The sequence below is a fragment of the Dipodomys spectabilis genome, unplaced genomic scaffold (genome assembly GCF_019054845.1).
Source record: "Dipodomys spectabilis isolate Male_0828 unplaced genomic scaffold, ASM1905484v1 ptg000030l, whole genome shotgun sequence".
Taxonomy (NCBI): Eukaryota; Metazoa; Chordata; class Mammalia; order Rodentia; family Heteromyidae; genus Dipodomys; species Dipodomys spectabilis.
This window is the reverse complement of record NW_024870707.1, coordinates 8,589,904-8,650,851: the sequence shown is the minus strand read 5'-3', so window position 1 is coordinate 8,650,851 and position 60,948 is coordinate 8,589,904. Positions and strand designations below refer to the sequence as shown.

The window sequence follows — 60,948 nt, the reverse complement described above, 5'->3', positions numbered from 1 at the left end:
AAGAAAGAGAGAAAAAGGGAAGCAGGGAACTCACATCTATAATCCTAGCTACTCAAGAGGCTGAGATCTGGGGATCACAGTTCAAAACTAGCCCAGGAAGGAAAGTTTAGGAGACCTTTATCATATCCAATTAACCAGCAACAAGGCTGGAAGTGGAACTGTGGCTCAAGTAGTAGAGTGTGTTTGCCTTGAGCAAAAAAAGAGCTCAGGGACAGTGCCTGAGTTTAAGCCCCAGGACTGGCACACAAAAGAGAGATAGACAGACAGACAGACAGACAGACAGACAGACAAGACAGACAGACAGACAGAGACAATGAGAACAAAAATTAAAATCATTTTCCACTTTTGGGTGAGATAGGAAGCTTCCACTGCTGTTGGTGTCTTTACTCATGTCCAAGGAAATGCAGGCATGAGAGGCAGGTCCACAGGTAACCCCAGCAAAGCCACAAAGGATCCCCCAAGGAGACCGAGATGTCTGATCCCAGAATGTAGGCTCAGGATGGAAGCCACACAGGCAGAGGCTCTTCTCATCCAGACATGTCATTCCCCACCCTCATATTACTTAGGGAAGAGCTCTCTTTTACCATCTTCTAAAGTTTTTTAATTGAAGTAAAATTCATACAACATAAAATTAACCACGTTAAAATGTGCAATGACGGTGTCTTTAATCTCACTAAAAGTGAACGTTTTTGAAATATACTACCTATACACACATTCTGGATTATGTTCAAAAACCTAAATGTAGACAGATGTGTGGGCACATGCCTGCAATTCCCAGGACTGGGGAGACTGAGATAGTAGGATTAAAGCCTAAGACAATCCTGGGCTCAAAAACCCTGTCTCGGGGCTGGGAAGGTGCCTCAGTGGTAGAGTGCTTGCCTTGAATGCATGAGGCCCTGGGTTCGATTCCTCAGCACCACATAAGCAGGAAAAAAAAGCCGGAAGTGGCGCTGTGGCTCAAGTGGTAGAGCACTAGCCTTGAGCTGAAGAGCTGAGGGACAGCGCCCAGGCCCAGAGTTCAGGCCCACGACTGGATCCAAAAAACAAAAAAAAAAAAAAAAACCCTGCCTCAAAAAGCCAAAGTCAGGTGCTGGTGGCTCATACCTGTAATCCTGGCTATTCAGAAGGCTGAGATTGAGGATTGTGGTTCGAAGCCAGCAGGACAGAAAAGTCCTTGTGAGACTCTTCTCTCTAATTAACTACCAGAAAATCAGAAGTGGATCTGGGGCTCAAAGTGGTAGCTCACTAACCTTGAGAAAAAGAGCTCAAGGACAGTGCCCAGGCCCTTAGTTCACATGACTAACAAAAAATAAATAAAAAGATAAAATTAACACTGTGAGAAATGATCTTAGAAGCATAAAAGGTTCAGTTTCCACATTGCAAACCACAATGGAATGCCGAGGTAACAGAATAAGTGAAATGGAAAACAGAGAATCAGGGAGGATAAAACAGAGGAGCTAAAACAAAGTCAAAGGTATGGAAGAAACACTCAGAACCTACGAAAGGGAAATCCAAGAATTGGCAGATTCAGCCAAGAGATCAAATTTATGCATAGTTGGGATTGATGAGGGGAAGAATTCAATACTAAAGGCACTGAAAAACCTATTCAGTAAAATAACAGAGAACTTCCCCAATCTTTTTTTTGTTTTTGGTCGGTCATGTGCCTAAACTCTCAGCTCCTCAGCTCAAGGCTAGCACTCTACCACTTGAGCCACAGCACCACTTCCGGGTTTTTCTGCTTGTGTAGCACGGAGGAATCCAACCCAGAGCCTCATGCATGCAAGGCAAGCACTCTACCACTAAGCCATCCTCCCAGCCTCATTTCCCCAATCTTAAGAGAGAAAATCCCACCCACCTGACAGAAGCATACAGAACCCCCAGTAGACAGTATCCAAGAAGAAACACGTTTAGACACATCATAGTAAAAATATTAGATTTGAAAATCAAGGAATTGATTTTAAATGCTGCAAAATCAAAGAAGGAGCTATATCACAATGGAAAGAAAATCAGAACCACTGCAGATCTCACCACACAAACTCTCAATCAAGGAGAGCCTGGAATGGTATAATCCAACCACTGAAAATCAACAATTGCCAACCCAAACTGGTGTACCAACTGAAGCTATCATTTCCATTTGATGTTGAAACTAAAACTTTCCATAACAAACAAAAATTAAAAGAATTCATGAACGTTAAACCAGCATTACAAAAAAATACTAAAGGGAAGTATACAATCTGAAGAAAACAATCAAAATCAAGGAAAAAGATGAGACAAAAATAGGAATCTAATTTAGTAGGAAGAGGAAAGAAGGAAAATACAGGAAATCAAGAAAATGGCAGGAAACATGACACACTCTATAATAACTCTAAATACTACAGACTCAATTCCCCAATCAAAAGAAAAAGAACAGCAGATTGCATAAAAACAAAATCTGCCAGGTGGCTCATACCTGTAATCCTAGCTACTCAGGAGGCTGAGATCTGAGGATCAAGATTCAGAGCCAGCCCAGGCAGGAAAGTCCATGAGACTCTTATCTCCAATTAACCACCAGAAAATTGGAAGTGGCACTGTGGCTCAAAGTGGTAGAGCACTAGCCTTGAGCTGAAGAGCTCAGGGACAGCACCCAGGACCAGAGTTCAAGTCCTACAACTCACCAAAAAAAAAAATCTCATTTGCAGGGAAATGGACGGAACTAGAACAAATCGGCAAGCCAAGCTCAGAGAGACAAACAGCACGTTTTCCCTAATATGCTAAAGTTAAATCTAACATGCACTGAGATATGACAAATTACACAGAATTCTAGATACAAGGAGACCAAAAGAGGAAAGTCTTTGGAGAGAATCACAAAGGTACAATACCCAAGCACCTCTTTATATATGTATAATATACATACTGAAACAAACTACAAAGATATGGAAACAAAGGGCTTTTTTTAATTTATTTGTTTCTGTTTCTGATAATTCTGTATTCTTTACCTTATATGTGCTATATTCACACGCATACCTGTGGGAAGTGGGGGGGGGGTCACAGAATCTGAGGGAAAAGGGTGAAAAAGTGCAGCAGTAGAGTGCACTGGAAATTGATGAAAGTAAACAATGCAACTAGTGGGTAGAGATGGGGTGGGAGGAAAATGAGAATGAGGGAACAGATGACACTTTATGAAAACAAACGTACTGACTACCTGACCCGTGTAAATATAACCCCTTTGTATATCACCTCTAAATTTAAATTTTAAAAACACGTTGAATTAGAATGGATCATTGGGGAAAAAAATGGAGGGGAACATTTTTATAAATTTCTGTAGCCAAGGGGCTGGGAAGTTGGCTCAGTGGTAGAGCGCTTGCCTTGCATGCATGAGGCCCTGGGTTCGATTCCTCAGCACCACATAAGCAAAAAGGAAAAAAGTCAGAAGTGATGCTGTGGCTCAAGTGGTAGAGCACTCGCCTTGAGCTGAAGAGCTGAGGGACAGAGCCCAGGCCCAGAGTTCAGGCCCACGACCGGATCAAAAAAAAAAAAAAAATTCTGTAGCCAAATGGAAATAAAATTACAACAGATACTAAGAGGACAGTTTTTAGGACCAGGAAAAAAAAATGTCAGCAGCCGACCCTGCATGGTGAAATTCCAAGCCCTGCTTGTTGTTACCGATTACGTGAAACTACCAAGGAAGAAGGGTGCTGAGCCTAATGGTCAGTGGATTGGGTCTGACTCATCTCAAAGACCCTTCCCCTAATGAAATGATCTGCCCATTTATCATTCCAATTAGTAAACCTCAGCTGACGGGAGGATTTGTAGCAGAAGCTATCAGTTCAGTTCCAAGGTCCATTTTTCCAGTTTTCATTCTGCCACCCAGAAGAAAAACAAAAGGAGGACATTTCACAGCGTAGGCCCTGTGCCTTCGCAGCACCGGTATTTTATGGACAAGGGGAGAGAAGCAGAAGCCACGTGCACAGCCTCCCTCCCCTGCCCCTTTTAGACCCAGTTGAGAAGGGGGTGTGTGTCAATTTATAACCATTATGTTAGAAAAACATGCCTATGATGCAGCTTGCTCTCCTGCCATCTCTAAGATGTGGCCACCTTCATCGTCGTCCATCTCTGGAAGAGACGCAAACCCTGGAATTCAGATTACAAACGCCAAGCTCTGCTGCCCTCTCTCGGGACGATCCGGTACTGCAGCCGCCGACAAGCTGCCCGGCGGCGGCCGTGGGAACCAGGTGTGCAAAGGGTGGGGGGAGAGGCCAGACCTTACCTACAGCGCCTAGAAAAGAACTCTCCATCTTTCCTCCACTTCCTTAATGAGAAGGACTGAAAGTCCCCTCTCCGAACTAAATTCACAATAACCATGTGTAAGGCCCAAACGACAAAGGTTTACTGAGAGACCGAGAGAAGAGACCGCGGGAGGCCAAGATGGGAGTCCGGAGCAAGAGGGACGAGGGCGCGAGGAGAGAGACTATATAGGGACAGGCGGGGAGGGGCGTGGCCTCCGCGGAAGCGGAAGTGACCTAAGAGGATGGGGAGGGAAATGACATCAGCGCCTAGGGGACCACCCACTGCCCCCCCCCGCGTGCCAGTTGCCTAGGCTACAGGTGCTGGGCGGGACTTCCGGGGGGGGGGGCGGGGAGGGGCGCCTAGGAGCCATTTCTCCCCGGGCAGACCTAGCACAAGGCTCCTTTTCTAAAGTTCTGTGTTATTTGTATCCAAAACATACAGGTTTACGGGTTGAGCACCCATAGGGTGCTAGGCAGGGTTCTGTCTCTACAGGCCCAGACATCACCCGGGCGCCCAGTGACCAAAACAAACATTTTCATGAAGAGTGGGAAGGGCAAGGTCAACGGAGAGAGAAACACAGAGAGGGCTGACAGATACACAGCAACCAGATTGCCTAGAGCCTTCAAGCTGGAGAACTTTGTTTGGGGGACTGGTTAGGTGGCTCAGTGGTAGAGCGCTTGCCTTGCATGCATGAGGCCCTGGGTTCGATTCCTCAGCACCACATAAACAGAAAAAGCTGGAAGTGGTTCTGTGGCTCAAGTCGTAGAGCGCTAGCCTTGAGCTAGCTGAAGAACTGAGGGACAGTGTCCAGGCCCAGAGTTAAGGCCCCACGACTGAAAAAAAAAAAAAAAATATATATATATATATATATATACTAATTGTATTTACAGAGTCTCAGCTCACACAGAGACACTTCACAATAATAATACATAGGCTCCAGGATGGCTAGGAAAGGGTTAAGGCAGGGACTACCGGGTTCAAAGAGACCTTGTCTAAGCGAAAGAGCAGAGAAGGGCATAAGCAGTCACTGCAGGTGGCCACATAAAGTCCTGGTAACAGAGCAGTTGAAGCCTGGTTGTGCCAAAATGCAGTCTGATTTCAGACAGAGTTCAGCCCAGGCACAGGCTAATTGGATCAGAACTGAGGCCACAGCCATTGGAGTGGGTTGTGTCTGCCCAGGGTCACAGTCGCCCATCTAAGGAAGGTCAGCTCAGAGGTCAGTGTGCCATCACACCCCAAGGTTCAAGTTTCTCTATTGAGTTTTTCTATCATCTGGAAGAGAGAGTTGTATCAATCCTAGGTCTGGTATTTTCTTTAAGGTCATGGGCCTGGTGTTCCTGTTATGGGTTTGATATACCTATGTGGTTTTCTTGGAGTTCGTTATTGTTATTATAAAAGTGATGTATGGGGGTTACAGTTATATGTCAGGTAAAGAGTACATTTCTTTTTGGACAGTGTCACCCCTTCCTTTGCTTTCTCCCAGCTTTTTCCTCCTGTTTCCACCCACAAGTTTTATAGAGTACCACTGGTTTTTTTTTAATTACACTATCAGCCTGTGGAGATGGAAGTTGTTTACTAGCATAAACAAGATGAAAAGCCTTCTATTTTGCCATTCATACTCAGAGTAGAATAGCTTAAGTAAAAACCCTACAGTGGGGCTGAAAAGGTGGCTTAGTGGTAAAATGCTTGTCTAGCACACATGAAGCCCTGGGTTTGATTTCTCAGTACCACAGAAACAGACAAAGCTAGTAGTGGTGCTGTGACTTAGCTGGTAGAGCGCTATCCTTGAGCAAAAGAAGCCCAGGGACAGTGCCCAGGCCCTGAGTTCAAGCCCCAGCACTGGCAAAAAAAAAAAAAAAAACTACAATGGAGTTGGAGCAAAGCCAGACACTGCTGATCTACACAGCTTCGAGTAACCCAGAGCAGGCCCTGTCAGTTCTCTTCCTTCAACCCCTGACTTCTGAGCAAAGGCCCAAGGCCTCTTCATGCAGGCAGAAGAATCCCACATCTTTGGTGGGGGGGGGGGGGCCGGGAGGGCTGGAGGAGGCCTGTTCTGGGGCTTGAACTCAGGACCTTGTTGCTGTCCCTGAGTTTTTGTGCTCAAAGCTAGTACTCTACCACTTTAGCTACAGCTCCACCTCTGGCTTTTTGGTGGTTTATTGGAAATAAGAGTCTCGCAGATTTTCCTGCACTGGGCTGACTTTGAACCTCAATCATCATCAGACCTCAGCTCCTTGAACAGCTGGGATTACAGTGAGAGCCACCGGCAGCCTACCCCACCTCTTTTTTTTCTTTCTTCCTTTTTCTTTTCTTTTTCTTTTTCTTCTTTTTTTTTCTTTTTGTGGGTTGTGGGGCTTGAACTCTGGGCCTGGGGGCTGTCCCTCAGCTCTTCAGCTCAAGGCTAGCGCTCTACCACTTGAGCCACAGCACCACTCCCAGCTTTTTCTGTTTATGTGGTGCTGAGGAATCGAACCCAGGGCCTCATGCATGCAAGGCAAGCACTCTACCACTGAGCCACCTTTCCAGCCCTCTTTTCTTTTTATGATGAGTTACAGAAGCTGACAGCACAGGCTCGGAGCAAGTAGCATCCAAATGTGATCGTTAATACTTATGTCTCTTTTCCATGAGACTAGATGGTATCCATCAGATTGCACCAGGCAGGCTTGATCTGGACCAGAGTGCTCCAATCGGTGTGTGAGCTTTGAGAGCTTTGCCAAGTGGGTTGGAAGAATGTTCTCTTTTTTTTTTTACACAAAGCCCTAAATATCTTTTGTCAATACAAAAGAGTTTGCATTTAATATAGAAACAGCATATTTTGTGAGGTCAGTGGAACTCTACGTTAGCCAGTTGTTTCTGGAAGGCATTACCTGCTGCTCTGAGTTCCTCCTGAATTGTTCCAGTAATAGTAATAGTAATCCATTAATAGTAATCATGTTATTGGGTCAACCTATAGGATTTGTTTGTGTGTGTGTGTGTGTGTGCGCGCGCGCGTGCGCGCGCGTGCACACGCGCACGGGCGCTAATCCTGGGGCTTGAATTCAGGGCCTGGGTGTTATCCTTGCTCTTTTGTGCTCAAGGCTGGCACTCTACCACTTGAGCCCCAGCTCCACTTACAGCTTCTTTGGTGGTCAATTGGAGGTCAGAATGTCAGACTTTCCTGCCTGGACTGGCTCTGAACCACAATCTTCAGATCTCAGCTTCCTAAGTAGCTGAGATTAGAGGCATGAGCCACTGGCGCCCAGCTGGGATTTCTTCACTCAAGCAAGTCCTTAGATAATTCTTGAGGATAGGAGGAGAATTGCATGTGATTCTTGATGCCTTTCCAGCCACTCTTAGTAGCTTTTGCATTGGGTTTGATGCCGGTTCGGGGTCACTTTCACACCTGCAAGTTGGTATGCTGTCCGTCTTACAATTTAAGTTACAAGTGAGTTGTTCTTGACTCTTCTGCCAGTCATCCTTGTGATCATGCTGGATGGACATGGACAATATTGTGGCTACATATGCTATTGATTGCTGGAAAGCATTCCAGTTTGTTATGGGGGAAAGAGAAACAGCCTCATGGAAAAAGATGACTTTATTGGGGAAGTGGAGAGCTGACTGGCCAGGGCCGCAGCACAGACTCAGGGGTTGAAACTGCCCCCCGCCCCCAGCAGCCCACAAGCTAGGGTTATTAAAGGCAAAATCCATGCAGTCAAGCCTGGCCACATGCAGGTGACCAATGGATTTGTAGTCATGTCAGGCCACATGCAGGTGGCCAGTGGAATTACAGTCTACCTTATAGTAGCTGTTTAAACTAACCTATCATTTTGATTTGAATTGGTGGCGTGAATTTGGCGGGCAAAAGGCCGGGTTTACATTTTGGCGGGCAAAGCATATTTCCTGACCCTGAGGTATCTGTGGGAAACTCGTATTGTAAATCTCAAAGGTGAGGGAGACATTAAAGATGGGCCAGTTTGGCTCCCCCTGGACAGGTTCTATTTGAAGTCATCTCTTAGACTTCTGCTTCCTGTACCCCTAAAAACTGCCACATTTGCTGATATATCTAGTAGTGAAAAAAAAGTTGCAGAGGTCTTTTTTTTTTCTTTTTCTAGTCATGGGCTTGAACTCTGGGCCCTGGCGCTGTCTCTGAGCTCTTCAGCTCACGGTGAGCACTCTACCACTTGAGCCACAGTACCACTTCCAGTTTTCTGATGGCTAATTGGAGATAAGAGTGTTAACGGACTTTCCTGCCCAGGCTGGCTTTGAACTGAGATCCTCAGATCTCAGCCTCCTGAGTAGCTAGGATGACAGGCTTGAGCCACCAGCACCCAGCGCAGAGGTCTTTATTTATTGGTGGTTGCTCAGATTAAATGACACAGAGATGAACTGTACTCTTTTGACATAGCACAAAGAGGCATTCATTTGCTGTGACAAAAATCATCCTTTCTTGCTGGGCACCAGTGACTTACACCCATAATCCCAGCTACTGGGGGGGGGGGGGGCCTAAGATTTGAGGATCATGGTTCAAAGTCAGCTGGGGCAGGAAAGTCCGGGAGACTCTTATCTCCAATTAACCACTCAAAACTCAGAAGTGGTGCTGTGGTTCAAAGTGGTAGAGCGCTAGCCTTGAATAAAAGAGCTCAGGGACAGAACACAGGCACACAGGCACACACACACACACACACACACACACACACACACAGGTCCTTTCTAAACTTTCTGGAGATTCTGGGTAGTGTTGGCTTCTAGATTAATCCACTTGGGAGGCACATCGGGAACTCGTCAGAATGGAGTTTGTAAAGTTTGGGTAACAGGAGTTCCTTTGTCCACAGAGATGCAGAGCTGCCCCGCTGGGCTGGTTTCAGACAGCACACGTCACTGGGGATGCAGGACCAATGCTGAAAGACTGGAATGACACTGTCGAGGCCTCGCAGACGGGGTCCTCATGTCCCACACTGTTAGAGTAGGGTGTGCTGGGTGCTGTACAGAGAAGTGTACATCATTCCATCACCATCTGCTGATAGTATCAGGTCAAAAGAATAGTTCACAAGGCTGTGGCTGTCTTATCAACTGTCAGTTTGGAAGCCAGATATCTATCACCATAGCTGATCTTTCTTTTTGTCTTTTTTGTCTATCATAGAGCTTGAACTCAGGGCCTGTGCATTGTCTCTGAGCTCTTTTAGTCAAGGCTAGCGTTCTACCACTTGACCCATAGCTCCACTTCTACCTGTTTAGTGGTTAATTGGAGATAAGAGTCTCATGTGCTTTTCTGTCTGGGCTGGCTTTAAAGCATAATCCTCAGATCTTAGCCTCCTAGGTGGCTAGGATTACAAGTGTGAACTGCCAGCACCTAGCTTTCTCCCTCCTTTTTTATTTTAATACTTGGCAACTGGGGATTTCCTGTGGGTATTTTGCCATTCTTGAGTGTTATGAATGGAAGTATGTGTGTGTGTGTGTGTGTGTGTGTGTGTGTGTATACTGGTGGTACTAGGACTTGAATTCAGGGTCTAGCCTCTGTCCCTTAGCTTTTTCACTCAAGGCTGGTATTCTACCACTTGAGCCACAGAGCTCCACTTCTAGTTTTTTGGTTGTTCAGTTGAGGTAAGAGTCTCATGGACTAACCTGACTTGGCTGGGTTCAAACTGTGATCATCAGATCTCAGTCTCTTGGTTAGTTAGGATTACAAGTGTGAGCATCCAGCTCTTTGCTTTTCTTCTCTCTGCTAACTTATATATTGCTTTTGCAAACCAGTTCCTCATGAGATGAGACAATGTGCCTTCTCAGCTCTCCAACGTTCAGCCCTTGGTCTGCATGGATCAGAGGTCCTTCACGATAATATACAGGTTACACCATACCCAGGAAAGAGTTAAAGCAGAAGCCATGGGGTTCAAAGAGGCCTTACCCTAGGGAAAGAGCAGAGAAGGGTACAGATACAGGTCGCGGCAGGTGGCCTCATAAGATACTGGTGCAGGACCCACAGGCAGTGTTAAAGGCAGAGCTCAAGGTACAGAGCGGGCAACCAGCTCTATACAGAGTTGAGTCCAGGCAACAAGACATTTTTCAGGTTTACCAGATCCAAACAGATGGCACTTACAGTGGGTCCCTGGAGCTGAAAAGAAGAACCCATTACATGCATGTCAGCAAAAAATAAACAGGATAGGGCTGGGAGATAGGTCGATGGCAAAGCGCTTGCCTAGCAAATGCAACGTCCTGGGTTCGATCCCCAGTACCAAAAAAGAAAAGATTAAAAAAAAAAAAAAAAAGAGGCTGGGAATGTGGCTTGGTGGTAGTGTGCTTGCCTAGCACGCATAAAGTCCTGGGTCCAATTCTTCAGTACCACATAAGTAGATAAAGCCAGAAGTGGTGCTGTGACTCAAGTGATAGAATGCTAGCCTTGAGTGAAAGAAGGTCAGGGACAGAGCCCAGGCCCTGAGTTCAAGCCCCAAGACTGGCAAAAAAAATTAAAGAAATAAACATGATAGAGCTAGTGTATATGGCCCAAGCCTGTACTCCTAGCTACTAAGGAAGCCAGCCTGGGCAGGAAAGTCCATGAACAGAGCTGTAGTCCAGAAGTAGAGCTGTAGTTCAAGTGGTAGAATGCTAGCCTTGAGTAAAAAAAAAATAAAAGCTCAGGGACAATGCCCAGGTCCTGAGTTCAAACCCTAGGATTGGCACTAAAAGGAGAAAAAATATATAGAAAAAAGGAAAAGAGCTGGAATGGGTGTTAACTTCCTCCATGGTTTCATTCAAAGGGCTACTACTTCCAGGGTCTTGAGGAAGCATTCCTGGCTGAGAAGCTGGGGAGCAGCTTGCTTTTGAGAAGTTTTCCTTGCCTGGCAGAGAAAGTCAGAGAAAGAACCAACCTGCAAGGGTTCTAAAGTTAAAGGTCTGCAAAGAATCACGGAAAGTCTCTTCCCCTTTGTTCACTGGGGGGGGAGCTGCCTCGGTGTTAGAGCTAAGCTTATTTTCCTTTGTTTGCATTTGGATTCACCTTTATACACCCAAAACACAGCCTGGTGAACCCTCCCCTTTCCTTTCATCTTCCCTCTGCTCTGACATGCCAAGGGGAGGAAACAGCTGGCCAAGGGGAGGAAACAGCTGGCCGCACAATGCATTCCCCCTGCTGAACCAAGCCCAGGCCAACTTGAATAGAAGCTTCATAGTAGAGGAGAGAGGAATGTTTTCATTTAGATTTAAGTGAGGGTTCTAAGCTTTTTTTTTTTTTTTTTTTTTTTTTTACTGGTCCTGGGGCTTGAACTCTGGGCCTCAGCTCTGTCCCTGAGCTTTTTGTGCTCAAGACTACAAGGCTAGCACTCTACCACTTGAGCCACAGCTCTACAGACTCACTGACTTTCCTGCCCAGGCTGGCTTTGAACCACAAGCCTTAATCTCAGCCTCCTGATCACCTAGGAGTCCAGTTGTAAGCCAATGGCACCCAGTACATCCAAATTTTTGAAGATATAGTAAAATTGAAAGAGCAGTATAATCAATACTTATTTAATTTGCCACTTAGATTCAAAGTTAGTAAACTGCATGTATTGTGTATCCATGGAGAATTGGCTGTATGGTCCACTTCAGATGCCAAAATCCATGGTTGCTCAAGCCACTTATATAAAATGTATGACTAGGGCTGGGAAGGTGGCTTAGTGGTAGAGTTCTTGCCTAGCATGCATGAAGCCCTGGGTTCCATTCCTCAGTGCCACATACATAGAAAAAGCCAGAAGTGGCATAGAGTTTTGCCTTGAGCACAGAGAGGCTCAAAGACAGTGCCCAGGCCCTGAGTTCAAGCCCCAGGACCAGCAAAAGAAGAAGAAGAAGAAGAAGAAGAAGAAGAAGAAGAAGAAGAAGAAGAAGAAGAAGAAGAAGAAGAAGAGGGGGAGGGGGAGGGGGAGGAGGAAGAGGAAGGAGGAGGAGGAGGAGGAGGAGGAGGAGGAGGAGGAAAGAAAGAAAGAAAGAAAGATCTGGGTGCCAGTGGCTCAGACCTGTAATCCTAGCTACTCAGGATGCTGAGATCTGAGGATCACAGTTCAAAGCCAGCCCAGGCAGGAAAGTCCATGAGACTCTTATCTCCAATAAACCACTAGAAAACCAGAAGTGGCACTGTGGCTCAAGGAGTAGAGCGTTCGCCTTGAGCTGAAGAGCACACGGACAGCGCCTAAACCCAGAGTTCAAGCCCCATGACCGACCAAAAAGAAAGAAAGAAAGAAAGAAAGAAAGAAAGAAAGAAAGGAAGGAAGGAAGGAAGGAAGGAAGGAAGGAAGGAAGGAAGGAAGGAAGGAAGGAAGGAAGGAAGGAAAGAAAATGGATGACTATTTATATTAAATCTATAGACAAGCTAGGTGAGGTGGCTCAAGACTATAATCCTAGATGGTTAGGAAGCAGGAATTGAGGTCCAAGGTCATCCCTTGTCAAAAAATAAAAGCAAATAAACACACACACACACACACACACACACACACACACACACACACACACCACAGAGCTAGGCATGATGGCACAAGGCTGTCATACTAGCACAGTACACAAGCACAAATAGGAAGATTAAAATCCAAGCCAGCTGGGCATAAAGTGAGACTCTATCTTGAAAATAAGCATACCAAAACACACTGTACTCATAACCTAGCTTATGGGCTTGAAATCTCTTCGCACAATTACAGAAGAAGGAGAAGGAGGAGGAGGAGGAGGAGGAGGAGGAGGAGGAGGAGGAGGAGGAGGAGGAGGAAGAAGAGGAGGAGGAGGAGGAGGAGGAGAAGGAGAAGAAGAAGAAGGAAGAAGAAGAAGAAGAAGAAGAAGAAGAAGAAGAAGAAGAGGAGGAGGAGGAGGAGGAGGAGGAGGAGGAGGAGGAGGAGGAGGAGGAGGAGGAGGAGGAGGAGGAGGAGGAGGAGGAGGAGGAGGAGGGGGGAGGAGGAGGGGGGAGGAAGAGGAGGAAGAAGTGGGGGGGGAGAAGACTCAACACTGAAAGGGGCTGGAGGCCTGGCTCCAGTGGTAGAGTCCCTGCCCAGCAAGCAGCCGGACCTGAGTTCAAATCCCAATAATGCCGAAACAAAAACAAACAAACCCCAAAAGCCTACATATCCCTTCCCAAATTCCTTAAGTCATCTTTAGACTATCTGTAATACCCAGACCTCAGTGGGTTTTACCCCATACTGTTTAGGGAATGGTGAAGTGAGCAAAAGAGACAGCTACAAAAGGGAGGCAGAGAATTCGAGGGCAGATGTTAACAGCAGCAGTTTTCTATGTTCCTGTTATAATTCTAAACTCACTGAACAATAACTCACTCCCTTCCTCCCCTCTCAACCCGGGAAAAGCTCTATTCTACTTTCTGCCTAGTTTAATTTCCCTTCTCTAGGCGGTTCCTGTGAGCAAGAAGTATACACCATTTCTGTGCCTGGCTCCTGCGTCTCACTTCGCACAACATTTTTCAAGACACATCTGTGTCATAGAATGTGCGGGCCTTCTTCTTTAAGGCTGAATCATGCTCCATTGTATGATTGTGCCATTTGTGTTTACCTGTTGATTGAAGGCTGGGATTCTTATAAAAATGTCCTGGTCAAGTCCTATGCCTGCCGGAGCTGCTCTAAAAACCTCCACCAGGGCCACCAGGGGGCGCACGGGGAACGCCAAGGTCCCTGCACAGAAGCTCGTGGGAGGCAGAGGAACAGGGAACCTTGCACGGACCAATGCACATGTAGGAGCATGCAAATGAGAACAAAGCTGATGGGAAGGGCTGGGAGTCGAGGAAGAAAGCCAGGAGCTCAGCACAGTGAGAGGGCACCTCTGAAAGCATGGCCCAGTCCCCCAAATAGAAAGACACCACAGGCCACCCAGCCTGTCCTCCAGCCCAGAAAACCAGGCACTGGGTGAAGTGGTAACTGGGAGATTGCTCCCTGTAAGGCTTGGACTCCATTCCTGCCTCTTTCCAGCATCAGTGTCTTGCATGTATCTCAGATAAGGAAACTGAGGCTTGGTTCTTAATAGATTGTCCTGAATAAGTACTGGAGGTATGAGCTGTTGGAGCCCCATTGGCCCACACCTGTCATCCTAGCTACTCAGGAGGCTGAGATCAGAGGTTCTCAGTTTAAAGCCAGTCCAGGAAAGAAAGTCTGTGAAACTCTTATCTCCAATTAACCACTAGAAAGCCAGAAGTGGAGCTGTGACTCAAGTGGTAGAGCACTCGCCTTGAGCACAAATGCTCAGGGACGGTGCCAAGGCCCTGAGTTCAACCACGTGGACCCCATAAACTTAACTGCTCCAGGTCCACTGGCCTGATTTCTTCTCCCATACCCATGACGTGTGTGTTTGGAGCCTGGGTCCCTGGTTCATCTGTGAGTCTTGAGTCTGACGAGACCTTGTGGCTTGCTCCGGAGCACAGCGCCTCTGTGCCGCCCAAGCTCATCCTCGCTGCTTTTGGAAGTCATCTCAGGCTGACCAAAATTTCCACCAGTGTAAATACTTCCACTTTTCTTCCATGCGTTGGTGCTAAGCCCATCACTCCCCCTTGTCTTTGGATCCGAGTCCAGGAGCTGACATTTATCCCTGTCAAATTCTTGTTCACTCAGCTGACAAACATTTGTTCGGTGCCCACGCTGTACTGTGCACTGGGGATACAGAATCGAAAGACAAGTCCCCTCTCCTTAAGAACCTCACACATGCTGGGCACCCGTGGCTCACGCCTGTAATCCTAGCTACTCAGGAGCCTGAGATCTGAGGATGGCAGTCCAAAGTCAGCCTGGGCAGGAAAGTCCATGACACTCTTATCTCCAATGAACCACCAGAAAACCGGAAGTGGCGCTGTGGCTCAAGTGATAGATTTCTCACTTTGAGCTGAAGAGCTGAGGGACAGCGCCCAGGCCCAGAGTTCAAGCCCCATGACTGACCCAAAAAAAGGAGCTCGCACAGACCAGTGCCAGTGACTCACACCTGAAATCTTCACTACACAGGAGGCTGAGCTCTGAGGACCACCATCAGAAGACAGTCCAGGCAGCAAAGTCCATGGAACTCTTATCTCCAAGTAATGACTGAGAAGTTGAAAGTGGAGCTGTGGCTCAAGTGGCTCAAGCCTTGAGCCCAAAAGCTAAAAGACAGTGCCCAGACCCTGAGTTCCACAAACTCCCACCAGCATCAGACACAGCAGTAGCCATCAGTGCAGAAGCATCTGCTATGTGCCAGCTGCACGGGCTGTCATTATGGCTGCAGTCCAAGTGACGCTGTCCCCATTTTGCAGTTGAGAACATCAAGATTCAAAGAGTTCTGTGGCTGTTGGGTTGGGAGGCATACATAGCTCAGTGGTAGAGCGTTTGCCTGCCATGTGTGGCCCTGGGTTCCATCCTTAGCACCACACACACAATAAAAGTGACATGTGAGAGGTGTTCCCTCCCCTGTCTGACATCACCCCCACCCCAACCCAGGAGGGAGATTGATTGGAGGCAGGACAGGGAGATGGAGCTGCCCACACTCTAACATCTTGCCCTATGTCTGTCTCTTCTCTCCTGCATCATCTTCTCCCAGAGGCTGGGTGCATCTTGGATCACTCAGCCCTACTGCCACGCGGAGAGAGACCAGAGCAGAGCAGGCCTATGCAAAGATTTCAGGCCAGAAACAAGCCCTCCCCCCACCCCCCCCAGCCACCCCCGCAAAAGGCTCCACACTCTCAACCAGGACCCAGAGGTGTAGAGACAGGATGTGGGTAGACAACCTCACGGCACCACCTGCATCTTCACAGCCCCATAGAGCTGGAACTGCCACTGAGCCTGTGCAGTTTGGGGGTTTTGTTTTGTTTTGTGTTGTTGGGTTTTTTTGGGAGGGGAGGGAGTTGGTTGTTTTGGGTGGGGGGTTGGTTTTTGTGGAGATTTTTGGTACTAGAGTTGAACTCAGGGCTGCATGCTTACTAGGCAGATGCTCTACCACTTCAGCCATGCCTCCAGCCCTTTTTACTTTAGCTATTTGGGGCATAGGGTCTCATGTTCATGCCCAGGCCAGCCTGGACTGTGATCTTCCTATTTATATTTTCCACATAGCTAGGCTAGCAGGCCCTCACCATCATGTTGACATTATGGTCTCCTAAGTTTTTGTCAGAGGTTAGAAGATTTTCCTGATTTCTGCCTCCTAAGTAGCTGGGCTTACAGGCATGAGCCACAACTCTCAGTTCACTGTGCCCATTTTGTAGGTGAGAAAAGTAAGATTCCAGGATTGATCACTCTTCTGCTGAGGCTGATTCCTAAAATCAGATTGGAGGCTTCTGTTACCCCCTAAAGGGTAACAGCAAGACTCTGCCATGGATAAACACACAGAGCAACAAAGACCTGTGGAACACTGTTTAGAAACCACCAGTTTATACCTATTATCCTAGCTACTCAGGAGGCTGAGATCTGAGGATCACAGTTCAAAGCCAGCCCAGGCAGAAAAATCCTCAAGACTCTTATCTCTAGTAAGCCACGAAAAAGCCAGAAGTGGAGGTATAGCTCACATAGTAGAGCACTAGCCTTAAGCAAAAAAAAAAAAGCTAAACAGGCTGGGAAGGTGGCTCAGTGGTAGAGTGCTTGCCTCACATGCATGAGGCCCTGGGTTCCATTCCTCAGCACCACATTAGCAGAAAGAGCCAAAAGTAGCGCTGTGGCTCAAGTGGTAGCGTGCTAGCCTTGAGCTGAAGAACTAAGGGACAGTGCCCAGGCCCAGAATTCAGGTCCCATGACCAACCAAAAAAAAAAAAGCTAAGCAAGAACCTAAAGCCCTGAGTTCAAGCCTCAACATTGGCACCTAAAATGAATTTATGTAAACTCCCCAGTATAGATTTTCATCCTAATAGCGCATCTGCTAAATGTGAAATCACCACATTCTGAACTATGACTTCAAATAGCAGCACATACACCAGAGCCAGGGTCCATCTTCACCCCATCCCACTGGGCCGGAAGAGGACAGGCAACAAACCAGCACATGATACATGATAACTGCTACCCCAAAATAAGGCATGGCTGGAGTTAGGATACTGCCTTCAATACTGTGGCCCAGAAAGGCTTCCCAGGGGAGGTGACACTTCAAGAGACAAAGAGGAGGCTTAGGGGGAAAAAATACAATCTAAAAGCCAGGCACTGGTGGCCCATACCTGTAATCCTAGCTACTCAGGAGGCTGAGATCTGAGGATCATGGTTTGAAGCCAGCCCAGGCAGAAAAGTCTATGAGACTCTTTATTTCCAGTTAACCACCAGAAAACAGGAAGTGGCTCTTAGGCTCAACAAGATCTAGTGCTAGCCTTGAGCAAAAGCTCAGGAACAACATCTAAGTCCTGTGTTCAAGCCCCATCTCACACACACACACACACACACACACACACACACACACACACACACACACACACACACAGAAGGAGGATGACTGCCATGAGGGGACAAATCCAGCTACTCCTATCATGTGGTATAACCGAGAGGAAACCACATAGCTTTGACAGACCTCAGAGGAAGAAAGTGAGTGGGACAATATCCCCAGGGTGCTTGCCACCTGGAACCCAGTCCACGGATTCCTGCCCTGCCATTCTCCTCTGTGGGTCTTTGAACCTCCAAAGCAATGCTGTATGCATCTTCTCCATCTCCCTCCCCATCTCCTTCTTTCAATGTCCCTTGGTGCACAAAGCCCAAACTAGAGAAGGCGCTAGATAAAATGTCTGCCCAATGAATAACTTCCTGATGTCCAGCAAGGGAGGGATAAAAGAGCAAATCCAAGATGGAGCTAGCTTCTTCTATAAGAACTCACTTCGCTTGGGGTTTGAGGCCCTCTGCATGGTGCAAGCAGAGAAGGCAGAGGGATTCCAGAAGGGGGAAAGGAGGGAGTCGCCTACACAATTGGAAAATTTTCACACAAACGTCCACATTTCAAGCTATTTTTAAAATATCTGAAGATCTAGCAACCCGGTGCCTGCAGATCTCCACGGCAACACCAGCTGGTGGCCGGCAGCCGCTGCCCCCTTCAGGCTGGACGTGCTCTCTGCAGACTCCTCACCACCCCCAAGACTAACCCTGGATCAAACAAGACATTTCCATGAGCAAAAAGCCATGGGAACCATGCTATTTGTCCCTTTAGTTTGCAGCTAAGCAGCATTGGCCTGGACTGAAGCCCTTAGTCTGGACACTTGTCCTTGGTGGGGAGGGGGAAGGCGGGTATGAATAAGGAAGATATGCAGATCCACATAAAATCTGTGCCCTGGACTGGACTTTTCTGAGAAGGAAAGGCTCCAAAACAACTACTCCATTTTGAGGAAAGACATGCAGTTTGCAAAGTCTACCAGCAGGGGGAGACTCTCCCCTCCATTCCTTAAGCGCCTCCCAGCTCTGGGCCATTCCTAAACTTTACCCAGATTGCTAGGATCCAATGACAGGAGTAGGTATAATCCTGTCCATCTAGATCCAGGGAGAGGCCTGCCTCCCTGTCCTTTGTCACTTGAGGTGATGCCGAGCCCCAGCCTACCTGATAATATGAAGGTCTCAGACAGGGCTGGCTGAGCCAGAGCCTGTGCCAGGTGCCCGGGAGCTCTCCAGAGTCCCATCCATCTCAGAGCCCTTCTTTAGCCTTATGGACAGGCACCCTTCCTGTCCTTCCTTCTCCCCGCAGCATTCTCTTCTTCCTCTTTGTCCAGAAAGACCCTAAAATTAAATACCATGTGCTTTATATACTCTCTACAAAAACCCCAGTGGTATTTTACAGGTAAGGAAATTTAGGCCTTCACAGGTTGGGTTTTGGTTTTTCATCTTCCTGAGACCACCAGATAAGCAGATAGTGGGACCTTCTGGAACCCCTACTCTCTTCTTTCCCCAATCTCCATCCCAGGAAGGAAGTTTTAAAATCAGCCCACAGATGGGAGGAGGACCAGGCCCTGGGTGAGGGGCATCCTGAAGCCATCTCACACAAGACAGCTATTCTACAAGAGTTATCAAGAACAGGGACTGGATCTGGGGGTCTCTAACAAGCAGGAGATGAAGTCTAGGGCTGAGAAGCCACTGTGAAGTTCCTTGAGAATTCACTAATTACCTTGCCATCCCCTTCAGGGGACATTATGAGTCGTAGGACAGGACCATGTGTGCTATTACAGCTCCTGATTTAAATTCTTGACAGGTGGATAGCAGGTGAGGGGCAGCTAGCAGCCAGCTGCTGGAAGTTTTGTAAGAAGCAAGAGACCCAGACTCTGCACAGACAGAGCTTGACACAGTCAGCTCCTGGGGCCCAGTGGACCAAAAACCTCCAGGGCTTTCTTGTTCCCATTCCTAGCAAAACAGAGAAGCCAAGAGGATCATCAGCCCCTCAGAGGCTGTTAGAGAGGTCCCAGCCCCTAAGACCAAAGCTGCCAGCCCAGGGTAGGAAGATAAATGTGTGTGTGTGTGTGTGTGTGTGTGCCAGTACTGAGGCTTGAACTCAAGGCCTGGGCACTGTCCTGAGTAGCTAGGATTACAGGTGTGAGCCACCATATTGGGCCTATTAGTCATTTTTTTTTGTCACTGTGACCAAATACCTGACTGAAACAACTTAAGGGGAGGAAAGGTTTATTTTAGTCCATCATGGGGGGTGGGGAGGCGCAATGAGCAGCTCACATGGTGGTGGTGGGCAGAATGCCTGTGAGGACTTTTCCCTTTTCTCATTTTATCCCCTTGCCGCTGGGATACATGGCCCCCACATCATAGCCTCTAGAAATACCACCATATCCACTTGTATACTTTACCAGTCTCCCCTCGAAATGAACCCGCATGACAGCTGCTGACCAAACTAATTTTATCTTCTATTTTATCTCCTATGCACTCTCATCTCTCCCCAATTCTGCTGACCTCATTCCACCCCAACCCTCAGAGCTCGGTGCCAACGCCACCTTCTCCACACAGCGCGCTCACCCTCTCCTCCACTCTGGTCATCTCCTGCAGCACTGAAATCAGCCTCCTTTGTGCTATAATTGTTTCTAAACTGCTGTCTGCTCTGACTAGCAGACTGGAGGGAAGTGGAAGTACCATAGCATGGGGCCTCAGATGTACAAGCTCATAATATATGCTAGGTGGATGGATAAGTAGATGAGTAGATGGGTGGGTGGGTGAAAGAATGAGTGAATGAGTGGGTAGATGGATGGATGAATGGATGGGATGGATGAATGGATAGATGGATGGATGGTGGGTTAGATGAATGAATGGGTGGATGGATGGATGGATGGGTTAGATGAATGAATGGGTGGATGGATGGATGGATGGATGGATGGGTGGGTAGATGAGTAGATGGATGGATGGTGGACAAATGAATGAATGAGTGGTAGGCACATAGAAAATTCAGTGAGGTTCCTTGGTATCCTACTACTCCTGAGAAGTGAAGTAAGATTCCCTTTCTCAGTCTTTCCCCATCTGGTGAAGCTGAGGTCCAACTTGCATTCCTACAGATAAGATGACCTTAGACTAGATGTTTTCAGGGAAAAATATGAGCTCCTACTAGGATCTAACAGAGCACTAGGGAAACTAACTGAACCTAGATCAGCTTGAAGGAGATTCTGAGTGAACAAAGATTGAAAAAAAGGAAAAAGGAAGGAGAAGGGGGAACAATTTCAATATCTTAAATTAATTTTTTTTAAAAAGCCAGGTTGGATGAAGTAAATTTAGGAGCACAGCAGGTAAGAAAAGATGGATCTCCTAACAGGAGAGGCGTTTGGTGTGGGTAGCTTGAGACAGAGGATGCCAACAAGAAGGGTAGCTGATGGGTAAGAGAGGAGGAGGGGGCTCTCTGGATGCCAAAGCAGCTCTTCAGTCCTCTACTTTATGTAGCGATCTTATGAACCCAATATATTGTTTGAATAAAAAGTTTTGAGGGGCAGGCACCAGAGGCTCACACCTGTAGTCCTAGCTACTTAGGCAGCTGAGATTTGAGGATCATGGTTCAAAGCCAGCTGGGGCAGGAAAGTCCATGAGACTCTTATCTCCAATGGACCACCAAAAAGCAAGAAGTGGAGCTGTGGCTCCAGTGGTAGAGTGCCCACCTTAACCAAAAAAGCTCAGGGACAGTGCCCAGACCTTGAGTTCAAGCCCCAGTACCAGCACACAGAAAGCGGAAGGTGGGGGAGGCACTTTGATGTCTTTTGGTGGTGGTTGTCGGAGGACTTGAACTCTGGACCTGGGCGCTGTCCTCAGCTCTTCAGCTCAAGGCTAGCACTCTATCACTTGAGACACAGCGCCACTTCCAGTTTTCTAGTGGTTAATTGGAATAAGAGTCTCATGGACTTTCCTGCCTAGGCTGGCTTTGAACCGCAATCTGCTGATCTCAGCTTCCTGAGTAGCTAGGATTATGGCCATGAGCCACCAGCACCTGGCTTTTCTTTTCTTTTTTTAAAAACATCACTTACCTAATGAGAAGCCAGAGACACAGAGAAAAGTAATTCCCCCTCTGTCTGGCCTAAGGTTAGACCAGTGCATCCCACAATCCTTAATATAACCTTAAATGTGGTTCAGGTACCAGGAGTCCAGCGCCATCCATTAGGAGCTAGAGGCCAGGCCGGGACACAGGGACTCCTCTCCGGCCCCTCGCTGGGCAGTTGGGGATGTGCAGGCTGTGGCTCCACCCCAGTGACCTCAGGGAAGTCACCAGGCTTCTTTAAACAATGCCAGGGGGGCCTCGATGACCCAAGCCAATTAAGAACCTGACATTTTCTAAGCCCAGTGAACAGCAGAACCGGAGAGGAGACCTACGTCCACAGCCCAACTGCTCCTGCAAGCCTCCCCGTCAAAAATACCTTCCTACCACAAGCCCACAGCTGCCTTGGGGGCATAATTTAATCTTCCTTTGATGACTGCGGGATGATCTTGCCCTGGCTCGGGCCACTTGGATGAAGAACGGCAATAACTGCTCAGCCCAGGTGGTAAGGAGAGAGGAGGGGTGAAACCCGAGTTAACCAGCTGACCCCACACGGGGGGGGGGGGGGGGGTAAAAGCACTGGCTGGCACCCCAGAGGGAGGAGCCATGGGAGGCTGGATGCCATTTTCATGGAGGAAGGACACCCAAAAGAGAATGGAAAAAAAGCTCACCCCAGCCAAAAAAAAGGGAGCCCTCAGTGGGTCCCTTCCTAGCATTGCTCCTGGCCCTCCCAAGAGCAGATGGGATTTGCGGGGGAGCAGTTTCCAGGGGGTTCTAAAAGTAGATATGGGTCATTAGACTTCATAGAAAACTTGGGCTCACCTTTCCTGCCATTTTCTGGCTTGGAGATGCCAGGCAAGTGACTTACCTCCTTGCTTTTCCCATTGGTAATGCAGAACAGTAACAGGGTGGCTATGAGGGCTAACTGCCCCCAAGGGGGCTGCTTGAAGATGGGGTTTGAGATGTAAGTCTCTACCAGAAAGGACTAGAAACTGAGGGACTCTCCTGGGCTGGATGTTTGGTTTGCTTCATTTGGTTTAGTTTGTCAACGCGTCCTACATTTTTTTTTTTTTTTGGGTCCGGTCGTGGGGCCTGAACTCTGGGCCTGGGCACTGTCCCTCAGCTCTTCAGTTCAAGGCTAGCGCTCTACCACTTGAGCCACAGCGCCACTTCTGGCTTTTTCTTTCTTGCTTATGTGGTGCTGAGGAATTGAACCCAGGGCCTCAGGCATGCAAGGCAAGCGCTCTACCACTGAGCCACCTTCCCAGCCCGCGTCCTACATTTTGTGCAAGAAAATAATACACTGTGTGCACACACGTGTGTGCAAGCTTGGACTTTAGCTTTCTGGTTCCAGGCTGGTGCTCTACTAGTTGGAGCACAGCTCCACTTCTGGCTTTTTGCTGGTTAATTGCAGAGAAGAGTCTCATGGACGTCCTTGCCCAGGCCGGCTTCAAGCCTCCTGATTTGATTTCAGCCTCCTGAGTAGCTAGAATTACACATGGGAGCCACCAGCACCTGGCTTCAAACACACAGTGTTGGGAAAATAGAGGGGAAAGGATGGAAACAGGCTGGACTGACTGGATCTTCCACAGGCAAGGACTGTTTATTGAGATAGAGCAGCGAGAGACACGGCCTTCCTGCAGGCTTGGAGACTGTGTGTACGGCTAGGACAGGAGCTGGGTTTTATGAGGTCTGAGCAAGGAGGCAGAGGTTAATGAAAAAGCCACTAGGTCAAGGGAGGTGGGGGGGGCGCTTTTCGGTTGGGTCATGATGGAATGTGTACAGCCAGGCTTAGGTAGATTACACTGCCGGCGTCAGGCCATCTGCACCTATGTTTGGTGGCTTGCCTGGTATCTGTATGCACCTGGGCAAACAGGGTGGGAGGCGACCCTTCCCACAGTATATTAGATCATTTAAATCATACTCAGGGGAAAGAAAAGGAAATGCAGTGGGTCCCCACGCACTGCAAGCAACTAGCAGAAGAAGAGCAAGGTCGTGGAGTATGGGATGGAAGGCTGGCCAACTGAGTTGGGGAAGACGCAGATCAGAGGCTCTGCCTGCTCCATGGGCCCCAGACATGGCGGTCCTGAGGCAGCAAGGTCACCTCCTGGAAAGCGATCCCCATATATCTAGCTGTGGGCAGGAGACGGTGATATAATGGAGAATTCCCAATGACTGGTCTCAGGACATGAGCTTTGAAGGCCACAGGACCCTCACGCCAGACAGACCCCTTCCCAGACTGTTCCCTGGGAGAGCCTCCCTGCTAAGCCGTCAATCCAGGCAGCAGCCCTGTAGGCTGAGCCATGCCATTCCCCCACCGGCCCAACCCCCGGCCCTGCCAGCCTTCGCTGAGGCAGCCCTTTCAGGCTGGGCTTGGTGGGTTCACAAAAATTCTCCCTGCCAGTGATATTAATCCTCTAAAGAAAGTCAAACATTAGCCCAGGAAACAGCTTATGCCTTATATAAGGCCCCCCTGGGGGAGGTACAAACACAGCTTGTTGGAGCTGAGCTATTGTCCAACAGCGGCCAGACCCCAAGAAGGAAAGAGCACGGACTCAGCTACCTCTGCGCCCAGCTCCGCCGGAGCCAGCCCGAGGCAGCAGGTAAGAATGGAAGGAGGGTCTCTCAGCCCAGAACCCAGGGCTCACTGCCCCCTCCCCCCACGCCAGGCCCCGCTTCCTCAGTGTGGCCCTTGGAGGCCCAGATGCCCTCCAGGACCTACCTGGGCTCTTTCGGATATTCTATCTACGGGGAACGAAGCCAGGAATGGAGGCTCTGGGCTGGGGGAGGCCCTTGCGTGTAGTTAGCCCTGGTGGGTCTGCCTGCGGCAACGGGGTTGTCCCCCACCCACTTCCGCTGCACATCCTGTAGAGCCAACATCTAAGACTTGGCCATTTACTCCCTGCTATGTGGCCTGCATTGTGTGGACTGCATTGTGTGGATGTGTGAATGCAGCATGTGTGACCAGCCTAGGGGAGCATGTGAGTGTGCACACACATACACACACACATGCACACCCATCCATGCATACACACACACAGGCACACGTACACAGATGCACACACACACACACACACAGCACATATGACTAGCCTAGGGAGCATGTGTGTGCATGCACGCACATACACATGTGCATGCACAGACACTCATGCAGCAAGTATGACTAGCTTGGGGAGGTGTGTGCATATACATAGACATACATATACACACGTGCATGTGTGCAACATGTGACTAGCCAACAGGAATGTGTTGTGCACGCATATGCATCCACACATGCACACATGCCATACACATACATGCAGCAGGTGTGACTAGCCTAAGGGAGGCGTGTGTGCTCAGGCACACACGTATACAGCACACACGCACACATACTCACACGCACATGTCTGCGCACATACATCCACATCCACATGTACATACACACATGTTGCTTGTGTGACTAGCTTGGAGGAGTGCATGTGCACAGGTACACACTCACAACTGGGGCTTTATGAACCAGGCTAAACGTCTACACAGCTGAGGGCACCTCACCCTACACCTGGACAGACATCCACAACCGATATCCCTACACAGCTCCACGCAGCTAGGTACGTCTATATCCTCCCTGTGCATGCACACATGAATCCGTGTGTCCTCACACCGGTGTGTGTGTGTGTGTGTGTGTGTGTGCGTGCACAGAGCTTGAACTCAAATGCTGAGGCTCTGTCCTTAAGCTTGTTTGCTCAAGACTGGCACTCTACCACTTGAACCACAACTCCACTTCTGGCTTTTTGGTGGTTCACTGGAGATAAGAATCTCCAGCCTTTGTCTGCCGGGGCTGGCTTTCAAATCGTGATCCTCACATCTCAGCTCTTGAATGGCTAGGATTACAGGTGTGAGCCACTTATGCCCAGCTTTGTCCTTGCATCTTTACCATGTATGTACACATAGTCCCACCCGTGTTTACACACATACCTGGACACATCCTCAAATGTGTGTTCCCATACTGCTCCATAGGTCTATGTGTCACACACACACACACACACACACTCACCCCCCTCTGCACCTCAGGCCTGGTCTACAGTTCTGGTTCATCTCCCCCAGCACCATGACCTTCTCAGAGATTCTGGATCGTGTGGGCAGCATGGGCCCTTTCCAGTACCTGCACGTGACCCTGCTCGCACTCCCAATCCTTGGCATGGCCAACCACAACCTGCTACAGATCTTCACGGCCACCACCCCTGCCCACCACTGCCGCCCATCCCCCAATGCCTCAGCCGAGCTCTGGGTGCTCCCCAGGGGCCTGAATGGAAAGCCTGAGAAATGCCTCCGTTTCATTCACCTGCCCAACACCAGCCTGCCCAATGAGACCCACGGAGCCACGGAGCCCTGTCTGGATGGCTGGGTCTACAATAACACCATGGACACCATTGTGACGGAGGTATGTCTGCCCCACCCCTTTCCCCCCAGTTATTTCCAGTCCTCCCACATACCTTGCAGCTGAACTTCCAGGATTCCAGGACACAAGCTGCTAGGCTGGCAGAGGAAGGCTCCAAGTCCAAGAACATTAATGGCAAAGAGGGTTCGTTTACAATCCAAGTCAAAACATTGATTGCTTCCATCAACAACTATAGAGGTCTGGGTGGCTCAGTTCTGAGCTCTGCAGATTTGCAAAACTGTCCAGGCATTGGTGGCTCATAAATCCTAGCTGAGCTCAGAGGATCATGATTCAAAACTAGCCCAGGAGGCTGAGATCAGAGGATCATGGTTCAAAGGTAGCTCAGGCAGATAGACAAACCCAAGAGACTCTTACCTCCAATAAATCACCAAAATGCAGGGACTGGAGCTGTGGCTCACGTCATAGAGCTGCAAACTTGCATGAAAAGGCTAAGGCACAGTGCCCAGGCCCTGAGTTTATGCTCTAAGACCAATGAGTGTGCACGCGCACCTGCGCGCACGCACACACACACATCCACACATCTCTGTTCCTGCTGGGTCTTCAGCCTAGTGGGGAGACACCAATGAATGAAAGCGCCACACAGAAGTTTAGAAATTCCATCTTTCAAAGAACTTTGTGCAGTGACCTTAGACTCTGACCTATGCCTGGGCTGCGTGGGAGACAGGAACTGATAAGCATTAAAGAAATACTCTCTGGAGCTGAGATGTGAATGGTAGGCAGAGGTTAGCCAGGCCCTGAGGGGAAGGAAGAAAACATCTTGTGCAAAAGGTAGCAAGGTAAAAGAGATTTCAGGGAGCTGAACAGACTGGCAGGCAGTGTTCACCTCCCATTCTAACGCAGCCCTTCATGGATTTGCTGGCTGTCTGGAAGCCAGAGGTCTTCAATGACAGGCTAGGCAGAAGGACATAACCGGAAGAAAAGGAAGAAAAGGGGTTGTGATTTCTTCATCTGCTGACCTGCCAGGTCCATTTCAGTGCACTGTAGGCAGTTTTCATTTGATTCCAGCAACAGTGCTTTGCTGAGAGTACTGTCTATCTCCTTAATAGATGAACAATAAATAGCTGGGAGATGGTAGCTCATGCCTGTGACCTTAGCTACTCAGAAGGCTGGGATCAAAGGATTCAAGTCCAAAGCCAACTAGGGCAGAAAAATCCATGAGGCTCTATCTCCAATTAAACACCAAAAAGCTGGACGGAGAGCTGTGGCTCAAGTGGTAGAGTGCCAGCCTTAAGCAAAAAGCTAAGAGACAGCACCCAGGGCTTGAGTTCAAGTCCCAGGACTTACAGAGAGGGGGTGGAGGAGGAAGAGAGGGAGAGAGAGAATAAATAAAAAATACTAAAACTCAGAGAAAGGAAACAGTTCATCATCCCATAGCCGGTCAGTTTCATAGTTGGAATTGAAAGGTGAAGTTCATCAGTACAGAGCGATGTTTATGGGTGTTGAAACAAAAACCAAATGAAGGAAGGCAAGTTGGCTTCAGGGTGGAGGCAGCATGTGAGGAGAGAGGAAATTTTCATTCCCCTCTGGAAACCATGAGCCCCTGGAATGCAAGATCCAGATTTTGTCTCATGGGAGGAACTACATTGCTAAGCCAGGGATTCATGCCACCCTATGAGGACAGTGTCCCATAATCCCAGGGGATGTGGTCTCTTCTAGGGCAGTATTACGATCTCTAACAGATGAAGAAACTAAGGCCCAGGGCTGGGAAGGTAGCTCAGTGGTAGAGTGCTTGCTTTGCATGCATGAGGCCCTGGGTTTGATTCCTCAGCACCACATAAGCAGAAGAAAAAAAAAAGCCAGAAGTGGCACTGTGGCTCAAGTGGTAAAGCACTAGCCTTGAACTGAAGAGCTGAGGGACATCGCCCAGGCCCAGAGTTCAGGCCCATGACTGGATCTCCCCCCCTCCCCCCCAAAAAAAAGAAAGAAAGAAAGAAACTATGGCCCAGCCTGGCTTACAGACTTTCCTTTATAGATAGAGGTTGGTTTTCAATCCCAAAGGAACTATAATTGGCTATGTAAGTGTCCTTCTTTGAAAACAAATATTTACTTATATGCATAGCATTTGTTATGTGCCAGATACTATTCTCATCACTTCACACATAGAAACAGTCTAGATTTTTCTTTTTTTTCTTTTTTTTGTCGGTCGTGGGGCTTGAACTCTGGGCCTGGGCGCTGTCCCTCAGCTCTTCAGCTCAAGGCGAGCGCTCTACCACTTGAGCTACAGCGCCACTTCCGGTTTTCTGGTGGTTTATTGGAGATAGGAGTCTCACGGTCTCTCCTGCCCGGGCTGGCTTTGAACCGCGATCCTCAGATCTCAGCCTCCTGAGTAGCTAGGATTACAGGCGTGAGCCACCAGCGCCCGGCTAGAAACAGTCTAGATTTTTCTGAACAACCCCTAGACAGGGGAAACTAGAGCACAGAAAGGCTGAGTCATTTGCAGAAGGTCACAGACCTATTAAGTGGCAGAATCAGGATCTGAACTCAGGCCCTGGCTGCAGAGCTGTGCTTCTAACTGTTCCATTTGTGGCTCTGACTTTGCCCCCAGATGAAAATTCCCACCTCCTCCCCTGCTTCAAATATAGTATGTGAAATGTATCAAGTATTCAAAATATTTCTTGATTTTCAGACCATCTACACGGTTAGAGCGGCTGGTAGAGTTTTAGTGTAGCAGTCTGTGGACCCATCAGCAAGTTTTGTACAAGTATCCATGACAAGAGGGGCTGGGAAGGTGGCTCAGTGGTAGAGCGCTTGCCTTGCATACCTGAGGCCCTGGGTTCGATTCCTCAGCACCACATAAGCAAAAAGAAAAAAGCCGGAAGTGGTGTGGCTCAAGTGGTAGAGCACTAGCCTTGAACTGAAGAGCTGAGGGACAGCGCCCAGGCCCAGAGTTCAGGCCCCACGACCGGACCCAAAAAAAAAAAAAAAAAAGAATCCATGACAAGATGATAGATTCTCTGAGAGTTGGGTGTGGTAACACACATACATATAATCCTAGCACCTAGGAGGCTGAAGCAGGAAGATCACAAGACCAAGACCAGGCTGGGCTACACAAGGACAGCCTGTCAGAAAAACAAAAAAACAGATAAACAAAAGTTAGAATCTACAGGGGCCAGATGCCCGTGCCAAGACCAGGCTGGGCTACACAAGGACAGCCTGTCAGAAAAACAAAAAAACAGATAAACAAAAGTTAGAATCTACAGGGGCCAGATGCCCGTGGTTCACATCTATAACCCTAGCTACTCAGGAGGCTGAGATCTTAGGATCATGATTAGAAGCCAGCCCAGGCAGGAAAGTCTGAGAAACTCTTATCTCCAATTAACCAACAAAAGGCTGGAAGTAAAATACTTGTGACTCAAGTGGCAGAACACTAGCCTTGAGCAAAAATAGCTAAGGGAGCCAGGTACCAGTGGTTCACACCTGTAATCCTAGCTAAGGAAGCTGAGATCTGAGGGTCAGGATTCAAAGCCAGCACAGGCAGGAAAGTCCATGAGACTCTCATCTCCAGAAAACTGAAGTGGGCCTGTGGCTTAAGTGGTAGAATGCTTACCTTAAACTGAAGAGCTCAGGGACAGCGCCCAAGCCCAGAGTTCAAGCCCCAAACAAACAAAAACAAAAAAAGATAAGGGACAGCAATAAGACCCTAAGTTCAGGCCCTAATATTGGTGCGCGTGCGCATGTGCGTGCATGTGCACGCGCGCACATACACACACTACAGGAAGTGCTTAAATAGAACCATCACCAACAAGATGTTACACATGTGCGAGAAGTGTGCACACTGTCAAAATGAGCACATTTAGTGGTCACAACAGCTCTCTGAGGTCAGCACCTTAAGGATCCCGTTTTCAGGGATGAGGAAACTGAGGCACAAGTCACTAGCCCAAACCACTGCAGTTGCAAAAGACAGAGTCAACCTCCAGGGAGCCAAGCCCCAGAGCACATGTTCCATACAGCTGCATAACTCCTGACCCCAAATCTGTCAGACTGCCCATGCGCCCTGTGCCCTAAGGGTGGATGGCCTGTTCCACAGATGGGCCCTCCTCCATTGTGGCAGCTTCTCCAGGGCATGGCGGGTCTCTCCCCACCCAAGACTGTCACCTCAGGACTAGGTCCGTAGCCCAGTGTTCACTGAGTGCTGGACGAAGGACCCTTCCATGGGAGGATATGCAAGATTTCCCATGGGGATGTGGAATTCCCTCTTGCATTGGCAGGGACGCAGCCTGGTGGCTGGCACAGGTTACAGGCTTAGGGCCCAGTCAAGCATCAGTTTACCTCTGCCAGCCAAATTCCCAGTCACCATTCCAGCCATTGCGGCCAGCATCCCAGTGGGGCTGAACTCTTGGCTGTGTCAGATCTCATTTAGCTTTGCCTCAGGCTCTAGCTTTCTGGAGACTCCCTGCTAGGAGAACTCATGGTGGGGGGCAGGGGGAGGCGATGAGGGGATTCTCTAACCAGCCATGGACATTTTAGTGGGCAGACTCAGCACACCAATGTCAACAGCACACAGCCAGGGAGTTTGTTCATTCAGCCATGGCAGATACAAGCTGTGTCTGCTGGCGTTCTGGCTCCTATGTTGTAGTTACAGAGTGTGGCTGAGTGTGTCTTTTGTTCAGAGATTGAGGGCTGAACGTGCAGGCTCTGGGATGGTGGGGGGGGGGGGCAGTGTAATCATGAAGGCAGGGATATTTGGCAGCATGCAAGCTCAGTCCAAGTGATCCTGGTAGGTAGAGGCACGGGACCATTTCCTAGACCAGCAGCATGGGCTGGTCACCCGGAGGCAGGCAGCCAGGGTTCACATCCTGCCTGGGCCGACTACAAAAACATGTCACAACTCTCAGAAAATCTGTTTCCTCATCTATGAAAGAGGACAAGAAAGCGAGTGAGAAGGGTAAAGGAACCAATACACAGCACCACGGGAAGGACAGTACTTACTGACCACAGGGCCGGGGGCAGGGGGGGGGCACCTCCAAGGCATTAATTAGCCTTAGTAGCTACTGCTATTCTTTTGTTGTTGTGAAGGGGAAAGTCAGAACTAGAGGACTTATTCCATGAGTAACGGATGGGGAGCCCTCCCCCCAGTAAATGGGGGATAGAAATCTGGACTGTTCAGACTATCTTCCCCCCAACATCCTTCCTCTCTCTGGGAACCCTGGCTAGTCACCTCCTCTCTCTGAGCCAGGGATGGAGCGGTGTCTCCATCCCTCTTCTGATCCCCTAAGCTTTCCTGGCTGAGGAGACTACACATTCTTTTCTCTTGGTGCGGCAAAGAAGAGGTCAGGACTTTCCCGAAGGAGCTTTGCTAAGACATCCAGAAGAATACAAAGGCCTCTCTTTTATGTCTGTGAAGGGTGAGGTCCCTGCCTGGATGCTGGGCCCTAAGTTTCCTGAAGAGGAATTATCGCTCACAGCCCCACACCACTGGCCTCAGCCCCATGATCCTCAGAGCCTGGCCTGAGCATGCCTAAGGGACACGCACCCTTCTAACACACCTGGAGTTCCTTGCTGAGACCTGGTCCTCCCGATCCTGTCTCCTACACAGACACACTTGCTGGGAAAGCAAGGAGTCTGCCCAGTAAGATCTCCACTCCAGAGAGAGCTCTCTCTTGAAGAATCACTGGTCACACCTCTGACCCTCTTCTATCACCAAATCCCCAACCACCCAGCTCCAGGACACACATCCATCTCTCATATCCACTCTGTTCCAGCTTCCTACTCCTACCGCTGCCCTCAGCCCTGCTGGACTCCAAGCACTGGCCATTTTCTCTTACACATCCTTTTCTAGCCCTGGATCTTGAATTGAGAGCCCCACCTTGCTCCCAGTGACAGCCCTAACCTAGAGAAACCCCGGCCACAGACACAAGAGGGACCTGGGCCTTCTGTGGGCTCTCTGGATTCAAGAAGTCCCTCTGTGAACATCTCCTTGTATACAGGCCTTGAGCTAGCAGTGCTCTGCACTCCTCCTGCATGGACCTGAGAACCAGGGCTGGCTACCATCCTCACCACACAGAGGACTCCACTGAGCTCAACTACCCCATGTGTGGTGGATCAGAGCCTCTGGATCCCAGCATCCATGCCCCAGTTACCACACCACATGACCTAGTGAGCCTCACAACCACATGTGACCATCATTACCTAATGGCCAGTGTGAATGAAAGACCCACTCTTTTGCAGGTGTAGTACTGGGGGCTTGGTACTCTCTTAGGTCATTGTTCACAATCCTGCAAAACAGGTGCCATGGACCTACAGGCACAGCTAAAGAGTCTGAACCACAGAGAGGTTAAATAGCTACCACAAAAACACACAGCTCTTAAGTGGCTGAGCTGGGAATCCACATCCTTTGGAAGTCCCCCACCCACCCACCCTGGACGCTTGGTGCACAGGGAGCTAACAAGGCTGGGGAACACACAAGGGCAGCAGTGATGTCCCATGAGGTCCGAGCTGGCTCCAAAGGGCTCCCGAGCTAAAGCAGTTTGTTTCCTTGCCCTCAGTGGGATTTGTGTGAAGTCAGATTTCCTCACACTCAGCAGGGCTTCCATCCTGGAAGGACTCGCAGGGTTGGTAGGCCCTCTCTGATGCTCCTTGTATCTACCCCCGCAGGAAGTTCACTTAGCCCCTCTGCTTATTGCTACTCTACTTCCCGTCTTTCCTCACGTCACCCTTTGGACTTAATCAGTCCACCAAGCTCTAACCTTGCCTCCCTCCTCAAACTGCACTTCTGCCCTGAGCTGTTGCTTTACCATGGCTCAGAATAACAGCTCCCATTTAGATGTCTTTCATCTGGCAGTCCAAGGCTCAAAGCATGGCACACAGTGAGACCTCAGAGAGCGGTGTTCCTGGTCAAGGACCCCGGGGCAGGGGTGGGGGGTGAGGCTCAGCAGAGCTGAGCCTAAGGATTTTCCTTGAAATGAACAGAGCTAGGTTGAACAAGTCACCTACCCTCCAAAGCTCAGGCTTTGGGGGGAAATGGCCATCATAACAGCAGCCAACGTGACTAGCAGAGCTTTCCTCTGAGCTTCCTTCCTGACCACATTCCTATAGAGGACACAAAGGAGCAGGTGCTCTTCCCTTTCTTTTCAGAATTCCATTCCCTTGAGGGTCAGTTATACTCCAAGAATGGAGCATTAAAGTCAGTACTGGATTTAGTATATGAAGAGTCCATGTGCTGTGTAGAATTTCCCCACATGGAGGGGCAAGATGCCTGGCTCCATTTGACTACCCACATCCCCAAACTACATACCCTAACCCAGCCGTTTACCTCAGTCATTATCCATTAAACAAATGTTCACATTTACTATTACCAGCTATTTTGCTAACTGCCAGGGATAAAAAGTCAAATAAGATGCTCTCTGCCTTTGGTGAGGTGGCAGAACATAGAAGAGAAACGAAACAAGTAAATAAGTAGCTAGAGTGCCATGAGACAGGTGTGCCCTCTGCCGTCAGTGAATGCTGGGAGCGGAAGAAAAGAGAGGTCCACCTCACCCACAGTGGGGGGTCTGGGCATCCTAATGATCCACTTCTTAAATATTCATTGACCACCTGCTTGGGTCAGGTACCCAGAAAGGAAGTTCCTGGCATTAAATATATGTGTGTGTGTGTGTGTACATATATATATACTTCTTCAAGATCATATATATACACACACATATATATACATATATATATACAGGCATGAACTTCCAACACCTAGCTAACAAGACATTATCTCTGTATGTCTCTCTCTCTTTCCTCTTCTTATAAGACATGGGGGTTTAAGGGCTCACTCTGCCCCTGTATGTGCCCACTTTAACTTGGCTAATTACATCTACAACTCTATTTTCAAAGGTCACATTCTGAACCTCTAGAAATTAGAGCTTCACTGTGTCTTTCAGGGGGATATAATTCAGCCCATAATTGTGACACATGTCAGGTCTGAGCCCCATGGATTTGTTTTGCCCTGCGGGGAAGCCACAGTCACATTTTTCTTATCCGTTCTGATGAGCTTCATTAACCATGAAATCTCTGGGAGCAATTTAGAGTGCAATTGAAGTCCAATATCTTAAAAATATTTAACCACAAGGCAATCTTCCTTCTTACTGTTAAAACTTCACTGAAGTACGTTAATTGCCCGGTAGACGAACTGCCAGAGTCTTTTCTCCAGTCTCATTGTGAAGTAATAACATTTCTCACTGCCATGTGGTTGTGGATTTGATACTTGATACTATCCATCCCGACACAAGCTCACTCTGAAGAGGAGAGTCTCTCCAATCTCTTCCCAGTATTGAGAGTGTAGACCATGTGACCTCTCATATAGATGTAGACATATTTTAAACCTCTAAGGCTTGACATCTCTCTGTTCTTTCTATGGAATGCTTACTCATTCAAGTATTAAATGCCTATTAGATGCCAGGTACTGTTCCAAATGATGAAAATAGAGTTGTAAACAAAACAGACCTTTTTTTCTTTTTCTTTTTCTGTTGTTGTTGTTGTTGTTTTCTGGTTCTGGGGTTTAAACTCAGGGCCTAGACATTGTCCCTGAGCTTTTGTGCTCAAAACTAACACTGAACCACTTGAGCCACAGCTTCACTCCCAGAATTTTTGGTAGTTAATTGGAGATGAGTCTCATGGATGTTACTGCCCGGGTTGGCTTTGAACCAGGATTACAGGTGTAAGTTATTTGTACTGACTAGATTCTTGATTTTATTTATTTATTTACTTATTTGCCAGTCCTGGGGCTTGAACTCTGGGCCTACATACTGTCCCCGAGCATCTTTTGCTCAAGGCTAGCACTCTACTTGAGCCACAGGACCATGTCCAGCTTTTTCTGTTTATGTGGTACTGAGGAATTGAACCCAGGGCTTCATTCATGGTAGACAAACACTCTACCACTAAGTCACATTCCCAGCCCCAACATGATGGTTTTTTTTTTTGTTTTTCAGTTTTGATTTTTGGTCCATCATGCAACTTGAACTCAAGACCTGGGCGCTGTCCTTGAGCTCTTTCCCTCAAGGCTAGAGCTCTACCACTTTGAGCCACTTCTAGATCCTTGATTTCTTAAAACTATTTAGTATCATGAAGATTAAGATGTAAATCTAATTTTCATTTGCAATCTCTTGTGGGATACATCCAGATAGGCTATGTCACTGTAACAAAAGAATCAATTATAATTCATGGCTTAAAGAATATAGATAGGCTTCCCTTTCTTACTGCTCTGCTATCTTCAATATCTGCTTTCAGCCTTATTCCTGCCCTCGCCATTCCTATCCACAGGAAGGGAGAAAGAACCCAAGTCCAGGCCAGGGATTTCCTCTGAAGCAAATGAAAAGTAGCCAACGTATCTTCTACCATTTCTTTATCAAGAGCCACCCACCTTCAAGGTCACCGGGGAAATGGGAGATTGACGGTAGATCTTTTCCTGTAGATTTTTCCTTCAGGGCTTCAACACACAGCATGCCACAAAGTATCAGCAGTCTCTCAAGCTACCTACTATTACTTCCTCCTTTATCTTTTCCCTCCTCTGCCAACCTTCCTAGCTAGAAGGGATTGCAGGTTTACTGGGCCACTCTGGTCTACTCTGGGACAACTTTGGGACCTGGAGTCTTTATCGACCTTCACCCTCTCTTGATTTCAGAAGAAGAAAGTAGAAGAGTTCCCTGGGCTGTGTGGCTCTGCCCCTATCCTGTTTTATGTCCAAAACATTCTTAGGAGGCATTTCTAAGCCCTCATTACACAAGTCGTTCGTGATGGCTGGAGCAAAGGGTGAATGCTGGTATTAACAGATTAGCGCAGACAGCCAGGCCAAGATCAGAGCACAGAAAGCTTTGTAAACTTGTCCACAGAGCTTTACACAAAAGGCAAGAGGAAGCCAGTGAGAACTTTTGGTAAAACAGAAACTTGATTGGAGACAGAAGTGTCCAAAGCAATTCTGATCATCAGGGAGAGAATAGCAAAGAAGAAATAAGAATGAAGTTTGTCATAGCCAGGCACTACTGGCTCATGCCCATAGTCGTAGCTACTGACGAGGCTGATCTGAAGATTGCTGTTCAAAATCAACTTGGGCAGGAAAGTCCATGAGGCTCTTATCTAAAATTAGCCACCACCAAAAAGCCAGAAATGGAGGTATGGCTCACGTAGAGAGATCTAGCCTTGAGTGGAAAAAGTCCTGAGTTGAAGACCTAGTATACACACACACACACACACACACACACACACACACACACTCAATCTGTCACAGTCACCCCTGTATGTCTGTTTCCTCATCTATAAAATGGGAAACACAAGAAGATTGTTGGGAAGATTAAAGAAGTTAGGGCTGCGAATGGAGGCTTACACTTCTACTCAGGAGATAAAGATCAGGAGGTTTGAGGCCAGTGAAGGCAAAAAGTGAGATTCCAGCCAGTCACCCGTGACTCACACCTATAATCCTAGCTATTCAGGAGGCTGAACACTGAGAGTCACAGTTTGCAGCCACTCAGGGTAGGAAAGTCTGTGAGACTCATCTCCATTTAACCACCAAAAAGCCAGAAATGGAGCTGTGATGCAAGTGGTAGAGTACTAGCCTTAAATGGAAAAAAATATAGGGACAGTGCCCAGGTTCAAGCCCCAGAGCTGGCATACAAACTAAATGAGATTCTATCTCAACAAACAAGCTGGGTGATGCACAACTATAATCCCAGCTACAGCATCAGTAAGAGGTTCATAGTCCAAGACAAGCCCCGGACAAAATCTCATATCACTACCAGAAAAATAATTAAAGCAAAAAAGACCTAGAGACATGGTTCTAGCAACAGAGGGTCTGCCTAGCCAGCCTGGTGCCCTCAGTTCAAATGCCAGGACAGGAAAAATAAAGGTAAAATACAGAAAGAGCTTGTTTAGAACAGAGCCTGGTACTTAGTAAGTCCTTTGTAAATATCAGCTGTCACTACAAGCCAAGGACAAATGCTAAAACCTAGACTAGGACAGTAGTGAAAAATATAAGAATCCAGATTCAAGCAATATTTTTTGTCTGTGCCAGTCCTAGGACTTGAACTCAGGGCCTGGGTACTGTCCCTGAGGTTTTCAGTTCAAGGTAAGTGCTCTACCACTTGAGCCACAGCTCCACTTCTGGCTTTTTACTTGTTAATTGAAGATAAAGAGTCTCACAGACTTTCCTGCCCAGGCTGGCTTCAAACTGTGATCCTCAGATCTCAGCCTCCAGAGTAGCTAGGATTACATGCATGAGCCACTGGCACCTGGCTAAGTTTTTAAATAACTATTTTTAAATGAGAAGGCTGCCAGTCATTGAGAAGTGACAAGAGAGTCTATGATGTCCCTGTGATATCATCTAAATGGCTTTATTTACTAGTTACACAGGGCCTCGTGCTTGCTGAGCTTGCTCTACCACTTGAGCCATGCCTCCAGCCTGGCTTTTTTGCTAGTTATTCTGGAGATGGAATCTTGTCTTTTCTGCCTAGGCTGGCTTCAAACTGTGATCTTCCAGATCCCAGCTTTTTAAGTAACTAGGATTAGTATTAGCACCCAGCAAGGTTGCATTTTCAAGCAGAAATCTCCTGGTCTGGAGGCCAAAAGAGAGGTTGGGTTGGAGATGTGGACTTGGGATCTTTAGCACAAATAGCAGTTTCAGCCGTAGGAGCAAGTGGCAGGGCCTGGGGAAAGTCAATAGAGAGGAGGATCTAGAAGGAGTCCTGGGGAAGTTTAGGGGCTTGGTAAGTAGATAGAGCCCAGGAAGGAAAAGAAAAAGTAGAAGAAAGAGTAGAAGCAAGAAGAAACAAAGTAACAGTAGAAGCTAGTAATGTCTACAACTGCCAAGATTAGCAGGTTAGGATACAGAAGCCCCAACTGTATTGATTTAAAAAGAAAAAAAGAGCCCCAGACAGGTGGCTTGTAGAATGTTTGCCTTGCATGCATGAGGTCCTAGGTTTGATTCCTCAGCACCACATAAGCAGAAAGAAAAAGCCAGAAGTGGTGCTGTGGCTCAAGTGGTAGAGCACTTGCCATGAGCTGAAAAGCTGAGGGACAGCATCCAGGCCCAGAGTTCAGGCCCCATGACCAGAAAAAAAAAAGAAAAGAAAGAAAAAGCATAACTTAAGTACTACTATCAGCAAAATGATTTCCAAGGTGCAATTCTAAATAGAACAATTCAAACTGTCTATTTTAACAGCTACCTAATTTATAAAGTAACATGTGAATAATTAATAGAAACATCTATAAAACTATCACTTTGCTAAGTGGTTAGTGAGAAATAAGAAACTCAAAGATTTGTCTCCTTGGGCTGCCTTTGAACCTTGATCCTTAGAGCTCAGCCTTCTGAGTAGCCAGGATTATAAGCATGAGCCAGCAGTGCCTGGCAAGAGGAAGAAACCTGAACACATACAAGTCAGGAGAGAGAAAGACTGAAGGTGTGGGCTGGAAGGTGGTGGCTATAATAGAGCAATGTCCCTGTGGGGACAGAGGATGCAGTCAAGGGTACAGGCTGACTGGCCTTGTATTTACGGGGGAAGAGAAGAGGTAGAGAGGAGCCATGGGGACATAGGCAGGACTGAAGGGAGGAGGTTATGGACAGATGTGAATGGGCCAGCCTAACAGACTTGGAAAGCCGCATGACAGACCACACATACTTGAGGGATGTAGTATTCAAACATCTGTGTGTCAGGGCGGGGAATCAGTGGCTCACGTCTATAATCTTAGCTGTGCAAGAGACTGACATCTGAGGGTTGAGGTTGGAAGCCAGCTCAGGCAGGAAAATCTGTGAGAATCTTATCTCCAATTAACCACCAAAAAGTCAGAAGTTGCTGGGTGCCAGTGGCTCATGTCTGTAATCCTAGCAATTCAGCAGGCTAAGATCTAAGGATTGCAGTTCAAAGCCACCCTAGATAGAAAAGTCCATGAGATTCTTTTTTTTATTTTTTGCCAGTCCTGGGGCTTGAACTCCAGGCCTGGGCTCTGTCCCTGAACCTCTCTGTGCTAAAGGCTAGTGCTCTACCATTTGAGCCACAGCACCACTTCTGACTTTTTCTGCTTATGTGGTACTGAGGAATCAAACCCAGGGCTTCATGCATGCTAGGCAAGCACTCTACCACTAAGCCACCTTCCCAGCCCACCATGAGATTCTTATCTCCAATTCACCACCAGAAAATCAATGCTGTGGCTCAAAGTGATAGAGCACTAACCTTGCGTGAAAAAGCTAAAGGACATCACCTAGGCCCTGAGTAATGGTGCGTGCACGCACACACACACACACACACACACACACACACACACACACACACACACACACACACTCACACAGACTATCTATATCTATAGATAGATATAGATATGGGTTAGGGACCTTAGAGCCACAGGCAAACCTAAGGAGCCTGGATCAAGTAGAAAGAGGAATTGGTGCCAGGAGGCAGGGCAGGGAAGCAGGGGTGCAGGACAGGGTAGTGGCAGAAGGGCCCATGTGTGAGGGAGGGTCTGTGCTAAGCCGGGTTGGCCCTTCCTTATTCTTGTGCAGTGGGATTTAGTGTGCAGCTCTGGCAAACTGAAAGAGATGGCCCAGTCTATCTTCATGGCGGGCATACTGATTGGAGGTCCCGTGTTTGGAGAACTCTCTGACAGGTGAGCCTTGGGAGGGGGGAGGGGTGGGCCTTGATCACATCTCATTTCTCCTTGAAGTCTCTGGTCTCCCCAGACCCAACAGAAAACCATCGGTGGCTCTGTGGCCTAAAAGCTGCTGAGACAAACCGGGGAGCTGCGAAAGGCTGCTTAGAGATAACTGGTCCTTTGACCTCTGCTCAGTCAGCTAAACTAGAGGTGGAAAAAAATAACTCATTAACTCGGCACTCCACCAACTTGTTAATGAAAACAGCAATTACCAGCAAGGCTCTGTCTAGGGGAGGGAGGGAGTCATATGCTCTACTGGGTCCTGGTGGAGGAGGAGGGGAGGCAGCCCTTTGTCCCACAGCCTCAGAGTCACTGGCCCTGGCCCTTCCTTTCCTTTGAGCTGCAGGTTTGGTCGGAAGCCCATCCTGACATGCAGCTACCTACTGCTGGCGGCCAGCGGCTCGGGAGCTGCCTTCAGCCCCACCCTCCTAGTCTACATGCTGTTACGCTTCCTGTGTGGCTGTAGCATCTCCGGCATTACCCTCAGCACTGTCATCTTGAGTGAGCCACACCGGTGGGAGGGGCCGAGGAACGGGGCCTTGGATAGCTCTAGGCAGAAGCTAAGAGAGATTGGGCCTAAGTCTGCTTCCATCAGAGAGCTCCTATGGTCAATGTATCACCCCACTCAGAACTGCAGAGGCCCTAACTGGACATAACCACAAACAGAATAATGGCAGCTCAATATTGAGAATGTACCCTGGGCCTAGCACTCTGCTAGGCACACACAGTTTCATTCAACCTATTCACAAAGGGACAAGGTGGGGGTGGGGGTGTAAAACTATTATATCTAATATACGGATGAGGAAATCAAAGCAAAACAAAGGAAGTCACTTGCCAGTGGAGAAGCGGTGGTCAAGTGGATAAACTGAAAACTGGGCGCTAGTGGCTCACACCTGAAATCCTACCTACTCAGGAGGCTAAGATCTGAGGGTTGCATTTCAAAGCCAACCTGGGCAGGAAAGTCTGTGAGACTCCTTTTTTTTTTTTGCCAGTCCTAGGGCTTGAACTCTGGGCTTGGGTGCTGTCCCTGAGCTCCTTTTGCTCAAAGCTAGTATTCTACCACTTGAGCCACTGCTCCACTCCCAGCTTTTTCTGTGATTAATTGGAGATAAGAGTCTCATGGACTCTCCTGCCTGGGCTGGCTTCAAACCCCAATCCTCAGATCTTAGCCTCCTGAGTAGCTAGGATTATAGGCGTGAGCTACTAGAGCCTGGCTGAGTACCAGCTTTGAATGTAAAAACCCAGCAAGAACACAAGGCCCTGAGTCCAAGTCCCAGTACTGGCACATACTCACAAATAAAGGAGTACAGGCTGGGAAGAAGTTGAACCCAGGCTTGAGTCCTGTATCTTTGAGCCGCAGCTATAGCACCTGCAAACCATTGGAACCAGGACAGAGTCACATAGCTAACGGGAAGCAGAAGCTGGTGCCCCTTCTTGTTGGGGCGGGGTGGGGCGGGGCGGGGTGGGAGGGCGGGGAGGGGTATCGGGACTCTATCTAGCCTGGTCCTTGATCTCCTCTCACAGATGTGGAGTGGGTCCCCACTTGGATGAGGGCCATCTCGTCTACAGCAATCGGGTACTTCTACACCTTTGGCCAGTTCATTCTGTCCGGCCTGGCCTATGCTGTCCCCAAGTGGCGCTGGCTACAGTTCACTGTGTCTGCTCCCTACTTCATCTTCGCCCTGTCATCGTGGTATGTGACCCTCCCTTTCTCCCCCCCTCCCATCATACACCCCCCACCAGGACACTGCCCCCAGAACCAAATGAGGGGATCTCATTGATAACCTAGGTGGCCAACCCTGTCCCCAACACCCTGTTCCCAGAAAGGTCACACCAGGGAGAAGGAGCTACGTACATAAAAGCAAGTTGCAGGGCTGGGTGCTGATGGCTCACACCTATCATCCTAGCTACTTGGGAGGCTGAGATTTAAGGATTGTGGTTCAAAGCCAGCTCAGGCAAGAAAGTCTGTGAGACTCTTATCTCCAAAAAACTACTCAGGAAAAGCTGGAAGTGGCTCTGGGGCTCAAGTGGTAGAGTGCTAGCCTTGAGAAAAAGAGGCTCAGGGGTGACACCCAAGCGCTGAGTTCAAGCCCCAGGACTAGCACTAAAATTTTTTAATAGAACGAAAAAGAAAACGCATGTTGCAGGAGGAAACAGGTGTGTGGGGGACACTTGGAAATTCCCTGCAGCTGAAGGGGGGGGGGGGTGAGTCAAGGTAGATGGGACGGGGAAAGTGAGGTATCATATTCATGTGGAAAGCTTCCAGAGGGTTCTACCAGGCCTGGACAAGGTTCTGCTGGTGAAAGAATAGCCCAGAATAGACCCACATGGGAGGGGGACAAACAACAGAAGAGAGATTTCGGGGAACAAATCTGAAAGATAAATGTGGAGGAAGAATCTTCACAATGAGGGAGACTTCAGAATTTGAAATAGGAAAGAAAGGAAAACTCAAGCGGGAGTCTCAGCTTGGGAACCTGGGCCAATTGAAGTGCCTGAGCGACACCGGCATGAACATTACCGACGTGTCCAACCCAAAGCCAAGCTCCAAGGAGGAGCTGGGCCTCAGGAAAGCATTGCTGGAGCCCCAGTCCTGGAACTGACAAGTAGGCCCTGGAGAGTCTGAAATCTTAGAGCAACCTTGGTTGAGCATTTCTTATTAAGCACAGGCCCCATTCCAGACATCAGCCTCGGTCGTCTCTGACCTTTATGGCATCACTCACTGTGGGATCGGGGAATGAATGTCCCCATTTACTAGATAAGAAAACTGAGGCTCAGAGAAGAAACCAATTCTGCAAGGTTACATGGAAATGAAATGAAAAGAGAAGTTCCTAGAGAGGGCAATGAGAAGGAGAGGGAGAAGGGGAGAGAGGAGAAGGGGAGAGAGGAATGGGAGGGAGGGAGGGAGGGAGGGAGGGAGGGGGGAGAGAGGGAGATGGTGAGTGGGCCTGGGGTAGAACCAGAGGCCTGTCAACAGGCTAAGCTGGGAGCAGAGAAGGAATAGGAGGCAAAACAGGAGCACGGGGTTCAGCAGAGTACAATTGAGAGCTTAGTCTCTTAATTGTATAATTGGGCTGGCTACTAGTGGTCCACACACCTGTAATCCTCACTACTCTGAAGACTGAGATCTGAGGATCAAGTTCCAAAGCTGGTCTGGGCAGAAGAGTCCATGAGAATCGTATCTCCAATTAACTGGCAAAACTCCAGTGGAGGTATGGCTCAAGTGGTAAAATGCCAGCTTTTCCAGCTTTGAGGAGGAGGAGGAAGAAGAAAAAGAGATGGAGGAGGAAGAAGAGGAGGAGGAGGAAGAGGAGGAAAAGGAGGAGGAGGGAGAGGAGGGGGAGGGGGAAGAGGAGGAGGAATTATTCAAGCCCCAATATTTGCAAAAGAAAAAAAAAACTATAACTTGGGCAAGTCTCACCCACTCTGAGCCTCAAAGTTTTCCTAGGTCAGCTGGGGATTCGATCCCCTGCTACTCACTAATTGGAAGCCACAGTGCCAGTCTCAACTTGAGGAGGCTGAAGCCCAGGTCCTGGCCACGATGTGTGGGAGGAAGCCTTTGGTAATCTTGGAGACAGCGGGCTCAGGAAACAGACAATAGAAGGCCACAGATAGCCACACACCCCCTGAGAGTGCAGGGACTATGATCCTGCCCTTTGTCCCCCAAAGGAATGAGAAACTGAGCCCCACACAAGGCTGGGGAGGTAGAGGAACAGGACCCTCCAGATGCGCAGCCTGGAACGTGTCCCCTCTTCAGGCGACCTACGCCTATGGCCTGGGGCTTCCTGGCAGAGGAAGATACCCAACAACAACAAGCAACCCATGTAGGGGGCAGAGGAAAGGCTCTTCTAGACTAGGAAAGAGAGAGAGAGAAAGAGAGATGATGCTGGAATTTATCCTGGCTACAGGCAGCCCAGGTGCAAAGCTGGGCCAAGTCTAAGTTCCATAGACTCCACAGCCAGATGGATCAGATTTCCTAGTTCCCCTATCTGATGACTGACATTCCTTCGGTCTCTCAAGGTGTGTGTGTGGGGGGGAGTCCTCTGGAATGGGGGAGCCATTAGGATTTGACTCTATCCTTCCCCAGGTGGACCCCAGAGTCTATCCGCTGGATGGTCCTGAATGGAAAGTCTTCCAAGGCCCTGAAGACGCTCCGGCGAGTGGCTGCCTACAATGGCAAGAAGGAGGAAGGGGAAAAGCTCAGCTTGGAGGTTGGTGTGGGGGAGGCTTACAGTTGGAGGTTAGGCCCAGTGCTTGGGGGCCAGTCTCTCCACTTGCCTCTGTTTCCTTGGCCCCCAGTCCACATTCCATCTGGTTCCCCAAATGGGCCCTCTCAAGGCAGCAGGCCTGCATTCCCCTCCCTTCCTCTGCCACACCTTTCCTTCTCCTGTGTTCCAAGGAGCTGAAACACAACCTACAGAAGGACATCTCCTTGGCCAAGGTGAAGTATGGCTTAGCTGACTTGGTCCGGATACCCACCCTGCGCCGCATGACCTTCTGCCTCGCCATAGCCTGGTAAGTCACCACCCATCTCTATCCACACCTGCCAAGGCCAGGATGATGAACCTGGAGTCCCTCCAGTCCTGTTATTCTCTGGGTGGGTAGGAGGGGTCAATTGTGAGCATCCTTGCCATGACCCTCTAGACCATTCCCGTGTCAGACATGGTCAATCGATCCCAGAACTCTCCCACTAAATCCAAACACAATCCCTCAAGCCACAAAGTCACATGTAAACAGAATGCAATCCATTGTAGATGGTACAAGAAATGAAGCTATTCATCCATCCACTCTGGGGAACCAATGACCAGTACGGGAAGAGGCCTCAGCCTGGCTGAGACATGAAGGTGCCAGCCAATCCATCTCTGTCCTTCAGGTTTTCCACTGGTTTTGCCTACTACAGTTTGGCTATGGGGGTAGAAGAATTTGGAGTCAACCTCTACATTCTCCAGATCATCTTTGGCGGAGTGGACATCCCAGCCAAGTTCGTCACCATCCTCTCTATATCCTATCTGGGCCGGCGCATCACTCTGGCTGCTGTCCTGCTCCTGGCGGGAGTAGCCATCTTGAGTCTCATCTTTGTGCCTTTAGGTGAGAAGCTGGGTCGTGGAGGATGCTGCCCCGGGCCGGAAAGTGGGGGTGATCTAGGATTCCAGCTCTGTTAGTCCTGCCTCTAATCCACTGCGCTGCCTTGAACGAGTCCCTGTAATCTCTCCGGAGCTTACGTTATTCTCTCAAAGCTCCTTTCCAGACCTTACTTGGACTTGGAACAGCATGGCGTATGAAGGAATGTTTGAGGCGTGGCTGTGTCCTGGCTGAGGTTACTTGCTGAGGAGATGAGATGATGCGGAGGAACTATAATAGAGTCCAATGCTCAAAGAAGCACACGCACACGTGCACACACACACACACACACACACACACACACACAACCTACTCCACCATGATCTTGAAAAAAAGCTACCTTTCTTTCTTTTTTGCGGGTCCTGGGGCTTGAACTCTGGGCCTAGGCACTGAGCTCCTTTATGTTCAAGGCTAGTGCTCTACCAGTTGAGCCACTAAGCCACTACCAGCTTTTTCTGTCATTAATTGGAGATAAGAGTCCCACAAACTTTCCTGCCCTGGGCTAGCTTTGAAACCTGATCCTCAGATCTCCATCTCCTGAGTAGCTAGAACTACAGGTGTGAGCCACCAGCGCCCGGCAAGAAGCTACTTTTTATTTTATATAAATGTTTGTTGAGAACATCGATGAGCTTCCGACAGATCTTGAAGAACAACATAAATAGCGAAATATAAATTAGATTAGGGAATCCGAAGAGGGGGGCCGGGTGGGATCAGAAACAAAGCAGAACACAACAGGCATAGATTTCGGAATAGCCAAGAGGCTGTTATCCAGTCTTATGTTTGGGTTTGAGCTTCCTGGCAGTGGAAGCAAAAAGGGAGAAAGGGTTGATAAGGAGGGTCCAGAACTCCATGGCACTCTACTTTTCTCCCCTTTGAAGACATGCAGATGGTGAGGACAGCAGTGGCCGTGTTTGGGAAGGGATGCATGTCCAGCTCCTTCAGCTGCCTCTTCCTCTATACAAGCGAACTCTACCCCACAGTCATCCGGTAGGTACTGGACCAGGGGTGAGGCACGGGCAAAGGAGACAGAGCCATGTGGGACTGTGGCATTCTCCTGCCCCAGGGCCATCCTCTAAGAACCACACACACAGGCTACCAATCCCTGCTCTGAACTCTCCCAGACAAACAGGTATGGGTGCCAGTAACCTATGGGCCCGAGTGGGCAGCATGATAGCCCCGCTGGTGAAAATCACTGGTGAGGTGCAGCCTTTCATTCCCAATGTCATCTATGGGACCATGGCTCTCCTGGGAGGCCTTGCTGCCTTCTTCCTGCTTGAGACTCTCAATCGGCCCTTGCCAGAGACGATTGAAGACTTGGAAAGCTGGTGAGCTCTCTGCCTTTGGCTACACGTACCAGATGGGGGAAGCACGGGCCGGGGTGCAGGGCTTTTCCTAAGCTGTCTGTCCCTAGGGTCCGGCAAGGAAAAGAGACAAAGCAGGAGTCAGAAGCAGAAAAGGCATCCCAGAAGATTCCTCTGAAGCTTGGTGGATCAAGCCCGGATCCCAGCTGAGGACTACAGAAGCCTTCTACTCTTCCCTCCAGAGACAGATCCTAACCAGGATCCTACCTGCCTCTGAGCTCCTCGGGTACTTCGGGGCGGGGGACGCCTTGGATGGATCCAGGGCCCAGGAATGAAGCTTTCTGAGGCTTCATCACCACCCCCTCAACCAGAGCCTTCAGTCCAGCCCTGGCCTGTTTGAACTTTTGGCCCTGGGTCTCTTTCCCTAATCCCTACATCCTCCCTGCAACCCAGGCCCGGACATTCTTCTGTCTATTCCTTCTCTTCCAGCCACTTTCCCCTCTTCTCCTGAGGCCCCTCCATTCAGTCCAACAGAGATACTTTCCTCTCTTTTCCCCAAACCTTTCCTTTGGTGGGAAATTTCAATAAACAGTGATAAAGAACTCCACCCATATTGCTCAGGGATGGGGATAGGAAAGAACACTGGTTACCATAGAGACCAGTGCCCACACACACCTGTCCATCTGCACTTCAAGGGCATACAGATTGGACACACAGCCGCATGCAAGCTGGGCTCATGTGGACATGTGCAATCTTCCCTACTCTGTGGTGCTATTACCAATGACCATAGGCTAGGTACAGGAGTTCTACCTTATTGCCAGATTCCTTATACACTGTTTTGACCAAGTACATTCAGAAAACTAATAAAGATCAAAAGAAATTTCAAAACAGTATTTGTTAATTCACACACACACACACACACACACACACACACACACACACACACACACTACCCAGCTTAGTTGATGCAGAAAAGCTTTCAGCTCCAGGTTAAACATCAGTTGTGTTTAAATTGTTGTCTGGTCTGATGAGTGTTTCCCAGCCCTTAATTCTGTGAAAAATCTGCCTCCTCGAGCCAGATGCCAGGGGCTAATACCTACTATCCTAGCTACTCAGGAAGCTAAGATCTGAGGATCATGGTTCAAAACCAGCAGGACCGAGAAAGTTTGTGAGACTCTTATCTCCAATTAAGCACCAGAAAATCTGGAAGTGGAGCTGTGGCTCAAGTGGTAGAGTGTTAGCCTTGAGCACAGAAACAACAAGACAACACCCAGGCCCTGAGTTCAGGTCCCAGGGAGCAGCAAGGAAAGAAAAAATCTGCTTCCCCAAAAGCAAATAGTGCCCCCCACGAAAAGTCAAGGCAAAAGTTACGATAATCCCCTCAAGTCAAAAAAAAGGGACACATAAGGGGCTTAATTTAAGTGTCAAAGTGGAAATTTTTGATTTATCAAAAAGTAGCATGTGTTTAGTAGAAACAGAACAGGTATAAGGGAAAAAAGTGACTCAAGCAGCCACAGTAAAGCATGAAACTACATGTAGTTTCAGTATTAATAGGTACAAGCGTACTTTTGTAATAGCAACACAACCTACTCCATGCAATTTCAAGTTATGGGTGCTTGGGTATACTGTATTACAGAATAGGCACACTGGAGTAATTTTAGAGTATTGAACTCTATGCTTCTTGCTATCTGTGGGTTTTCTTCTATGGAAGAAATCCCAAGAGTCACTTACCATTTCTAGACAAAGACAAGCTATTTCTCACAGTTCTGGAAACTGGAAAGACTTGGGATCAAAGCATCATCTTTGAGTATTCAGTGAGGACCTTTTTTGCTGTGTCCCCATGTGGCAGAATAGAAGAAGAGGGAAAGACCAAAGCTGATTCCCTCCAGCCTTGTCATGAGGCATTAATCCAGTCATGAAAACTGATTTGTGTTAGTCAGCTTTCTGTTGCTGTGACAAATACTATACCTGAGATAAACAACTTCAAAGGAGGAATGTGTCACTTTGACTTACAGTTCTGGATTTCAAGCCATGGTCACTTGGTATGTTGCTTTGGGGACAAGATAGAACAGTAAGCTGGGTGCCAGTGGCTCATGCCTGTAATCCCAGCTACTCAGGAGACTGAGATCTGAGGATTGAAAAGCCAGCCTGAGCAGGAAAGTTGTTGAGGCTCTTGAAAACCAGAAGTGACATGATGGCTCAAAGCAGTAAAAATACTAACCTTGAGCAAAAAAATCTCAGGGACAGCACCCACCCCCTGAGTTCAAGCCCCATAATTGACAAAAAAAAAACAAACAAACTAAAAACAGTATGACAAGAAATGTCTGGCGAATTATATCTCACACCATTGTGGTCCCAATATCACACTCAAGGACCTGACCCCAATGACCTAACTTCCTTCCTCTAGGCCCCACCTCCTTAGGGCCCAACCCCTCTCAGTAGTCTACTCTCTGGGATCAAGCCTTTGACAAATGACCCCTTGGGAGATATTTAAGATCCAAATTGTAGCAAGAGCACTTGTGAGACTTCATCGCTCCCCCCAAGAGATCTGATCTCTCAAAATCGTCCCAATAAGGATTAAATTTCAACACCAATATTCAGACTTCAGACTTCAACAGTCTGCCTGTATGAGTGCTTTGTTGTATGTGTCTTTCACACGTGTGCTCAGAACTGTCACGGATGTCACCTACACATCCCGACATGCCAGTGAACAAATCACAGAACCAGCTCAGAGTGGCTGCAGATAGAAGCTGTGGCTCTTCTATCTTGATCCATGTCCCAAAACTGCATGCCCGATGGACAGTTCTCTCTCCTATTTACCCAGTTCATAAACTGCCCCATCCCCTCACACATGACCAGCATTTGACTTCTCCCCATCCAACTCTACACTTGGCTCACCCTTACGGCCTCAGCTTGGGTCACTGCTTCCCTCCCTCCCCCCTTCACAGAAAAAATATCCTCTGTGGCTCCCCAGAGTTTGGTTGAGGGCCTGCTCATCACGTAGTGACTGGTGCCTGCGATTGTGTCTTTGGGTGTGTTTCTCCAGAGGCAGATCCCAAGACAAGGATTTGAATGCAAGAAGTCTATTTGGTGGAAGATCCAAGAAAGTGGGAACGTAGGGAACCGATCAGAAAGAAGAGTGCACAGGGCAGGATTCCAGCTTGCCAGCCTGGCACCCAGTCTCATGGGAAGTTCATGGGATTCACCATTTAATCATTTTAAATACAGGATTCCCTTAGCAACCTTGAGATAATCTGAGGCTGACACCCAAGACCAGCTTTGGGCCACACTACCCACTGCCGTCTGACCTCTGCTCTGGGATTACCAAGCTTCATCTGGTTTCCACCTCGGACTCTGATTTCTACCTATGGAGTTTCTACCTTGGAGCCTAGGGTCAGCTTAGAAGACCAGCAACACCTCCCCTGACTGGGTTTCCATCGAGGGAGAATTGTCTCCATACTGTCTCCCCATTGTCTCCCCATCCCTCAGCAGTCTTAGATTCAAGATGACTATTACAATTTTCTGGCTATGATTATCCTACACTGTTTCAGAGTACTTATTGAAGATATACAGTGAGAGAAGGGAAGATACCAAGAAAGCTCCTCCCACTCATACGTCCGGACTCATGGGTAACTGGGCTGATGGTCAGGATGGGCCACCAAATCCCCGCTCCTCCTCCCCATTGCTGCTATTCCTCTACATCCTCAGCTATCCCTGAGTCAGGACCCCAAATGGCTTGGTGAAAGACCACCCAATATAGACCACCGCTCTTGGGAATAGTCCTCATAATGGGTCACCTCATTGGTCACTCGTGTCATGCTCCTGATATACATGTCAAGCCTGAGGGAATTCAGAATCTCTACCAATCAGGAGAGCCAGCGCACAAGGCACTGAGTTTGGTTTGGCTGAGACTCTCCCTCCTCAGAATGGTGACGGGAAGCCAGCGAGAATGTGGAGTCTGCTTAAACCACTGAGTCATTGCAAACCCATGCTGAAGGCCTGTGAACTCATGTTATTGACATGAAAACAATCACAAATAATATATAACAATAATAAAACAAATAATAAAACTCACCTGTAGCCCTATCGTTGGAATCCCACATGTAGGGAACTCTGAACCTGAAAGAGGTTGGAAGGCTGCCTCATCAGTCCTCCAAAGGCTAATAACTGGGCCCTGCAAAGATTGAAGCAGACAGCTCTGGAGAGGGTTAAGAGGCTGGAATGACCTCCTTTGGGCTGGAAGGGCTGAGAGCTAGACAGATACAGCAGAATAGACATTTGAATTATGCCTAGTTGCAGGCTTCACCCCCAAACAATAAGGGAGCCAGTTATTCAATACATACACAAACTCAGTCTCATGCCAATGACTAATAACAAAACAGATTGATGTCTTGTTTTCTGCACTTACCTATGATAACCTTCCCTGTAATATATGAAATAATAGACTTGCTTATATGAATCTGGTGTGCAGAAGCCAGTGAGCACTGGTTCCCAGCTTGCTTAACTCTTTCCCTGTCTGTTCTCACTTCTCTGGCCCCCGTACCCTGTCTTAGCACGAGACAGGACAGCAAGCAACCCCAGGGTTACAGAGAAACAGCAAGTATGTAACAGAATAAAGTTATACAAAGTCAGCACTTATCCTCAATTTTCTGGGATGAGCTGGTGGCTCACACCTGCAATCCCAGCTATTCAGAAGGCTCAGATCTGAAGATCATGGTTCAGAGCCAGCCCAGGCAGAAAAGTCTGGGAGACTCATCTCCAATTAACCGGCAAAAAAGCTAGAAGTAGAAGGATAGCAGTGTAACTCAAATGGTAGAGGGCCAGCTTTGAGAGAGAAAAAAGAGACAAGCAAAAACATGATACCCTGAGTTTAAACCTCACTACTGGCACTAAAAGAAAAAGAAGAGAGGAAGGAAGGAAGGGAGTGAGGGAAGGAAGGAAGGAAGGAAGGAAAAAAAGGAAGGGAGGGAGGGAAAAAAGGAAGGGAGGGAGGGAAAAGAAGAGAGGAGAGAAGAGGAAGAGGAGAGGGGTAATGAGAAGAGATCTGGAGTGTGTGACTGTTTTTAAAACAATCAGAAGAAAAGTCAAATGCTGAATTCTAGATTTGACTGCTATATGAGAATGGATAATTCATTTGCCTCTCTGAGCCTGTGCAGAGGCACAGGGAGACGCCTTCCTCAGATGATGTTGTGGAGCTCTATGGCTCTGAAGAATTCCTACCCTGTAGCTCAAATTCCTGGATTTGACAACTTCCTACTAAGCATGGCCAGACTATAAATCACATTCCAGTTAGCACACTCAAGTTCTTGGTGCCTATATGTTCCTTAAAGGAATGTTCCTGGCTCCACAGTTCATTTTCCAGGACAGCATTTGCATCTGGAAATTCTCCATGAACCGGGAGAGGGCCGGGGAATCCCTTATTCACACAGACAATCCCAGGAGCCAACCGCAGTTCAGCCCCCAGAGTCTCCAGTTGAGATTTCGCGGGGATCAGCCAGGCTGGGAGCTGGTCTGATGCTAAGGAAGGCATTCTTCTCCAAGGCAGCTGAGACACAGGCTAGGGAGGGAGGTGCTTGTAGGAGCCCACCATCACCCCTGCCGCCCTCAGAACTCCACCCACTCCCCTAGGAGGGCACCAAGTCCTAGCAGGAAACTGGCCCTGTAGTCCCCCCAAGCTGTTTGTCCAGCTGTCCTGCCTCCCCATGCCACCAGCTCTTATATACCTTGGCCTGGAGAATGTTATCAGGCATCTGGACTGCCCTTAGGCCCCAGCCAAAACCAACACTGGGTGGGAGGGGGAGGCTGGGCCGAGGCACCGCGCTGTTCTGGCCTCCCCCCTTCCCTCTACACATATGAAATCAGATTGTTGCCCAAAGCTCTTTGGCTAGACCATCTATACATCAAGCTGCTATTAAAACAATCCCACCTTTTAAGCCAGACACCAGAGGCTCATGCCTGTAATCCTAGATACTCAGGAGGCTGAGATCTGAGGATTGTAGCTCAAAGCCAGTCTGGGCAGGAAAGTTTGTGAGACTTTTTTTGGGGGGGGGAGGGGGGGTAAGGGGAGGGGAGGTCATGGGGCTTGAACTCAGGGCCTGGGTGCTGTCCCTGGGCTCTTTTGCTGAAGGCTAGCACTCTACCACTTTAAACCACAGTGTCATTTCTGGTTTTCTGGTTTTCTAGAGGTAAGAGTCTCATGAGATGGACAACAACTCTCATGCCTGTAATCCTACCTACCCAAGAGGCTGAGACCTGAGGATCACAGTTTGAAACCAGCCTGAGCAGAAAAGTCCCTCTCCAATTAACTACTCAAAAAAACCCAGAAGTGGCTCTGTGACTCAAAGTGGTAGAGCACCAGCTAGCCTTGAGCAAAAGAGCTCAGAGATAGTACCCAGGCCCCAAATTTAAACCCCACCACTGAACAAAAAAAAAGTCTCATGGACTTTCCTGCCTGGGCTGGCCTTGAACCCTGATCCTCAGATCTCAGCCTCCTGTGTAGCTAGAATTACAGGTATGAGCTATGGGCACCTGGCTCTATGAGACTCTTATCTCCAGCCCTAACCAGAAAAAAAGCTGGAAGTGGAGCTGTGGCTCAAGTGATAGGGCACTAGCCTTGAGCAGTTAAGCCCAGATCCTAAATTTCAAGACCCAGAATCAGTACAAAAATAATAATAATAAAGTTCACCCAAGCAAGTAAAGTAGCTGGTGGCCTGGACAGGCCGAGAATAGCAGCACTTGAGAAGCTAGGCTCCTCTGTTAGACTCAAGGAAGTCCAATTTCAGTTCCACTCTCAAGTAAGAGTGCAGGCATTTTTAGAAATGTGTTGATAAGAAAACCAAGTGCCAGTGACTCATGCCTGTAATCCTAGCTACTCAAGAGGCTGAGATTGAACGATTTCAGTTCAAAGTCAGTTCAGGCAGGAATGGCTGTGAGACTCTTATCTCCAATTAACCATTAAAAGGCAAGCAAGGTAAGATCTCCAACCCCTGCACCCCTGGCATTTGGGTCAAGTTAACTCTTGGTTGGGCCTCACAACCAAGATGTCCTAGGCATTGTAGGATGCTTAATAGTACCTCTGGTTTCTGCCCACTACAAACCAGTAGAATCCACTTCCCCAGCTGGGACAAGCAAACACCTCGCCAGACACTCCTTGGTTACACAGCCAAGAGAAGGTGGAAAGGATTGAATTCAAGCAGATGGATTCCAGAGTCCATATTTTACATAATATGCATAATGCACATAAGTGAAATTTAGCAACCTGTTCTCAATATCCTTAATCTATGTGAGCCAATCATTCAGATCCCACTGATACTTATCCAATCAGAGCTCAAGCTGCCCTGATCCTGAGTAAAAGTGAGGAATTCAAGTGATTCTAAGTGTCTAAAAATAAGTCCCTACTCTGGGTGTGTGTATGTGTGTGTGTGAGAGAGAGACAGACAGACAGACAGACAGACAGAGCAGAGCAGAGACACACAGACTGAGAGACAGAGAGACAGAAAATTTTGTGGGTTGTTTTTGGTTTTTTTTTGGTTGGTTGTGGGGCTTGAACTCTGGCCCTGGGCACTGTCCCTCAGCTCTTCAGCTCAAGGCTAGCACTCTACCACTTGAGCCACAGTGCCATTTCTGGTTTTCTGGTGGTTTATTAGGGATAAGAGTTTCACAGATTTTTCTGCCTGGGCTGGCTTTGAACTGTGATCCTCAGATCTTAGCCTCTTGTGTAGCTAGGATGACAGGCATGAGCCACCGGCACCCAGCAAGATGGAAAATTTTGAATCAAGATAAATCCAAGAAGATGAATTGGGTCCTAGCTACTCAGGAAGTTGAGATCTGAGGGTCACAGTTCAAAGCCAGACCTAGCAGAAAATTCTATAGGACTCTTATCTCCAATTGCCAGACAAGGGGCTGGGAAGGTGGCTCAGTGGTAGAGCGCTTGCCTTGCATGCATGAGGCCCTGGGTTCGATTCCTCAGCACCACATAAGCAAAAAGAAAAAATCCAGAAGTGGCATTGTAGCTCAAGTGGTAGAGCACTAGCCTTGAGCTGAAGAGCTGAGGGACAGCACCCAGACCCAGAGTTCAGGCCCCACGACTGGACCAAAAAAAAAAAAAGAATCTCCAATTGCCAGACAAAGAAAAGCAAGAAGTAGAGGTGTGGCTCAAGTGGCAGAGCACCAGTCTTGAGTAAAATAGCTAAGGGAGAGCACCCAAGGTCTGAGTTCAAGCGCCAATACTGACAGGGAAGGGGAAGGGGAAGGGGAAGGGGAAGGGTAGGGAAGGGACCTTGGAAGAGAGAATCCTCATGATGTTGGGTCTCATTCTCCAGAGCAACCTCTATTGTTCCTTCCAATTGAACAAAGTTATAATACTGTAAGATGTTAGTTGTCCCCAGAAGACTAAACATAGTTTACCAATTTAGCAAATAAGAATATGGGATACACTAGGCACCAATGGCTCATGCCTGTAATCCTAGCTACTCAGGAGACTGAGATCTGAGGATCACAGTTCAAAGCCAGCCTGGGTAAGAAAGTCCATAAGACTCTTACCTTCAATTAACCACCCAAAATCCAGAATTGTAATGGTGGCTCAAGTGGTAGAGCCTTGAGCAAAAAAAGTTCAGGGGGCCTGGCACCAGTGGCTCATGCCTGTTATCCTAGCTACTCAGGAGGCTGAGATCTGAAGATCACAGTTCAAAGCCAGCCTAGGCAGGAAAAAAAAATCTGTGAGATTCTTATCCTCAATTAACCACCAAAAAAAGGCAGAAGTAGAGCCATAGCTCAAATGGTAGAGCATTAGCCTTGAGTAAAAGAGTCAGGGACAATGTCCAGACCTGGAGTTCAAGCCCCAGTACTGCCCCCACCCCTGAAAAAAAAAAAAAAAAGCTCAGAGACAGTGTCCAGTGCTGAGTTCAAACCCCAAAACTGACAACCAAAAAAAAAAAAAAATAACACAGGATGCACCAAGAACCAGGGGGTCATGCCTATAACCCTAGCTACTTGGGAGGTTGAAAGTGTAAAGATAAGGGTTCGAGGCTAGCTCACCCAGAAAAAGTTCATGAAAGCCCTTCTCAACCTGTAGCTGAACTGTCATCCTAGCGACATAGGAAGTTGAGATCAAGAGATTTGTACATCCAGGTGAGCTTGGTCAGAAAATTCTGCAAAACTCCATCTCAGCGGAAGAAATTGGGCATCGTGGTATACATCTGCCGTCCCAACTCTAATGTGAAGCTGAAATAGGTGGACTGCAGTCTAGGCCCATGCTTAGGCAAAAATCAAGGAGTAACTTATTACAACAATAATCACTACAAAAGAGGCTGGAGCCACCAGCTCACCAGTAGAGCACCTCCCTCGCGAGCATGGAACCCTGAATTCAAACCCTAACACCTCCCAAATGAAAAAAGAACATGAAATGCCTAGTCAATGATGAATTTCAAATCCATGAATAATTTTTAGCAAAAGTATGTCCTATGTGATATTAGGGATCTATCCATATTTCAAAAAAATACATATGCATTGATCTAAAGTCCAGATTCAGCTGGGCCGCCTGTATTTTCTCTGGCAACCGTCCCCAAAGACAGATGGTTTGGACCCCATCCATTAAAAAGGACAGAAGCCTCTCAAGAGTCCATCACTATTCCCACAGCCCAGTTTCCTCAATAGAAGGACGACAAAAAATCACCCCCCCCCATCCTCTAGTTCTGCCTCCCAGGTGTCCCTCTGGCCCTCTTGGGACAGCCCCTCCCCACATTCCCATCTCCATCCACCCTCTCCTGCCCTTTATGCCCACTTGGAGAATTTCCACTGACACAAGGGTTAATCCTTCTGATACCAAGTCACACTTTAACTCATTCTCTCCAGGCCAAAGATTAAAACCTGCCGGGAGAGGGGTCAGGGCTCCAGCACACCCTGAGAGCTGAGTGATCCCCGACCCCCAAAGTCAGGAGAAGCTTCAAGGGAAAGGGAGGGCCAGAGCCAGACAAGAGGAGGGAAGGAGGGGCGGCCCACCAGGCTGTGGTCCCCCCACAGAGCCGGCTCAGTTTCAGCTCCTGAAGCCACTCAGCTGCAGAGACAGCAGAAGCCCAGCTCCTCAGAAGGACAGGCAGACAGACAGACAGACAGACAGATAGACAGGCAGGCAGGCAGGCAAACAGACAGACAGAGACAGACAGAGGTCCTGGGACTGGAAATCCTCAGCGCCCACCCCCATCCCCCCAACCACTTGGCCTGGTCTGGTCCAGCCCCATGGCCTTTAATGACCTCTTGAAGCAGGTGGGGGGCGTCGGCCGCTTCCAACTGATCCAGGTCACCCTGGTGGCCGTGCCCCTGCTCCTGATGGCATCCCACAATACCCTGCAGAACTTCACTGCCGCCATCCCTGCCCACCACTGCCGCCCACCTGCCACTGCCAACCTCAGCCGCGACGGAGGGCTGGAGGCCTGGCTGCCCCGAGACAAGGACGGGCAGCTTGTGTCCTGCCTCCGCTTCACCTCCCCCAAGAGACTGCCTCTCTCCAATGGCACAGAGGACAACACCACGGGTGCCACGGAGCCGTGTGCTGATGGCTGGATCTATGACAACAGCACCTTCCCCTCCACCATCGTGACCGAGGTGAGGACGCGCGGCCCCGGGGCTAGGCAGACTTCAGACAGATGTGGGAGCTGCTAAGGTTTTTTGTTGATGTTGATGTTCCAAAATGTTCTCAGCTACTAAGGCCAGGGAGGTGGGGAAAGAGGGTGACATGAACCCCAAAGGACCAGGCTGGAGGCAAGTAGAGGGGTCTTCCTTGCACTCAGGCTCAGCTCTGCCTGATTCTCGCCCCCTACTTCTGCCCTTCCCCCCTCCCCCCACAGTGGGACCTCGTGTGCACCCACAGGGCCTTCCGCCAGCTGGCCCAATCCTTGTACATGGCAGGGGTGCTGCTGGGAGCCATGGTGTTCGGCTACCTGGCAGACAGGTCAGTCCTGGGTAAGCCGAAGGGCTGGGCTGGGAAGCAGGGGACTGGACTCAGGGTGGGTGATCTGTGTCCCCAATGGGACCTGATTGGTTTAAGGGCTAACTGTGCCAGCCTTATTAATTAGCACTTCATAGATCTTCAAAAGACCCCAGGCCTTGCCCCGGACAGGTGCTCCTGCCCTGGGCTCGTCTGCCCCCCCAGAAGTCCACAGGCCCCTGTCACAGGCTTCCCTGCCCCCACCACAGGCTAGGCCGTCGGAAGGTGCTGATCTTGAACTACCTGCAGACGGCCGTGTCTGGGATCTGCGCAGCCTACGCACCCAATTTCTCTGTCTACTGTGCCTTCCGCCTCCTGTCCGGCATGTCTCTGGCTAGCATTTCCATCAACTGCATGACACTGAGTGAGGATTGCTACCAGCCCAGCCCCCTCTGACCACCTAGCCCCCTTCCCAGCCCTGTCTCCCAAAGCCCAGCCTCTCTCTGAGCCCTCAGGGCTCTCAGGCCATTTCAGTCATGAAGTGAGTGAGGCAGGCCAGAACCAAGAGGCACCACGGATTGGTAAGAGCCATAGCCAAAGGAAAAATACATCCCATCCAGACAGGACAAAGACACTCAGCTGTTCCAACCAGTCCCGCAGTCTAGGGGCAGTGAGATTTCCCCTGCCCTTCCTGCTTTTGTTCTGAGATATGTAGCCTCGTCTGACCCTGAACTATCAATCCTCCTTCCTCAGCCTCCCAAGTACTAGGGATCACAGGCCTGCACCACCATGCTTGCCTTTCCACCTCCTTTTTAAAAATATTAATGTAAAATATCCAGCCAGGCACTGGTGGCTCACATCTGTAATCCTAGCTACTCAGGAGGCTGAGATCTGAGGATCACGGTTCAGAGCCAGCCCAGGCAGAAAAAGTCTGTGAGACTCTTATCTCTAATCAACCACTAGAAAACTGGAAGTAGCACAGTGGCTCCAGTGGTAGAGCGCTAGTCTTGAGCTGAAGAGCTCAGGGACAGTGGCCAGGCCCAGAGTTGAAACCCCACGACCAACAAAACAAAACAAAAACAAAAATCTAGGTTATTTTAAAATACTTCAATTAGCTCTAATATTTCCCCTTTTTTCTTCTTGTTTTTGGCAGTATTAAGGGTTTGAACTCAGGACCTCACTACTTAAACGATGCCCAGCCTCCCTCCCCCTTTTATTCACTTTAGTTTTAGTTTTGTTTTGTTTGTTTTTGTCAGTCATGGGGCTTGAACTCTGGGCCTGGGCGCTGTCCCTCAGCTCTTCAGCTCAAGGCTAGTACTCTACCACCTGAGCCACAGCGCCACTTCTGGTTTTCTGGTGGCTTATTGAGATAAGAGTTTCACGGCTTTTCCTGCCTGGGCTGGCTTTGAACCATGATCCTCAGATCTCAGCCTCCTGAGTAGCTAGGATGACAGGCGTGAGCCACCGGCGCCCAGCTTCACTCTAGTTTTTCAGATAGCGTTTCATGCTTTTGTCCAGCCAGGCCTCACAAGCTCCAGACTGCAATCCTCCTACCTCTGCCTCCTGAGTAGCTGGGATTATAGCTATGCACTACCATGCCCAGTTTGTTTTAATGATAGAGTCTCACTTACTTTTTGCCCAGGTTGGTCTCAAACCCTTATCCTCCTTTCATGCTTCCCAAGTAGCTGGGACTACAGATATAAAACACCTTGCCTGGCAGCTCTAATATTCCTAAATGTAGGACAAGCCAGCATCACACAGACCATAGTTATGGACTGAGAACAGTATATTGATGGGCTGTCAATGTGCCTTCTCTGATAGATCACACATGCAAACACACACACACATGCACATGCACACGCACACACACATGCACACACAGAGTCTCTCAGATGAGGAACTTGAGGCTAGGGAGAAAAAAAAGGATTTACACATCATCTTCCAAGCCCAGAAAGGCTTGGGGCTTCTCTGGACTAAAGGAAGTAGCCAGGACAGGACATCTGAGGATCGAGTTCCAAAGTCCAATGTTAAGCATTCAATATCTGCTTCCGCACACACTGGGAAGCCAGCTGGGCCTCTTCAGACCACAGCCAAGAGGAAGCCTTAACCCCACCTTGACTGGCCCTCTAAGATGAAGAAAAGCCACTGCTCTGGTCACCGAATAGCCAAAGAGCCGCTGCTGTCGAGGATAGACTGAGCAGTCAGAGCTGCTCTAAAGGAGGTTCTAACCAGGACAGTGGGGTAGGCGAGCAGCAGGGGTGAAGAGGGGAAGTTCCTGAGGATCCTGAACCCACCTCCCTACCCATTCCATAAGTCCCTCAGTCTCCCTGTCCCTGCACTCAATCTCCTGTGAAGCATCTTTCCTGGGGGAGGGAAGGAGGACTAGAAGGAAGGGAAGGAAAGGGAGGAAGAGGAGGAAGGGACTCCCTCCCACCTAGCAGCCCAGTTAATCACTCCATCCTGCTCTAATCCTCTCTCCAGATGTGGAGTGGATGCCCATCCACACACGTGCCCACGTGGGCGCCCTGGTTGGCTATGTCTACAGCGTGGGCCAGTTCCTCCTGGCCGGGTTCGCCTACGCTGTGCCCGACTGGCGCCACCTGCAGCTGCTGGTCTCTGTGCCTTTTTTTGCCTTCTTCATCTACTCGTGGTGCGTGGGCCCTGGGGTGGGGGGCAGTACCACAGGAGCTCCTCTGGGCACAGGACATCTCCCAGAGCTGGGTACACAGCATCGGTCAAAGCCAGAAGGCCAAACTTAATCCAGTGCTTCCCCAGGATTTGAACCCAAGGCTGTGAAGAGAGGGCTCGGTGTAAGGGCATCCTGTCCTAAAGCATTTCCCAGCTCTCTGGGCTGCCTGCCTTCCCCCCCACCCCACCCTACACACACATACCCCTCACCACCCAGCACCCAGCACCCAAGCACTGACCTTCTAGGCCAGGGCAGAAGTATTACCAAGCTGAGCACTTAAATTAAACCCCACCACCAGTCCATGGAAATAGCCTTCACCCAGTCCAGATGAAAGGAACTGGGGTCATGCTGACTCCATCCCTCACCCCCATTCCCAGGTTCTTCATTGAGTCTGCCCGCTGGTACTCCTCCTCCGGGAGGCTGGATCTCACACTGAAGGCCTTGCAGAAAGTGGCCCGGATCAACGGAAAGCAGGAAGAAGGGACCAAGCTAAGTATAGAGGTGAGTCATCCCCCAGACTCCCTAGGGTACTCCATTAGGGTTCAATCTCAATCTCAACACCCAGGACCTGGGGCAGAGGGAGGGGGCGTCTCTGAGTAAGGGGTTCGGTTGAGAGGACTTTTTAGAAGAAGTTCAGGCCCTGGAGCCTGCCCATCCTCTCAGGTGCTCCGGTCCAGTCTGCAGAAGGAGCTGACCACCAACACAAGCCAGTCCTCAGCCATGGAGCTTCTGCGTTGTCCCACCCTCCGGCACCTCTTCCTCTGCCTCTCCATGCTATGGTAAGCCCCAAGACAGACACAGTCTGACACACAGGTAGACTGACAAAGATAAAAGGCAGACTAGGGAGGGAATGAATGCCATGGATGGAAGAGACCTAAGAGCTGGAGCAAAGGACCACCCATCTGCTCAGAGCAGCAATAGGAATACTGAAGAACCAGAGCCCTTCCACTCCAACTTCAGTTCCAGTCCCCAAACTGGACATCAATCTCCCTAGCTTCTCTCCCCAATTCTGCTCCCATACGAAAACATCTCACCAGGACCTGTGGCAGCCAGAGTTGACAGAATTACACACCGGCATGGTACAACACACTAAGAAACTTCACCAGCCTGGTGTCTGCCAGGAATACAAGCATAGACCATAACAGAATAGACACTTAGCTCTGTAAATACACTTTGGCTAAGGATGATATAAGCCTAAAACCTTCTTTTTTCTTTTACCACCCTGCTTCCCACCACCAAGAGGAGTGTGGTC

General features: G+C 48.8%; 2 protein-coding genes across 5 annotated transcripts in view; both read left to right on the top strand.

Annotated features, from left to right (window-relative positions):
- The first annotated feature begins 24,099 nt into the window (after positions 1-24,099).
- Slc22a8 (solute carrier family 22 member 8) lies at positions 24,100-46,685 on the top strand. Of its 3 annotated transcripts, none has more exons than XM_042675623.1 (11): positions 24,100-24,202; positions 25,683-26,026; positions 39,516-39,619; positions 40,011-40,165; positions 41,189-41,357; positions 43,749-43,872; positions 44,061-44,161; positions 44,523-44,749; positions 45,661-45,769; positions 45,904-46,107; positions 46,194-46,685. In XM_042675623.1, exons 2-11 carry the CDS (start codon positions 25,694-25,696, stop codon positions 46,291-46,293), a joined length of 1,626 nt encoding a protein of 541 aa, XP_042531557.1. In that variant the 5' UTR covers positions 24,100-24,202; positions 25,683-25,693; the 3' UTR covers positions 46,294-46,685. The 3 variants fall into 3 exon arrangements, with proteins under 3 accessions (XP_042531557.1, XP_042531555.1, XP_042531556.1); XM_042675621.1 differs by having other exon boundaries at positions 44,061-44,176; positions 44,535-44,749; XM_042675622.1 differs by having other exon boundaries at positions 24,100-24,209; positions 25,690-26,026; positions 44,061-44,176; positions 44,535-44,749.
- A 9,280-nt stretch (positions 46,686-55,965) lies between these two features.
- Positions 55,966-60,948, top strand: part of Slc22a6 (solute carrier family 22 member 6) — a 9,655-nt gene continuing 4,672 nt past the window's right edge. The window contains exons 1-7 of one of the 2 annotated variants that reach the window (XM_042675620.1): positions 56,174-56,208; positions 56,239-56,685; positions 56,928-57,031; positions 57,277-57,431; positions 59,489-59,657; positions 60,074-60,197; positions 60,360-60,475. In XM_042675620.1, the coding sequence (XP_042531554.1) occupies positions 56,320-56,685; positions 56,928-57,031; positions 57,277-57,431; positions 59,489-59,657; positions 60,074-60,197; positions 60,360-60,475 (1,034 nt within the window). In that variant the 5' untranslated portion in view covers positions 56,174-56,208; positions 56,239-56,319. Of the gene's footprint in view, positions 56,686-56,927; positions 57,032-57,276; positions 57,432-59,488; positions 59,658-60,073; positions 60,198-60,359; positions 60,476-60,948 lie in introns of both variants that reach the window. The other variant, XM_042675619.1, reaches the window with a different exon arrangement.

What these genes read in the sequence shown, in the direction of transcription:
- Slc22a8 (XM_042675621.1), top strand. Translation starts at nt 25,694, where the DNA reads ATGACCTTCTCAGAGATTCTGGATCGTGTGGGCAGCATGGGCCCTTTC. An exon ending in GGGAAAAGCTCAGCTTGGAG is followed by an intron (nt 43,873 to 44,060) that starts GTTGGTGTGGGG and finishes CTGTGTTCCAAG; the next exon opens with GAGCTGAAACACAACCTACA. An exon ending in TTCTGCCTCGCCATAGCCTG is followed by an intron (nt 44,177 to 44,534) that starts GTAAGTCACCAC and finishes TCTGTCCTTCAG; the next exon opens with GTTTTCCACTGGTTTTGCCT.